The sequence below is a fragment of the Tenrec ecaudatus genome, chromosome 6 (genome assembly GCF_050624435.1).
Source record: "Tenrec ecaudatus isolate mTenEca1 chromosome 6, mTenEca1.hap1, whole genome shotgun sequence".
NCBI lineage: Eukaryota > Metazoa > Chordata > Mammalia > Afrosoricida > Tenrecidae > Tenrec > Tenrec ecaudatus.
This window is the reverse complement of record NC_134535.1, coordinates 125,427,404-125,499,492: the sequence shown is the minus strand read 5'-3', so window position 1 is coordinate 125,499,492 and position 72,089 is coordinate 125,427,404. Positions and strand designations below refer to the sequence as shown.

The window sequence follows — 72,089 nt, the reverse complement described above, 5'->3', positions numbered from 1 at the left end:
TGCAGGCATGGCCTAAACCCATCTAAAGACCAACTTTTATGGCGGAAAGCAAGTGGGCTTACAAGCTTTCTTTTTTCAGATTCCTCTTATTTCCCCCAGAAAATAACCGAGTAAAGTGTAGCTTTATCTGACCTCTGGCTAGACAAAGAAGAAAAACTACCATGAGGGAGAAGTCAAACAAACATTTACTCTCCATCTTAGGATTTGTTTCTCCAGAACCCCACTCCCAAGGAACCATAATCTGTTAGTCTGGGTACTTTAGAGAAACAAATCCACAGAAACTCATATGTATAAGAGAGAGTTTTATATAAAGGGTATGTGCACATAAAACAAACATCCCAACCCAGTGCTGCCCATGCCAAGTCAGACATTAACCCATATGTCCGACACCAATCCACAAAGTCCTCCTCCAACTCACAAAAGACAAGCAATGATGCAGGAGGAAAGTCGAGTTAGTGAATGTGTAAGCATCTCAGCGCTGGCAGCGGTCTCCACATGGCTGCTCCAGCACCCAAGGATGCATCAGGGTAGGTCCATGTGACTTCTCTTCGGGGATGTCTTGCAGGAAGTGAGCCTTGCAAGCTGAAGAAGGGAGCTGGCTAAGGCAGCTGCACCCTGGTCTGACCATCAGAAAGCAAGAGAATCAAGAACTAGAAAGATGAGGCTCACTGAGCCATTCTCTCTCTGCCCTTAGGTTAACCCCACATGTGTTTATCAGCCAGGTTGGCACAATAAACTAACTAACTCATATGGCTACCTGTCACCCCCACTCCCCAGGCTATGAGCTCAAGGCAGCTAACAGAGCATAGCGCTCTGGTGGGGTTCTCCTCATGTCTGGGATTATGTCCCCTTTAGGATATCAGCCTGGAGAATTACTTACTCCTGGAGAAAGCCCATGAGCTCAGCTGGCTGAACCTAGAGTGATTTAGAGCATTCTTGGTTCACTTTGTGTGTGGAAATCACAAAAAGGGGGGAGGGGTTCAGGAGAGACCCTAATACCCTAATTCTAATTTCAGGACTCCACCACCCAGTTTCCTTCACCTTACCTCCCAGTTTTCTAGCCTGGTAGCAGGAACTATGGATGGGTGAGTCTTAACTAATCACCATTTTCCTGGCTCCCTCCCTGCCTTCCTCTTTCAAGTAAAGTTTAGGTATCCTGGTGTTTTGTAGGCCACTGCGGCTTTTACAGAAGTGAAGCCACCTGACTTTCTTTATGGTGTATAGAGCATGAGGCTTGGCCAATCCCCACCCAGATCTTTATCCTTCCCATTGTTCCTAAAACTGTGACTTCATCATTCTGATAACTTAGGAGGTGAGAGAGCAGGAGCAGAACTCCCATACCCTGAATCATATCATCATGTGTAAGCCAGAACCAGCTGCCAGCTTACACAAAAATATATCTTTCTGGGTATACTTTTTGGTAGTGGTGACTATTCTTTTAATAATATATTTCTCATTTTTTCCCTTCTTCAGTGAGATTGATGAACACATAAGGACATGTAAGTCCCCTGGTGGAACGTGGTGGCATTAGTTACTGTTCAGTCAATTCCATGTGGGATAGAATGTAGAACTATGGCAGAGGGTTTTCCGTGTGACACAAGCAGATCACCAATCTTTTCTTCCACCACATTCTCTGGGTGGGTTTGAACTACCAATCTTTCAGTTAGCAGCAGTGAAAAGCATTTGTGTTGCCCAGGTCCTAGGTGGAGCCTAGAGAATGTAAATAGGAAAGCAGGGGAAGGGATCGATAAAATGTGAGGTACTTGAAATTTTGTTCCTGAGAACATGACCATCATCTCTGGTCCATCAGGTGTATGAACCTATGCTAAGAAGCCTTAGAAATCTCAATCATGTCTGTGTTAGAAGCACCGTGGATGACTCTAGCCAAGGTCAAGACTAAGCAAGGCAGTCACATCCTGGTACACCAAGGGGTAGTGAAATATTTTAGATCTTGACTGGTCTGAGAACATGATTCAGGTATAAGAAATGGGGAAACCTGACGGATTTTAGGATATATTAGCTTTCAAATGTTGATCCCTGATCCAGAACATGTGTAGTCTTCCTCAGATGCAGCCATTGTCTGCGCAACGCTGTCTACAAGGACAAAGATGATAATGACACCAAGATGGACTCCCTGAGAAATCCAAGTAAGTATTCTTTATTTTTCCTTTGTCGCTGTGTTCTTCCAGCAGTAGGCCAGTCGCTCTAGCCAATCTCATGATCTATATACCGGGTACCTGGAGACCCCAGGCCCGAATCTGATTTCAGTGAGACATTAGCTTATGGCAATATTCCACCATTTCTTCCTCTGAGCTTAGACAAAGAGCTTGAGCCTTTTCTCTATCACCAGTTGCTGTGGGGCAGAATCATTGACCTGTGTGTACGAGTAGAACTGTGCTCCACAGGGTGGTCAATGCTGACGTTCTAGAACTACATCACCATGCCTTTAAGATGCCTCCTGGGAACTCCAAGGACCTTTCTAAATGCAACAGTTGAATGTATGAACCATTTGAAACATAAAAGGACTCAAGAGTTACTCTTTAGAGATTACTTTTCAAGTTTTAGTTCTGAGCCCTAATCAACTCCAATGAATAAGAAAATAGTCTCTTTTATTTTGTCTATTGCTGTGATGTTTCCCTTTCCATTAATAGTCTCTTTCAGGTGATTTATTGATACAAATTTCATATTGCCTGCTTCAACCCAAACCAAACTCACTGCCATTGAGTCAATGCATACTGACTCCAGGGGGGTGTAGCTCTTTAGTGCAGCACAATATCTCATTGTTGTCCCATGCTAGACAGTGAAGAGAGAGAGGTGGCTCTGAATCTTGCCCAGGCAGTACCTATATTTGTGAATATGACATAAATACAAGGATAGAAGGACTCTGTTATCTCTACAGATGGGACTCTTGAAGAAAGATTGAAAGAGAAAGATTGAAAGTACATTTTTCTGAGGTATATTGTGCTCTCCTGTTGACCATGAGTATATGTGAGGAGACTTGCCTCTCCCCGAGATCAGTTCTGCTCTCTATGACTCTCTAGTGACATCATCACCACTGGATTCTATGGGCCCACCATATTACTCTGAATGTTAAATGTCCTACAGATCTCCCACACATCAACATGCCTGGTTGGTAAAAAGGCTATTGTGTTGTTCTAATTAGGCAAAGTAGGCTGAAAATGAATCTCCATCTAAATAAGCATTTGGATTTGGGAACTTTTAACGTTTTAATTCAAGAGAAGAAAATATTTGTTACATTTCCAACATAATCAAAGTTTGTTGTGGTGACCTCATGGGCAGAGAAGCAGAATGTCTAGCACAACGTTGCCATTGCTGGTATAAGATTATCATAGTGAAAACATTAACTATCATGCCCCGCCTCCCCAAAGTTATCATGAAGTCACTGTAAATCCTAGTCATTTGCATTAATGCCTTCACTTCCCCCAATCCACGCTTCACTTGACCACACCATTTCTGGTCTTTAGACTCTTGGTTTCTCTAACCGAAAAACCCAAATCCATCAAGTCAATTTTGATGCGTTGTGACCCTATGGGACAGACTAGAACTGCTCCACAAAGTGTCTGAGGTGGTAAATCTGGACAGCCTCCTCTTTCTCCTCCAGACTGGCTGGTGGGTTTAAACTGCTGACCTTGGGGTTAGCGGTCCAGCGCTTACTCCACTGTGCCTCCAGGACAGCTTTTGCTTACCTGGAGACCCCCAAACCAGAACACTAGCCTGAATGATGCTTGTGAAAGGGTCTTCTAGCTAGCATGGCTTGGTCTAAAAGTTTCCTAAAAGGTTATCTACCTTTCAGGTGGGTAAAGAGCCACAATCGATTACTCAGGGGCTCTTGTAAAGGAATGGTAGAGTATAGCTCTCCTTCATGAGAGTTAAGATTCTCTCTCAGACATCAGAATTGCCCTTTCCAAGGCATTCCTGCCATTTCCCTAAACTCACAGGAGCTGGGTAAACCCTCACTTCCAAGGGCTATGCCTCCTCCACTTTAGTTATCGGTGCACACGCATTGTTCTATTTTGACCATATTTATCAAGTTAGCCTAGTCCTTAAATTGTCAAAAAAAATTTTCCTGTTTCTTCTAGGTGTAATCAATAGTGTGGAGATACAGTTTAGGCAATACTATATTGGCATTTTGGACTTTCATTTTTGGTACTCCCCAATTACTTCATAGTTTAGATGAAGACTTTCTGATAAACAGATCATTTCATGGAGTCAGACACCAGATGTGAACAGAGAAGGCATCCAAATTTTCTTAAGGGCATATACACATTTCAGAAATTTAGTTAGAATAACAGAAAATAGACATTTTAATATTCAGATGAGGAAACATTTTTTCCTGGCTACGGGGATAAGGTCAGAGTGGGGTGGTTTGGGTGACGTTTATTCTTGGGGTTCTAGTAACCATATTCGGGGATAAGTTAATAAAGTTGAGAATGTCCATGTGAAAAATTTTAGAAATGAGGAAAGGAGCCACAGAGAGTGTTAGTCAGAAAGGAAGGTTCTGGAGCAGTGTTTTCTTAGTTCTATTCCTTAGGAATCGTTCATATTTTTCAAGGTAAAATTCTCAAATCTTTGATTATGCAGGCAGATAAATCATTCTGCACACAGTTGCTGTCTGGCAGATACCGAGCCTGTGCGCCTCATGGTTCTACCCTGATCTGAACGTCCTGAGGTAGTTGCTGACGCTCTGGAACGTTTGCAATCTGGGTCCTTGGACATTGTCTTTGGAATCGGAATGAGGTTCTATTATGTCACTGTGTTAAACTGAAACCGAGAAATATTGTGTTTCAGATTGCTGTCAACAGATCCCTGAGGAAAAATCTCTGAGAAGGGAGGAATCTGGGACGAGAGAAGACCAGTCACTTTTCGTGGAAGTGGTAGGAGAGAAAAACCCAGAAATCCCGCCAGTAACATCAGTCTGAAAGTGGTTGAGCCAGCCTCTAAGCAGTCCCTGTGGCATCCTGTCTCAGGAAAGGGCCTGGGGAGCTCCATACTTGTGTTTTATTGAAGTGAAATTGATAATAAATGCTTTGAGACTTCTGAACATTGCTGTGTTGTGAGGAAATTTGTGGAACTGTTAGCCTCTTTCATTTAATTTCTTTCAGTGAATCAAAATTCCAAACACACTTTATTTTTCCGTTTGAAATACTATGTGAGTGACCCGTGCCATTCTCTTCTTCTTAAGCAACAAGTGGTTTCAATTCCAGAGGTGAAGAAATGTCCCTGTTATCCCCAGACCAGGCCATCACAGAGCCCTCCTCCTCCCCAGGCAAGAGGAATATGTTCTGTCCAGATTGCACTGTCTCTTGATAGCTGTTAGGCTTCTCTCCCGTTCAAGTGTCTTTCTTTCATTAAACATTTTATCAGGGGCTCATACAACTCTTATCACAATCCATACACACATCAATTGCGTAAAGCACATTTGTACATTCATTGCCCTCATCATTCTCAAAACATTTGCTCTTCACTTAAGCCCCTGGCATCAGCTCATTTTTTCCCCTCCGTCCCCACTCCCCCCTCCCTCATGAATCCTTGATAATTTATAAATTATTATTTTGTCATATCTTGCCCTATCTGACATCTCCCTTCACCCACTTTTATGTTGTCCATCCTCCAGGGAGGTCACATGTAGATCCTTGTAGTCGGTCCCCCCTTTCAAACCCACCCTCCCTCTACCCTTCCAGTATTTCCACTCACACCACTGGTCCTGAAAGGATCATCCGTCCTGGATTCCTGTTTCCAGTTCCTATCTGTACCGGTATATATCCTCTGGTCTAGCCAGACTTGCAAGGTAGAATTGGGATCATTATAGTGGGGGAGGAGGAAGCATCTAGGAACTAGAGGAAAGTTGTATGTTTCATCGTTGCTACATCATACCCTGACTTGCCTATCCCCTCCCTGCGACTCTTCTGTAAGGGGACGTCCAGTGGCCAACAAATGGGCTTTGGGCTCCACTCCACACTCCGCACTCCGCACTCCCCCTTCCCATTCACTATGGTAAGATTTTTTTGTTCTGATACCTGATCCCTTCGACACCTAGTGATCTCAGAGGCTAGTGTGCTTCTTCCCTGTGGGCTTTGTTGCTTCTGAGCTAGATGGCCACTTGTTTACCTTCAAAGCCTTTAAGACCTCAGATGCTGTATCTTTTGATAGCCGGGCACCATTAGCTTACTTCACCATAGTTACTTATGCACCCATTTGTCTTCGGCAATCATATTATGAAGGTGAGCACAAAATGATATAATTTTGTTCTTTGATGCCGGATACCTGATCCCTTCTGCACCTCATGATCACACAGGCTGGTGTGCTTCTTCCATGTGGGCTTTGTTGCTTCTGAGCTAGATGGCCGCTTGTTTACCTTCAAACCTTTAAGACCCCAGATGCTGTATCTTTTGATAGCCTGGAACCATCAGCTTTCTTCATCACATTTGCTTATGCACCCATTTCATCTTCAATGATCGTGTTGGGAAGATGAGCATTACAGAATGCCGGGTTATTAGAACAAAGTGTTCTTGCATTGAGAGAGGAATTGGGTAGATGCCCAATGTCTGTCTGCTAACCTAATAACGATAAGGATATCATTACATATAATTATATTTACATATGTACATGCCTGTATTTAGATCTCTATAAATGCCTTTGCCTTCTAGTTCTTTCCTCTATTTCATTTTACTTTCCTCTTGTCCCACTATGTTTAGCCTTCATTGGTTTCAGTGATTCCCCTCAGCTACATTGCCCTTGATCAAATCCCACCAGGCATCTCACACCTTCCTCATTCCCTTGTCCATGGGTTTGTTGAAACTCCCCTTTTCTCCCCTGCTTCCATAGTATTTTATTGCAATAAAATATAATAAAACATGCTATCTCAACAACTTCTACATGCACAATCAATGACGGTTATTAAATTCTTCAAGGTGTGCAACCATTCTCACTACCCTTTACCAATCACCCATCACCAGTAGCAAACACTCACTGGGGCTTATTAGGAAGAAGTTAGAAAAAAATTAAGACTTACACTGATGAGGAAAAGGCCAGAAAGGTTGTGCCAAAGAAATTTTTTTTTTCTATCAAGACAATGCACTTGCTTATTCTTCAAGGGTATTAGGGACCATCCTAATAGAATTTCATTGGTAACTCATACCTCATCTATCCTACAGCCATGATTTTGACAATCCAGACTTCTTTTTGTTTTAAGAATACAATCTATATATGACAATGTAAGACAATTTTACAACTAGACCATTGGACAATATTATAAGGAAGGGAGAAAAGATTGAAGTTGTTGAGGATTTCACTTTTCTTGAATCCATGATGAATACTCATAGAAGTAGCAGTCTAAGAAATCAATGTGTTGCATGGGGCAAATCTGCTACACAAGACCTCTTCAAAGTGTTGAAGAGTAATGATTTCACTTTGAAGACTAAGGAGCACTTGGCCCAAGCCATGGTCTTTTCAATTGCCTTGTATGCTGTAAAACCTAAACAACGAATAAGGAAGATTGGAGAAGAATTGGTGCATTTGAATTATGGTGCTGGCAAAAATATCGAAGTACCGTGGAGTGACACAAGACCAAGCAGATCTGTTTTGGAAAAAGTACGACCAACATACTCCTTAGAAATGAGGATGGCAAGACTTTGTCTCTTTTATTTTACATACATTATCAGGAGAAGCCAGTTCCTGGAAAAGAACATCACACTTGGTAAGGCAGAGGATCAGCAAAAAGAGGAAGACTCTTAATGACATGAAGTGACACAGTGGCTGCAACCCTGGGCTCAAACATAATTGTGAGGATGGTGCCGAACCAGGTTGCATTTCATACTTTTGGAACATAGAGTCACTGTGAGCCAGTGCCAATTTATGGTCACCTAACAACAGCAGCAATGGAGTCCCTCCAGGGCCAACTGATGTTTTGATGTGCATGATTCTTCAGGTAAATGTTGGAGAACTGAAGACACCACCTTGAAAAATGTATGGATTTAAATGTAGGATATTTTGAAAAACAATAGCTTCACACTTTGGTTTTTTATTTAATCATGGTTTCTGTTGTTTTGTACCATTTTTTTTACTTATCCCAGTGTATTTGCTTATTTCATATAAGTGAGATCAAACAGTGCTTACCTTTTTGTGACTGACTTATTTCTTTCAGCATCCTGTTTTCAAGATTGATGTATGCTGTGGTATGCAACATGATTGTATTTCTCTTTGTGGCTGAATAGTATTCCTTTATGCAGATATAGCACATTTTGTTTACCTGTTCATTGGGTGATAGATCTTGCCATGGCGGTCTCCATCGTGTGGCTATTGTGAAAGCATTGCAATGAACATTGGTGTATATATTTTTTTTTCATTCATGCTTGGATTGTGATTGCTGCGTCATAGGGTCGTGCTTTGTTCAATTTGTGCTAATCACTGAATTGGTAAAATTATAAAACCTGATGAAAATATTCAGAGAAATTTGTACAACAAAATACATTATCATTCAAAATTTGTAGTAGTACATGTGTTGCAATTTTCAGGAAGTCGCTTGCCAAATCATATTCTTATAAATTATTGTATTGCTAGGCACCATCCAGTCCATTCCAACTCTGAGTGGCCCTCTATAGAACAGGATGGAACACTTCCCCATGCTGGGCCACCTCACAGTTGTTCTTCGGTTTGAGCCCATTGTTGCAGGCACCGTGTCAATCCATCTTGTCAAGGGTCTCCCTCTTTTTCACTGCCCTGCAATTTACTAAGCATCACATCCTTTTCCATGGACTGGTCTCTCCTGATAACATGTATGTAAGATGATGTCTTGTCATTCTTGCCTATAAGGAACATGCTAAGCCTTACTTCTGCCAAGACAGATCTGTTTGCTCTTTTGGCAGCTCATAGTACTTTCAATATTCTTTCACCAGCAACATAGTTCAAATGCACCTTTCTTCTTCAGTCTTTCTTATTCAATGGCCAACTTTCACATGCATATGAGGGGACTGAAAATTACATGGGATGGACCAAAATTCAATCACATGCATAGGATTAAAAATTACATAGGATAGACCAAAATTCAATCACATGCATAGGATTGAAAATTACATGGGATGGGTCAGGCATGCCTTAGTTTTTGTGATAGGTTTATTGTGCCAACCTGGCCAATAGGAACATGTGGGATTAATAAGGTCAGTTTGATTGGAGAACAAAGGATAAATGGCTCAGCAAGGCCCTCCCCTTTCTCTCTTACTCTCTAGTGATAGGACCAGTGTGTGGCCACTTTAGCTAGTTCTCTGCCTCAACTTCAGAGCTATACTACCTGTGGGACAAGCCAACCCATGGATCATGTCACTAGAGCTTGAGATTCCTTGAGACTTGCTTCGCCACGCTGCTGGTATTTACATTGCTTGAGCTTGAGACTGGTGGATCCTGTCATCTTGCATTGCTTGAGTTCCTATATCCCATGCGGGCCTGCTTCGCTAAGCAACTGGGTTGCTGAGTGTTAGGGACCCACCCTGCTGCTTGCTGCCGGTGGGTAGACTCTTCCTGCATTATCTGAGGGGAGACTCAGCTGTTTCCTTGACCTTGGACCTGGCAGCCCTGTGAGTTGAAGGACTTCCAGTATATTAACTGTTCTATAGAAGTAAATTGAACTGAGCCCTCTGTACTGCTGTGGACTAATTAGCAATTATATTCCTTCATGCTGTTTAAACCTATCCACATGTTTTTATTTATAAGTGTCCTAGTTTTGTTTCTCTAGAGAACCGTGCCTAACACAGTCCTCAAAATAACATCTTTGTTCAACACATCGAAGCGTTCTGCAGCAGATTCATCTAATGCAACGGGTCTTTTGATCTCTTTACTGCTGCTTCCATAAGTATTGATTATGTCTCCAAGCAGGACAAAACCTTGACAAACTATTTTCTCCATTTATCATGATGTTACCTATTGGTTCAGTTGTGAAGATTTTTATTTTCTTTACATTGAATGTAATCCATACTGAAGGCTGCAATCCTTGATCTTCATCAACAAGTTCTTTAAGTCTTCCTCACTTTCAGCAAGCAAGGTTGTGTCATCTACAGATTACAGGTTGTTAATAAGCCTTCTTCCCATCCTCATACTATATTCTTCATATAATCCAGCTTCTCTAATCATCTGCTTTGCATTCATATTGAACAAGCATGGTGAGAGGCTACAACCTTGATACACACCTTTCCTGATTTTAAACTATACAGCTTCCCCTTATTCTGTTTGTGTAACTGCTTCTTACTCCAAGTACAGGTTCTATCTGGAATTCCTATTCTTCTCAAGACTAGTTTGTTATGATCTACACAGTCGCATGCCTTTACACGGCCAATGAAAAATAAACATGCATCTTTCTGGTACCCTCTGCTTTTAGCCAAGATCCATCTAACATAAGCAATGATATCTCTTGTTCCCCAAACTCTTCTGAATCCAGCCTGAACCTTTGTTAGCTCCTTGTCAATGTATGCTGTACTTACCATTGGGTTGATCTGCAGCCAAAGCTTACTTGCCTTTGATACTGGTGATAGTGTTCTATAATTTGGGCATTCTGTTGGGTCACCTTCCTTTGGAATAGGTACAGATACGGCTCTCTTCCAGTCAGTTTGCCAAGCAGCTGTCTTTCAAATTTCCTGGCATAGACAAATAAATGCTTCCAGTGCTTCATCAGCCTGTTGAAATATTTCTGTTGGCATTCTAGCAATTTTTGGAACTTTGTTTTTGGCTAATGCTTTCAGTGCAGCTTGGTTTTTTACCTTTAGCACCTTTGGTTCTTGCTCATATGCTACCTTTTGAAATGGTTGAATGTCAACTAGTCCTTTTTGGTACCGGAACTCTGTATTCTTCTTTGAATGCTTCCTGCATCAGTCATTATTTCTCCCACTGAAGTGTTTTTCTCTACCTGTTAATATTGTGTTTGTACTCTTTCACACTCTAGTTTGTTACTTTGCAAATCTCTTGATATTTACACAATTGTAAAGTCTCAGACTCATTGCTATCGAATCAATTCTGACTTACAGTGTTCCAGGACAGATCAGAACCACCCCTGAGGGTTTCTGAGACTGTAGCTCTTAAGAGAGTAGAAAGCCTCCTCTAGTTCCCATGTCGTGGCTCATGATTTCCAACTGCTGATCTTGTGGTCGGCTGCCCAAAGCCTAATCCAGATTACTACCAGGGCTCCTTAATTGTAAAATGCAATATGCTTAAGTACCCATTTTTTTCTCAATTAGCCACACTTTGAAATTGTTTTTTCTTAAGCAAATAGTTGCAAAAAAACTTTAATATAGAATGCATGGAAAATTTAACCTATTTATTTATAGGAAATACATTTCCTAAATTTCAATTTTTTTTTCACATGTTCTATAGATTTTAAAAGGAGCCCTGGTGGCTAGTGGGTATGTTTTAGGCTGTTAACTGCAAGTTCAGCCATTCGAAACCACCATCCTCTCAGAGGAGGAAGACTGGGCTTTCCCTCCCGCAAGCAGTCTCAGAAACCCACAGGGGTCATTATGTACAAGTGAGTCAGCAAGACTGGATGGCAGTGAGTTCTACTCCAATACAACGGTCCAGTCTTGGAAACTCAAACGGGTAGTTCTACCCTCTCCTATAGGGTCTCTGTGAGTCAGCATCAACTCAGAGTTGTTTTTGTTTTGTTTTGTTTTGTTTTGTTTAGTATAGGTCTCGAGTGATTTGTGTAAAAGTATATACATTTTAAAGTAATTATTCTCTGGATGTACTAAAACAGCCGATGAGAAAGCAGGAATTCAGAAGCAAGACGTAAGTTACCACCGAGGACAAAGGATTCTGATTAGAGCAGTCGCTCTCAAAAAACACAGAAATGAAATTCAACAAGACAGAAATTTTGGTATTTCAGAGTAATATTAGCTAACCCCAGTCATTTAAACCCATAGATGGGTGAAAGCAGTATGAGGAATTATTCTTCCAATGTGTCTAGGAAATTGCCCAAGAATCCCTTCCACTTGTGAGAAAATGTCACTGGATCAGATGATGTTTGTGATGGAAAACCACCAAGTGGTTTGCAGGAAGCACCTACAGTCGCATGTGATGTCCAAAGTAGAGCGCAGTAGGGGGATTTGAGGCAAATCTGCATGATGTGTCCTCAGATATTTTGAATTTTGGGGGGGTCATTTGTGTAGTTCTTTAGTGATAATTATTTTTTACTTTCAACTCTTTGGTCCACCTGCTCTTGGTTTCATTTCCATGTTTAGTCTGCTAACTATATCATCCCATCTCATCTCATTCGTCTATTTATTGCGAATGTGGGATGAGTTATGACATCTGGGATACTGTTCTGGGAATAAAAGCCAGAGAAAACACAAACCTATTGCCATGAAGTCAATTCTAACGATTGGGGACCCAGGTGTGTCCAAATAGAACTGTGCTGCAGAGGATGTTCAATATCTATACTTGTGCAGGAGTAGAAAGCCAGGTCTTTCTTTCTCAGTGTCTCTGGATGGATTCAAACCAACACCTTTTCCACTCAGGCACCTGTTCTGGAGATAGAGCAGGGAATACTCCATGTGCAATATGGAGAAGATTCTGACTAGAATGTACACACAAATCATCATCTGTAACATGTTGTAATAATAACTGTTAAGAGATATCATTATTATTTACCAAATCGATCTACCTTTTTTCACTCTGGCTTGCTCTAATAATGGAATCTTGACAACTTCCCCATCCTTCCCTGTTTCCAACCTTTCTAAGACCTGCCACAGTAGACTCATACTACAGATGAGTCTGTAGGGGAAGGATGGAAATGAGATGGCAGAAAGAGCATACAAACAAAGGGCTGGAGAATTAATTTTGAGAATGATTTGGAGACATCAAAGAATTTAATGAGCATAAAACTGGGCCCCATAGGGTTTCAATGACTTTTTAAAACAGCATGCTAGTTTAAGCAGCATTTTCATTAATGTCTTCTCTAAGGTAAAAGTTAAACGGATTATGCTGACTCTCAGATAATGGACACAGTAAGGGAATGGGCACACATGACCAACAGGAGAAAGGCCCAGCCTCCTGTGGATGGATGTGCGGGAAGAGGGCCAAGAAGCTTTAAAGGTCTGAACCCAGGATCAAGGCTGCTTTGGTGCATATCTTATTATTTTTCTGATGATGCTTTGGGACTAAAATGGACCCCAATGACTTTTCTAAGAACAACAGTTTCCTTACTAGTAATCCATAAAACACTAATAAATAAAAATTTGGTTCCTGCAAAAGCAAAACTGAGAAAGGAGACAGAATTATAATAACTGTCCTTAGCCACATCCATTGTTCTTAGAAAATCCCACTTAGGTGATGCAAATGGTATCATGCTTGACTGCTAACTGAAAGGTCAGCAGTTCAAGTCTACCCAGGGAAGAAAAAAAAATGGCAGTTCCTGTAGAAAACAGCAGCTGTTGAAAACCCTATAAAGCACAGCTCTCTTCTGGTACACGTGGGGTCACAATAGGTTAGAAATGACACAACAGCATCTGGCTGGTTAATGAGCAGGCGATGGAGAACCATGGAATAGGTCATTCGTGCCCCAATTTCCTTCTTTTTCATCATTCCAAACACTTGTCAAGTGGGTCTCTCTTTTTTCCCTTCATATTTCAGTTCCTGATGATAGAAATATTTAATTCCATCAACACTTATGGGTAAAATTAGCGGAGACACGTCGCTGCACAGCAATCCTACAGGACAGAATATGCACAGAACTGGATCTCAAGGTTCGTCTCTTTCCTGAGGCCAATGCCGCACCTTTCTGCTCAAGGAGCTGCTAGTGAGTTCAAACCGCCAGCTGTTTTGACTGGAAGATTAGTGCTTAATCACGCACCCTCCCACAATTAAGCTACACAACCCAAATTCCTCTAGGAAACTCAGAAAAGTAACCTGTCAGAGTGGTTAGGGCACTGGGAAAGTTGTACGGAGAAAGAGAAAAACCCGCAATCATAGTTGGGAACGTCACAATTAATCATTCCTGAGGCACGCTCATTAAGATTGCAATCAATACGCAGTGCAAGGCAGTTCCTTTGTGGTGATTGTGATTATGGGGCAAGGGGGTGGGGATTACCTGGAATAAAAGTATATACAACTAAATATGACTACATGATGCACATAAACACACACGAGTACATTCTTTAGCTCATACTAACACTTGCAAGAACTGTTGGTAGCCAGGTCAAATATAGCAGTCATGAAAACTGAAGAAGAAATTCAACTATTGAACCAAGTCTGCTTGTCAGAACTTGTGATCCTCTATGTAACTATTACTATCTTTCCACAATTAAAACGCTTGTCTTCCTTGATCTTTTTGAACATAAAACATGGCAGACGCTCGTCTTCCTTGCTCCCTTTGAACTTAAGACACACGGCAGACAGCCTGTGAAAGGACGCATAAAATTTTCCTATAAACCAAACACATGAAGTATGGATCGCAGTTCGATGAGTCAAGTCTTATAAGAATGAGCCACACCTCTCAAACTATACAGTGCCTTTCCCCAAAATGAAGTATTTTGGGAAATAGGAAGCAGAGTGCCTGTTGATTTTCTATAAATTTGCTCATATTCAGCCATTAGCAGAATTATCACACAATATTAATGTACTTATAGTGATGGGACACTGAGATGCATTCAATGGAAGTAACAATAGACGTAACACCACATTCCCCAAAGCCTTAACATCATGAAATCTCAAGTCTCAGCCACAGCAAAAAGTAGCCCCTAGTCCTGTGAACAATCCCCTCCGTTCCTTAGCATCACTCAATGACTGTGATGTATACATTCAAAAGCTACCACAAGTTTCGGATGTGCTTTCAAGTATTTCTTAGCCAGACTTTTCTTTCTTCATGCTTACTTTTTCAGAACCCATTAAAATTTTTCCCTCTGAATTAAAATGTATAGTGAAAGACAAAGGGTTTGAATTTAGCTGGTCCTGGATTTACATTTTCTAAATGGATGATGACTTTAGCTAAATAATTTAGCCTGAGCCCTGGTGGCACAGTGGGCTATGTGTTGGACTGGTTAGCAGTTCAGAACCATGAACCCCTCCTCCAAGGGAGAAAGTCCAAGAGCTTTACTCCTATCAAAGGTCACCTATCAAAGGTCACCGTCTCAGAAACCCCTCGGGGCGGTGCTACTCTGTCCTATGGAGTCACCATGAGTCAGAGTCGACTTGATGCCACGCTGCATGGTTGAGTGGATTTTCTCTTGTTTCAAGTCTTATTTGGGATAGGTTACATATGAGAATTAAAAGGATGAATTTGGTGTAAATAAAAACGGATTTATCAAACAAACAAAAACAAATTGGTGCCTCACTTATCCTTTTTTCTCATTTTCACCATGTCATATCTTGCTGTGACATGCAATGTACAGACTTAGTCGTGTGTTTAATATAATTAGTGCTTTTCCTTTTTTTAAATTTTCATTTTACCACCAATATTTCTACAAAAAAACAAAACATTCCATAGATTTTCTAATAGTTTTAAACCCTGGTCTATCTACGTTGTCTTTACTGCATAATATATATATTCCTTGTCATACACACTCCTATGACACTTACCCTTCCCTGAATGACAACGTAAAATAAAAGCAAGCCCTTACCAATAAGCCAAGAGTTTTGAAGTAGCATCTTTATGAGACAATTTCTTCCGGACCCTCATGAAATAATTCCTAGTGGTCTCTACAGGTCTCCCAGAGACACTGATGAGTAAAAACTTAATCAGCTGTTTGAAACGAGAGGACAATAACACGGAGTTTGTGTTACTCTTAAAGCAGAAGTCATTTAATTAAAGCTGAGGTTGTTTTTTCCTTATTACTTCCTTATCATGGTGGAACATAGAAATTAAAGAAACTTCCTCAAAAAATTCTACAGAATTAAGGGGATTAAAATATTCTACCTTTGATACATATTTACATTTTCATTAAACATTAATCCATGCAATCCATCCTATCAGCAGTTTTAAAGGAAAAAAAACTCAGTTTTCCAGGGAAATATGAAAATAGAAAGCTTGTAAGCTCATTTGCTTTCAGCCCTTAAAAAAAATTTGATCTTTAGGTGGGTTTAGGCTATGTCTGCAAAGAAAGCTTTGAAAAGATATGCCTACCCAGTGCTTTGGAGTACTCAGAAACCAATGGTCTTTGTCAGAAGCTGGAAAAAATCTGGAACCATGAACCTGTAAGCATCTCAGCGCTGGCAGGGGTCTCCACACGGCTACTCCAGCACCCAGGGCTGCATTGGGGTAGGTCCATGAGGTTTCCTTTTTTTCCTGTAAACCAAGTCCACAGGTGTCAGTGGCCAAACTCAACCTCTCTTTATTGCTGCATTTCTCCCACTTCCACTCAACAAGTAGATACAGGTGGTCACCTCGCAAGCATTTCAGCCTGCTCATTTTTTAAAAATCATTTTATTGGGGCTCATACAATTCTTATCACAATCCATACATCAATTGTGTAAAGCACCCTTATACATTCATTGCCCTCAGCATTCTCAAAATTGGCCTTCCGCTTGGGTTCCTGGAATCAGCTCCTCATTTGCTCTTTTTTTTTTTTTTTTTAGCCTTCCCCGTCCAACCACGCACCTTCCTGCCCCCAGTTTGGAGTCCTTCAGCGCAGGTCACTCCTTGTGGCAGGAGCACGAAGTGGGCTCTCCCAATGCTCCCTGAGCACGGTCTGCAGTTTCGTTGGGGGCACAGGCCCTGCTGGTCTTCTTGCTGACCGCCACTCTTAGAGCTCCCTGCCTCCCCTCCCCACACTCTCCTTTCTCGGGATCTGGTGTCTCAGTGCACTGAGCACCTGACAGGTCCTGCAACCGAAATCCTGGGGCTGGGTGGCCCTGGGGCCAGCCCTCTCCTCACTGACTGTTGGAGGTGCTACAGGCAGACCCCCTGACAGGCAGCCCACTCGCTCCCTGAGCCGCCGTCCTCATGTGCTCAGGGCTCCCCATCTTTTTGCCTTCCTCCCAACATGCGTGTCAAGACCCTTTCCTCCCTCGGGCACTGCCTGTGGCCCCCGGGCCTCATCAGGAACCTCTCATTTGCTCATTTTAACATTCAGTCGTAGAGAGGAGTTTTCTTCGTGGTTCCAGATTTGTCCAGCTTCTGATAAAGGCTACTGGTACCTGAGTACTCCAAAGCAATGGGTGGGGCATAGCTTTTCAAAGCTTTGTTTGCAGGCATGCCCTAAACCCATCTAAAGACAAAATTTTATGGCTGAAAGCAAGTGGGTTTACAAGCTTTCTATTTTCATACTTCCCATATTTCCCCAGAAAACCACTGAGTAAATACTGTGGCTTTGTCTGACTTCTAGCTAGACAAAGAAAAACTACCACGAGGGAGAGGTAAAAAAAAAACATCTTCTCCATCTTATGATTTATTTCTCCAGTACCACACTCCCAAGGTACCATAATGTGTCAGTCTGGGTATTTTAGAGAAACAAATCCACAGAAATACATGTATAAGAGAGTTTTATATAAAGGGTGAGTGCACATAAAAAAAACAAACAACCCATCCCAACCCAGTACTGCCAAAGTCCACAAGTCCAACCCATATGTCCGACACCAATCAACAAATTCCTCCTCCAACTCACAAAAGACGAGCAATGATGACCACGGCAGGAGGAAAGTCAAGTCTGTGAACGTGTAAGCATCTCAATGCTGGCATCAGGTTTCCACACAGCTGCTCCAGCACCCAGGGAACTGGCTAAGAAAGCTGCACCCTGATCTGACCATCACAAAGCAAGAGACTCGAGAACTAGAAAGGTCAGGCTCACCAAGCCATTTATCTCTCCACCCTTTAATTAACCCCACATGTGTTTATTGGCCAGGTTGGCACAATAAACTAACTCAGCACCTGTACTGACTTACCTACCAATTTGACTTAAGGACACAGTTAGGAATGACTCTTGTGTAACCCATGGATTACCTCTGTATGGCATTGTGGAAGATTCCATAGTAAGTGGTCGACATAGTAATAGTATCAAAGTTTTATTTAAGTAGGTATAAGAAAGTACACATTATACCCAGTTAAATATAACATGTTGGATGTGCCTTATTCCTGAACAACCCATATTTCATTTAGAAAAACTGTATAGCCAAGTGATTTTTTAAAATCATTTTATTGAAGGGCTCATACAGCTCTTATCACAATATATACATGCATCCACTGTGTCAAGCACGTTTGTACATTTGTTGCCATCATTTTCAAAACATTTTCTTTCTACTTGAGCTCTTAGTATCAGCTCCTCATTTTCTCCTCCCTCCCTCATGAACCTTTGATAATTTATCAATTATTTTTTTCATATCTTACAATGGCCAATGTCTTCCTTCACCCACTTTTCTGTTGTCCATCCCCCAGGGAGAGGGTTATAGGTAGATCATTGTGATCAGTTTCCTCTTTCTCCCCCCACCTTCCCCTTACCTTCCTGATATTGCTTCTCTCATTATTGGTCCTGAGGAGTTTATCTATCCTGGATTCCTTGTATTTCACCTCTTCCATTTACTAGTTGTATACACCTTTAGTCAAATCATCTAACCTCCCTCTGTTTAAATTTTCCAAAATCTAAACTGAGCATAAAATAATATCTAACTTACCAAGCTATTTTGATGATTATATTGCTATAATGTGATAAAGTATATTCGTGGTTGAGTAAGGATTGGGAGTGTTTATGGGAAATGGAAAATAATTACTTATAGGTATAGGATTTCTTTTAGAGATGAGGAAATTAGTCTTTTATGAGACTATGGTTATGTTTGTAGAATACTATGAACTTACTAAACATCAGTGTAGTTTGCACTTTATGATGTGTGAATTGTATCTCAACAAAACTGATACTTTAAAAAATCATACACATTTTCTCTACTTGTAGTTTCTTCTATCTACTTATGTATCAGGATGAGTCTATGCCTGCCTTCTTGGCCTTGATTGAGGTAATGTGACAAGCTACATTTTCTATAATGCATAAATTTTTTATTCTAATTAGCCTTTAAAAAAGGATTTATTCAATAAAAACAGATATAACATGCTTTTAATCTATCAATTGAGATAATTAAGAGAAATGAAAGCAATTAATAAATTAACACCCAAGCACATGAAAGCACAGAGGAGCCCAAATTTCTATTTTTTAAAACATATATTTCCATCCTTAGAAAATGTAAATCTGATCATTTCATCACTGTACATGATAACTGAAAATCTCCTGTCTTCAAAGTATTGTTTTCTCTGACATATATCTTCCATATTCTCATCATAAAGAATTATATAAAATGCAAGTTAATTATTATATACTTCATTATATCCAAATTTCCTGCAGAATAAATTTAATCATACAGGGAAAAGTTCATCATTCCAGTCTCGTTCTTGCAGACCAAGGAATGTGGTACTGAGTTACACCCAACAGTATAATTTTAGTGCTGATCCTCAATTCCCAACACATGCATTGAATTCCTCATGTGATTGAATTTCTCCCTAGTGCCTCAAATTCTCAGCTCCAGTAAGTACATTTAAGTGTTGATTATAAAGTAAGACAATAAACAAAATACAAGAAACTCAAAATTCTCTACCACTGAGACAATTCTGACTCATAGAGAACCTGTAGGAAAGAGTAGAACTGTCCCATTGAGTTTCTAAGGCTGTCAATTTAACCTTGAGCAGAAAGCCTTGTTTCCCCACCCAGATATGGGTGAGTTTGAACTGCTGGTGTTGCAGTCAGCAGCTCAATAAATGGCCCAGTACAACACGTGAACTACTGAAGGTTAGACTGGTTAACATCAACAGGTTCCTATTTACCTGCTACGTACTCACTGCCATCGAGTTAATGCTGACTCCTGGTGCCCCCCTTTGAGTTTCTGAGACTGTAACTCTTTATGGGAGTAGAAAGCCCCATCTTTTTCCTGAAGAGCTGCTGGTGGTTTCAAACTGCAGGTCATGCTGATCGCAGCCCAACTCGTAACCACTACACCACCAGGGCTGCTCTCAACGTTTTCCTAGAGGAATGTTTCTCTGGAATCCATCAGCTCCCATGCCCAACTGGATCAAATAAACTTCCCCCATGGTTTCATAATGCCCTGGACTATATTCATTCTGAAAATTTTGAATAATAATATATGTACTACTTAAAACTTATAATGTATAGTTCTGCTTCTTTGAGCATATTATGATCTCTTTTAATTAGGGAATTATTTCTTGCCTACTTGTACCCAAGTGGCTAATGCAATAGCTGACAAAATACAAGTGCTAAACAAATTTTACTGAATAAGTGAGCAAGCAAATAAATACTTTAATTTATGGCAGACACATGTCTGAAAGAGATGAGATGCAAAAGAAATGGGAAGTGATACTGCAGGTTATTCCCATGAGATCGTTGGCGTATCAAAGAATAGCATACGCAATCCCAGGATACTGAGAAGGAATTAAGAATAAATCTGCAGGGAAGACACGGAATATTTTATGAGTTAGTTGACGCTAATAGGTGCTCAGTACTGAATGACTTTAAGTCATTTTAGGTGCTGCTTCCTCTTCAGGGAAATGGAACACTGGCTAATTTTGGGGGGGTCAAACTATGAACTCTCAATGGAGTAGTTGCCTTTATGTAGAAAAGACATAATTGATGTATTCAATTCCACTTCAGTTATGCTGTCTTGAGAAATGAGGGGTCGGACCATGGCATATTTGCATCCTGAACAGGTATTACTGTGCAACCACCCAAAAATGAACCCACCAATCTTGTAGAGCTCATCATGTACTATTAATAGAATCCTCCACAATCTCCTGCTATCCCTCTAAAAAAGAAAGAACTCATTCAACTTGATAACAAAAAAAATGATTTAAAAATGCACATTTTATACAAATGAAAAGACATTCCCTTAATCTGATGAAACTTTAAAGATGCCCGTTTAGAAATTCATAAAATCAAGATCAATCTGTTAAGGCATAACAAACCAGCAATATTATTTTTATTTAATCCTCTTCAAAGACTTATATACAACATTAAGGAGTCACAGTCACCAATTCAATTTTCCTAAATCCAGCAGCAGTCTCTGGCGTGCTAGGAGACCAAGAGGTCCCTGGAAACACACCAGTGATCTTCAGTGAGGGATTCCTGCTCCATTCAAAATCCCGCTCTTCATGAAGGGCTCTAAAAGGCTGAACTAAAGCCACAAGGAGAAACATGTTATTTTTTTCTTCACACATATACTCATGGACAAGTTCATTACTTTATAGCACACACATACATATACACATACACATAAAGGCACAGAGTGAACCTCACATGTATTTTAAAGAAAAATGTGATTTTTCACATTACACTAGGACCCGGACATGTCTTTTTTAAAGAGCATTCCCACATGGTCTTGAAGCAGTGGATCAGTAGGAATTACTATTTAAGGAAAACAAACAAACAAACAAACAAACAAACTAGTGTCATCATTCATGCCTGTGGAATAACATTCCTACGTTTGAGATTATGAAAGCTTATGGTCAAAATAGTGAAGTCAGTTATGATACACCTTACTTTTCTCTCTCTACTAACTTTCACTCCAGACCCCACTGTTTCCCACTGCCTGCTTCCAATGAGCCTGTAGTTGCTCCCCTCTAAGTAAAGTGTCTGCTACCCTGGGCCCCTAGAAAGTCTGGTCACGGGTCTGTTTACTCTGTTGGATTCTCCCTTCCACGGGCACCTGGATGAGCTCTGTGTGTGGTCTTCCTGTGGGCTACGTCCAGGCCTGGTGAAGATTAAACTGCCATTTCATTTCCTCATTTGGGTAGTTGAAGGTTGGGTGTTGAAGGGAGTCCCTCCTGCACTCAGGTGGTCCCACCAGCTGACCTCAGAGCAGTGATTGCGTTTCTTCCTACGTTTCTTCTCTCGTTTAGCTTCTCATGTTCATCTACTACCAAAACAATGCAAACGCCCCAAAGGAACAGTTAGCATCCATGGTGACCGCATGCGTTTCAGAGTAGGGCTGGGTCTATGGTTTTTTAAATGCCTGTGATCTTTCAGCAAAGGAGCCTTGGTGGCGCTCTGATAGGAGTTGGGATAACCTCAAACTCCAGGGTCAAAGCTCACCAGCCGCTCAGCTGGGGAAAGATAAGGCTCTCTCTGCTGCTTCCTTAAGTATTTGCAGTCTTGGAGCCCCGATATGGAGCTGCCATGGGCAGGCATCTATTTGGGGGTGGATTTGAATCTTTCAGTAGATCACCAGGCCTTTCTTCTGACATACCTCTGTGTGGAATAGGTTATTGTATATTCAGTAGTCTTCACCAATACCACCATTCAAATATATCACCTCTGTGGTCTTCCTTATCCACTGTCCAGCTACCACAGGTGTAAGAGGCAACCAAAAAGACCATGGGTTGTGTCAGGTGCATCTTAGTCCTCAAAAATGGCATCTTGCTCTTTAACACTTTAAAGAGGTCTTGTGCAGCAGACTGACCCAATGCACGGCATCATTTGGTTTCTTGACAGCTACTTCCACGCGCATTGATTATGGTACCAAATAAAATGAAATCCTTAATGACTTCAATCTTTTCTCTGTTAATCAGGATCATGAGTAGTACTATTCTGAATATGCTATGCCCTTTACATGGAATTATTTTTCATTCATTTTTAATGTTTAACTTGAGCATCACATCTTCACAATTTCCTCCAACTTTCTTAGGCACACATAGCTACTTCCTTTTCTGTATTACTGTAATATTTCGTACATCTTTTCCACGGTGTGCAGATAAAAGTCTCATCTGTTTGATAGAGTCATCTACAAAATCTCTTTAAAATGTCAACCCATCTTCTACTTAGCTCCATTGTGATTGCTTAAAATTTACATGTAATTAAGAAGTAAGCAAGGTTTATGTTTATACAATGTTTCTATGTGTTCTGAATATCTGCTACAAAATCCTAAAAACCTTCACTAAACAAAACTATCAAAATGTGAGGCGGTTGTTTCGAGACACAGCATCCGTTTGAGCCTATGTGCTTCTGAAGACAGGAGTTCTAGTTCTCTAACGCTCCTCCTCGCTGTGTGTCATGCTGTGGTGGCTTGCCTGTTGCTGTCATGCCGGAGGTTAAGTCACCGGTGTTTCAAATACCAGCAGGGTCAGTAATGGTGACCAGATTGCGGTGGAGCTTCCAACCTAAGAACAAACTAGAAAGAAGCCATGCGTTGAACATTTCTGAAGGACTAGCCACTGCGGGGGAATAACAGTGGAGCATGGTCTGATATCATGTCAGAAGATGCGCTCCTCCGGTGTGAAGGCACTGCCATTTGCTGGTGGGGCATGACTCAAAGGAAGAAGAAACAGGGGGAAGAAGAAGCAGATAGAAGGAATAGGCAGTCATTTTACCAGAAATAGCTGCTTAATGTTCAACCAGTTAAAGAAATAGCGTGTCACCCTCTGGTTGATTGGCTCGTTTTCTCTTTATGTTATAGGGGTTTTTTGTTGTTTGTTTGTTTGTTTGTTTTTTACTGGAGTAACAAATGCAAGTGATTAAGATGTCGTATTTGATTAAAGGTATAATGAGTTTTATGAAATGAATAGATAAATATGCCAAGGAGAGTTGCATCTAATACTTTATACCTATGGACGGAGTGAACGTTAACAGGTGCTTAGCCTACACTGTTACACAGATGAAGGTTTGTTGTTGTTTTTTAAGTCGGGAATGGAAATGAGTGATTTCCACTTTAGTTGGCTCCCCAGTTGTCCATCTTTCAGAAAGCCCTGATTAAAGCACCATTTTAACAACCAATTCACCGAACTCAATAAGAAAATTAGGTATCAGTTCTACTGGATCAGTGCAAACTAGCCCAATACTACCACTGACTTATCCCTTGAGTTTTAAGAACCCCCAGTAAATTGATCTAAAAAAAATTCCTCTTACGCAGTTTCGATCTTGCCTAAACTACTGAAGGAAAGATCAGCTCTTTTAATTAGCTGATTTTCGCACAACGCTTTCAGTAGCAATTAAGGCAAAAAAAATTTAAAAAGCTTGTTGAGGCCAAGATGTTTGCTTAAAATGGAAAATGCTGAACCCTGTGAGATTCCAACTTCCGTAGCTATGGTAAAGTTTACAGCCATTTCCACAGGTTTCATAACGTCAGCCACGATTTCCTCACGTTGAGGATGGTAGTCTTCCCTTTTCTTGACTTACATGTGACATCTTCATGATTCTTTCTTAACACGCCTGATGCATGGACAGTTTTACGTGGGGCCGCATCTGGTAAACATGTTGCAAAGCTTTCAGGCTTTGGAAAGATGTCCACTTGAGTTTTGTAAAAGCTTGATTAAGTAGCCTTTACCTCAAAATCATTGTTTTCCATGTCACAAAAAGTTCTTTCTTTCTTTTTGGAAGCACGTTGGAGAGACTAATTCTCTGCTATCCAGTCCATGCTGACTCCTAGTGACCCTGTGGTTTCCCAGACTGTAACTGTTTACTGGAGTGGAAAGCCCATCTTTCTCCTGCGGGGATGCAGGCGGTTTCAAACTGCCGGCCCTGTGGCTCACAGCTCAACTCGTAACCACTGAGGTAGCTTGTCTGCAAACCATCTGCTGATTTCAGAGACATGTTTAAACATGCTTTGTTGGGACTCAATCTATGCATGTATGAACTGGAAATCCTATTAGCAATACTTTTAAAATTTATCCTCATATAGTCATATAAAGATTCAGTTCAGGAACATTTACTCACACATACATATATGCACATATACATTCTTTCTTTCCAATAATGCTCCCAAATTATGTGTACATTTGGAAGCAAATTTTCTTTTGGTCAAATGTTTGTAACACATTTCTAATACATTTCTCTAGACAGTTTCAAAGTGAATTATTGGTGAAATAGACTGCATGCATGTTTTAAATAAACAGGAGTTTTCAAAAATTATCTTATTTTGTTCTAAAAAATAGATTCATTTCTTTCCCATTGTGAAAAATGAAGGGTATTTATTCACCTTAATAAAACCAAGTATAATTTTTAATTACTATATATATAATTATTAATTTGATTTACCTGTACTTATTCCACAATTTATTCTCTTGAATTTGCTTTCCTAATATAAAGTCTTTTCTATAGTAATGTCCTAGTTTAATCAGATATTTATATAATTTTGTGTCATTTTTGCATATCAATTTAATTTTATACCCATCATCTCTAAGTTACTGGATAAATGAACATTTGTAGTTTATTACTGTCTTATTAGTAAAATCTTAAAACATTATTATTCAATGAATGTTCATGACACTATATAGGTATTTTTTGTCCCTCAAGTTAAAACTTTATTTTCAGTTCATTTAATGAAGCATTTTTATGTATATACATGAGAATGTTTTTGAATATGAGCCTTAAATTGATGTTTGGAGCTATGATTTTTCATATTTTGCTAGCAGCCTATATGGAGTGACATGATAATCAGTAGTCAAAGTAAGAGTTGATGGAAGTAGATAGTGAGAACACTATTAACTACCATTTTTTTTCACTATTAACTACCTTTGTCCCAGTAATGATTCTTGGAAAACTGCCTCTTTTATTTCAATATCTGAATTTATTCTCTGCTTTTCTGATAAAAAGTTTCCTTATTATCCTTTGGCATAACACTCAAAGTCAATTCCTCACTTCTTCTCATCTACTCCTAACTGAAAGGCATCATGCCACCACCATGACCGAGAACTTCAGGCAAAATACTGATTAAGATCAAAGAAGTTCTCAGGAACACATCTGTATTGAACAATGATAATGAATAAACTTTATTGCTCACCTCACTGGGATACCAATTCGCATTTCCTTCTTATTATGCTTCAGAATGGTAACCTTTTTCATTTCAGACATGGGAAGAGATTTAGACACAGACATTAGTTCAATGGAATTAAAATCATCTGAATCATAGGGATTTCTCTGAAAGCAAGAATATATTTATTAGAAAATAGACCAGATCTCCCCTCACAGTGCCCCAGAAACTGAATATTTAGAAATGTTATTCACAATTAGGAAGGCCAGTGTGATTTAAGAGGTATCTTGTCTTTCCCTTCCTTTCAATATGTGTCCCTGATACAGGAGCAACAAATACTGAACTGCTTGGGTTGAAAATGTGGGGCAGGCACCACTCAGAGGTAAGTCACCCTGAGAAGGCATCAAGCTTTCATGAGGTTAGGACAGTAGAGAATTTTCTCCCTCACCAGTAGACAGAGGCATGATGCACCGGAAGTAAGGATCATGTTGGCTTTAGAAAAACGTGTAAACGTTTTATGCTTTCAGACACTTAGGGACAAGATGGTACATATCAAGTCAGAGAAAGGAGAGTGGCAGGAAATCAGAATAAAAGAGATTGTGAAAAATAACACTGAAGATAGCTTTCCAGAAGATTAATTGCTGTTTTAATAAAATGAAGTCCAACCCATAATCTTCTGCTACCTAGTTCTTTGTTCTGACAGAAATACAGAGTCTTCACCATGATTCCAATTCTGATGCTCCCTAAGAAGGACTGTCAGCGGCAAACTTGCCTTTGGGAGAGCTGGTATGTGTCACAACCCTCCTCTTACAAAGTGTCTCAGTCTCAGTTCCATCTACTGGACTAGAGCCGCCCCCGAACCACACAGACCTGAGGAATTCATCAGATCCAGATCATCTTCCTTCAGGGAAGAATTCATCTCCCGGTATTGAATTTGGTGGACAGAATTCTCTCCTCTGGATGACACTGGTAAAAAAAGACTCTCGTTAGGGATCAGCATATCACAATTCAACTTTCCATCACTTCCGTGTGCTTTTTACAAGCGGTGTAAAAATATCAGTTCTGTGGTTATGCTGTTGGCTTGTTTCCATCCCGTTCCACTACAGAAACAAAACAAAACCTTGCCCTAACAATGACACACCCCTAATCGAATAGACATGTGAGTACATCTTCTCTGTTGAAGGTATCCAGCAGTCTTCTCTAGTTCACTGGCACTTTGGTAAGATTTTTCAAAAAACCCATCCTCTCCAATCATTTGAGAGAGGTTTAAAACAGTGGACTGTTTACTCTGCTTATCAGTAATGTCCTTCTTCAACCCCTCCTCCATCCCGTGACCAATGAGATCTTCCTAAATAGCACCTTGACGGTACCTCTCCCTTACATAACACGCTAACTATCCATCTTCTGCCATGAAATATAGTTAGGTCTTTTCTCTTTTCCAGTCTCATCAGTAGCTTTTCTCCGTACACTCATCCGTTATGACTGCCCTCGAAGAAACGGAAACAAATCAATGGATGCCATCCTCTGTGCTTCCCTATCCTTGAGCATGGTTTCCTCTCTCCCTAGAAGCCCTTGGCCCAAACCTTTGGACTCTCTCTTCAAATTCGTCAGAACAGCCTCCTGTAGCTTCTTATTATACTCCTTTCCCCGCAGTCACTCTTCTTGGACTACTTTGTCATTCGCTCTTGTATTCTGTTTCCTCTAAACTTGAAGCCCCACGAAGACAAAAAAAAAAAAATCTTATCTACATATGTATCTTCGAAGCCTACCATCCTGCTCGACAGAACAGCAAAATCAGTAATAACGATTGTACAATACACCCATAAAACGTTCGGGCAGTTACATAGCGTATATTCATTAGGCTCCGTCTGTCCCACAGTGACTCAACTACATGCACACTTCAAGTCCAGGAATCATGAATATGCCCAGAGGCCTGCTCTCTTTTGAAATCATGTCTCCTCTGCGCTTAGAAATTGCTCGTTTCTCTGCTAGGCCCGTTCGCTCTGGGCAGTTTTTACTTGAATCTGCAGTGTGTGTGTGTGTGTGTGTGTGTGTTATCCTAAGGACTTCATCCTGGCGCTGCAGCATGCTGTCGCTGTTAGTTGCTATGGAGGCGGCTGAGTCCTGGCAACCTTCTGTAGAGCAGAAGGAACGCTTGCCTGGACCTGTGCCAGGGGTGTGTTCCAGTCCATTGTTGGGGCCATTGTGACAGTTCATCTCCTGGAGGGCTTTTGTCGCCTTGACTGACCCTCTAGCGCAGTGGCTCTCAACCTTCCTCATGCCACGGCCCTTTCATACGGTTCCCCATGCTGTGGTGACCCCACCCCCCAACCACGACATTATGTTCATTGCTACTTCATTATTGTCGTTTTGCTACTGTTGTGAATCGGGGACCCCTGTGAAAGGGCCATTTTAACCCCAAAGGGGTCACGACCCACAGATAGAGAACCACGGCTCTTGAGGTTGTGCTTTGCCCGATGACATGATGATACTGTGTGAGAACGTTGAAACAAACATGTAACCACACTCGTTGCCATGGTGAGTGGGTTCCTACTTGGAGTCAATTCCTGTTCAGCGTGCAACCGCCCGTGGGTTCCCGAGGCTGCGAATCTCTACGGAAGCAGAATGCCACACGTGCCGCTTGCAAAGCAGCTGGTTCATTCATACCAGCCACCAGACGCTACATGAAACACAACTTGGCTCAGACCTGTAAGTCGCTGTTGCAGTCTTTGCTTCTGCTTCCACAAGAGGAACGCAATGAGGAGGGCCAAGAGAATGACTCCCAGGATGCCCAGGACAATGGAGGCCGAGTGACCTAAGCAAAAGCACATTCAGCAGAAATGATGTACCAGCGTAGTTAAGACCCAGGTCTCTAGTTACTCTCTCCCCTTAGGTAAGATTCAAGATGCCTGAAGTAAATGGCAAATCTCAGGAAAATTTTGGAGTTCCAAATAATGCAGAGAAACAGCCCCCCGGTCATAGACTGTGTGACGTACCTGTGGAAACTGGTGATGTTTTGGTCACTACAATTCCTACAGGAGAAGAGAGAAAGATGTTTAGCTTTGGGAATAAAACACAGATGAAATATTTCTATTTCCTTGTCTAAGCCCTTCATATTGCTCAAATAAGTAACTTGCTTCTTCTAATTTAAAACTAGAATCCCTTTGTTTTCCTCCATTAGGTTACTTCTATCTGTTCCTGAATTTACTTTATTTTATTTTTTAAACATTTTATTAGGGGCTCATACAACTCTTATCTCAATCCACACATATACATACATCAATTGTATAAAGCACATCCGCACATTCTTTGCCCTAATCACTCTCAAAGCATTTGCCCTCCACTTAAGCCCTCTGCATCAGGTACTCTTTTTTTCCCCTCCCTCCCTACTCCCCCCTCCCTCATGAGCCCTTGATAATCCACAGATTGTTATTTTGTCATATCTTGCCCTATCCGGAGTCTCCCTTCCCCTCCTTCTCTGCCGTCCATCTCCCAGGGAGGAGGTCACATGTGGATCCTTGTAATCAGTTCCCCCTTTCCAACCCACTCGCCCTCCACTCTCCCAGTATCGCCCCATCACACCCCTGTTCCTGAAGGGATCATCCACCCTGGGTTCCCTGTGCCTCCAGTTCCCATATGCACCAGTGTACAACTTCTGCCCTATCCAGTACTGCAAGGTAGAATTCGGATCATGGTAGTTGTGGGGAGGAAGATCAAGAATGTTATCGATAACAAACCAACCATAGCTGGGAGAGAATGGGAGGGAAAGGGCAGTTGTGGGTTAGGGGGACAGGTGCTCACGTGGGTGGAGGGGAAGACAGCATCTAAGAAGAGGCAGATGGAAACAGGGCAAGTGTTAGTGGGGTCTGACAAACTTGAATGCAAAAATGATTATCTGCTCTGAAAACACTCACCTAATTCACAAGGAAGAGTAACAAAAGAAAACAGAAAACACCACCGCCACTGAGCCTACTGCCTGAGGGTAATTTTGACTCAGACAACCCTGGCAGAATCGCCTCATCTGATGAACAAGGCTGTCAATCTTCTCAGAAGAAGACTACTACATTGTTACCTAGGAGTGGCTGTTGGCTTTGAACCACTGACCTTTCAGCTAGCAGTGAGCATTTTAGCCACAGTGCCCCGAGGGCTCCTTGTTATCATATAAACCTTATCTATCTATCTATCATCTATCTATCTGTATTTTCTTCTCATTCTTGCTCGCTTGCTCACATGTATTTCTTTGGTGAAGGTCAATGTGTTCGCAACAAGCATTTTCATTATCCCTTCAGAGAGCAGCATCGCGAGTCTCCCCCCCCCCCCCCCCCCGTGTGGCTACAACCCACTTTGGGGAAATGCACTTCGATGCCCACACCCTCATCGCTGCCAGAGGCTCCAGACCTGAACACTCCACACTGGCATCCTCCTTGTGTCCACAGTCACTGTGCCCCCACGATCTGGCAGGACAGTGCCACAAGGACGTCTCATTTCCTCTGCACTTCACGTCATTGAGCCAGATGGGTCCAGTGCCTGGCCCAAAGTGTGCTTCTTTTAGTGCCTTTGAAGCTGAGCCACAGCCCAGCTGTTGACACACCACTTCTGCATCCTGCAGGTCCCAGGAGTCATCGCACACACTCCCCCAGGAGCCGCCATGCCAGATTTCCACACGTCCAGAGCAGTTGGTGGCCCCTTCTTGAAGTCTTATCTTATCTGAAAAGTCAGAGACACTTAGATTACTCACCATCGGAGAACACAAACGCATCTAAAATGTCACAGGAAGAGAGACTAGAGACCATTTCCTTAGAATTGCCACTTTAAAGCATGTTTATTTAATGTGCATTTTAAATGTATATATATTTATTTACAAGTTTATCTTTTATGAAAGTATGTAACCGGAGCATATTTCCTCCTGGACATTAGAATAGTGTGACTCAGCAAATGTCAATTAGATAAAACACTGTCCAATGGATGCTACTAGGTCCTTTGAAAGAGAGGAGGCTCTGAGAGATGTGGGGGTAAATAAAACCCCTCTTCCTGTTTCAGACATGGTATAAGGAACTGCTGAAAGATCAGAGCCCTGGGGGCATAGCGCTTACAGATTGGGTGTTAACTGTGCCCTAGCCCCTCCCAGGATAGAAAGAACTTCCCTAAAGACCGACAGTTTAGGAAACTCACAGGCTGCCCATAGGGTCCTTATGAGTTGGCATTGACTTTATGACACTGAATTTATATATATGGATTGATCTTTCTGCCTGGTTTTCAGGCTTAGCACAGTATGACAATGTTGTTGTTTGTTATGGTAAAGTCAATTCTGATTCATGGTGACCCTATGTGTACAGAGTCCAACTACTCCCTCGGGTTTTCCAGGCTGAGACAAAGCAGACTGCCAGGGCTATATTCTGGGGGTGGATTTGAACTGCCAACCTTTGAGCTCCTATTTGAGTATTTAAACATTTGCACCATGCAGGACTCCTAGCAAGATACTATTTTGGGGGAGCGGGGAGGTAAAAGTAAGTTAGACCATGCAGTAGTCAAACATTCAATCTCTGTTTTCATTTGTTCACAGAGAAAGAAACTGAATGAAAATTTCACTGTGAGACCACTGGCCAAAGGAGAACCACTGGGAGAACACTATTCTTTTTTTTCATGTTTTATTTTATTTTTTTTAACATTTTATTAGGGGCTCACACAATTCTTATCACAATCCACACACATACATACATCAATTGTATAAAGCACATCCATACATTCCCCGCCCCAATCATTCTCAAAGCATTTGCTCTCCACTTAAGCCCTTTGCATCAGGTCCTCCTTTTTTTTCCCCTCCCTCCCCGCTCCCCCCTCCCTCATGTGCCCTTTGTAATTTATACATCGTTATTTTGTCATATCTTGCTCTATCCGGAGTCCCCATTCCCCCCCTTCTCTGTCGTCCCTCTCCCAGGGAGGAGGTCACACGTGGACCCCTGTAATCAGTTCCCCCTTTCCAACCCACTCACCCTCCACTCTCCCAGCATCACCCCTCACCCCTGGTCCTGAAGGTATCATCCACCCTGGATTCCCTGTGCCTCCAGCCCTCATATGTACCAGTGTACAACCTCTGCTCTATCCAGCCCTGCAAGGTAGAATTCGGATCATGGTAGTTGGGGGAGGAAGCATCCAGGATCTGGGGGAAAGCTGTGTTCTTCATCGGTACTACCTTGCACCCTGACTGACCCATCTCCTCTCCTAAACCCCTCTGTGAGGGGATCTCCAGTGGCTGACACTTTGGCCTCGGGTCTCCACTCTGCACTTCCCCCTTCATTCACTATGAGAATACTATTCTTATACCCAAACCAATCTACTGCCTTTAAGTTACTTCCAGCTCATCGTGGCCCAGTATCAGTTTCCAAGGTGCCAAACCTTGATGGAAGGAAAGAGCTTCCTGTTTCTCCCACAGAGCAGCTGGTGGGTTTGAACTGCTGACCTTGTGGTTAGCAGTCCAAAGCTTACTAGACAGCGCTACCAGGGCTCCTTCAGAATTCTTCTAGGCCAAATGAAATGAAGCCTGTTTTGTCATCCAGGCAGAACAAGTATTAAAACCAGAGATTTCCTATCCCTACTTAATTAGCTTTAACTCTTTAAATTGGTTGGAGAAGAGTAAAATAAAACCTAATGGATTTTTCCAGGTGATGATAGTGGAAATACAGAGTGGCGCTACCACAGAGACCATTGGGTACTCACCTGCGCATGTGATCCAGGTCTCCTCAGAGGGGCTAGCCAGTCTCCTCTTCCATGGAGATGATGAACACTGCCATAATGTGTCAGGTCCTTTTGGGCACTGAACATGGTCCACCCACATGTGCCTGGATAAGGCCTTGTCTGAAGGTGCAGGGCCGACGGTCCCTTTGTCTGCACAGCCCAGTTGCCTGCATACAACTCCCACTGTGGTTGGAGACATGTCACTACTGCCAACGCCGCCCCACGCTCCATTGTAAAACACCTCCAGACGCCCTGCACAGGACTCTTGGCTGGTCTCGCTGGCCAGCCTCAGAGACATGAACTCTGGAGTAATAGAGAGATAGCAGTTAACACATCTTTTCTGAAGATTCAGAGAACTCTACCGTTTACCCTAATGGGACAATCATTTTTAACCTCACTCTGCTGGAGCTCCTTCATGATTTAGTAACTTTTAGTAAACCACAGTGTTGATTCTACAAAATATTTTTATTTCTTTCTAGTGCTGGGCTTGGCACTCAGGTACCTCTTTAGAATAGGAACAATAACTAATTTTCCAGATTCACATTCAGAGACTTGGAGCCATTTCCAGCTGAATAGTTTTGATTGTCTGTTCCAATTGCTTTTTAAAAATTAAATGAATTAATGGTTTGTCTATTTGTATCATTTTCAGGTCAACATTCAATGTAACTCAGTTACCTTACTACCTTTTCAATATCAGTAATGAAATGATTTTTTGGGTCCTAGCGTGAAGCATGCTGGAACTTAATCTCTGCTCTGTTTGCACAGCCATTTCCTGTAAATCTGCAAAGATATGCAGCTGATCTTTGGAATATACATTTTTCTTCACTTTATTTACATTAGAATGTCATTTGCTTTCTCAGTTTTATTGACGTATAATTTCCAGGGCATACATTTCAATGGCTTAAACATATTAAAAGAATTGTGCAATCATTGCCACAAACAATTTTAGAACCTGTTCTTCCATTTTTGTGTTCATTATGATTAGCTCACCACCTACTCCAGTCTCCCCTTACCATGACCTCAAGAAACTACTAATTCAGTTACTGTCTGTATAGATTTACCTATCCTGAAGTTCATATAAAGAAAATACAACTTCCCCTGTTCTCTCCCAACAACAATCACAAAATAAAACACAGAAAGATCACAATCCAAAAGAAATCAGAAAATAATAAAAACTAGAACAACTTTAAGCTTGTTCCCAAGAGAGAACAAAGGATAGGGTGCTCGATTGTAAACTAACCGCATCAGCCTGGATACACTTCCCAATGTATTCTCTCTTCTAGCTAGGTGAATCACATGTCTAAATAATTTTTTAGGGAGTAATTTTATTGTGTGCCTCTTTTAGTCTTACAATTTCCTTGATAGTTCAACATGAGTGAGCAATGACAGCAAAAATGAATATGAAGTACTGGGCTCCTTTGAAAAAATTGCATAGATGATCCCGAAAAATCGGCGATGTACTGGGAGCAGGGAAATCAGATGAGTGGAAATGGAACAGCTGGAGTGGATTAAAGTCAATGCATAGTGACAAATATAAGGAGAGTTACTGAAGAACATGTGTAGGAATTGTTGACCAGCTGGACAGAAAGCTGCACAGAAAGCAGGAGAAAACACAGGGTCTTTGGGTTTGGGGTTTTTAAGTGAATGACCAGGAATGAGGACACTAGGCGTGAAAACCAAAGTGTTGTGTGGTTGGCCTTGAAACGAAAGAGCTCCTTTCCTGCGCTTTGTTTTTGCTGTGCAAGTCTCGACCTACTTTCTGTCATTAAATAGCAATGGTATCACAACATCTTCTGGCAGATAGAATAATGGATTTCCATTAGGAAGTGAATCATAGTATTATTTTCCCTGATATTACAGCCTCGCATATTTTTCCAATTCCACAATAGTTTCTAAAATTCGCCATGCATACAAAGGAAGAGCAATGCTCTCTTAGGGCACAGTTTGTTCTTAAAACAGGTATGCCTTCCTTATTCACCATGAAAAAAGCACCTGGAAATGGACACGATCTTTTTCTCCGAAGAAGGATGCACTGAATGGATTTCTTCTCCTCTTCTTGAATATACTTTTGGATTATTACATGGTGCCATTGAACTCTTGGCCAGCACCCAGCTCCATGTTTTATAAAACAAATTCTCACTGGTGTGTGTGTGTGTGTGTGTGTGTGTGTGTGTGTGTGTGTGTGTGCGTTTCATAATGCACAAGGCTGCTCTGGATTTTTCCCTTTCAGATATTTTGCATATGAAGTAGCCCTAACTGATCAAACCTACACTTCTGAGAGTCTGACTTCTGTAATCATTTCCTTTGACTTGCTTTTCAAGGACTTTTCTCAGGTTATTGCTCTGTCTGACCACCCTTTGCCCCACCTTCACCCTGTCCTTTATAACTGTGCCCAGAGGGTATATGTAGACTTTACCTGAGCATATAACTCCTGCATCTTCTTTATGCCTACAATTGTGTTGTCCCCAGCCGTGTGAACGGCACTGCCAGATGTGAGATTCTTTTCCACTGCAGTCGAGCTCATCCAGCCAGATGGGTCCTGTTCCTGGCCCAAAATGACCTGCAGTTGTGGCATTAATGGCCACCCCACAGGCCAGCTGTCTGCACACCACATTGGCATCAGTCATATCCCAGCTGTCATCGCAAACGGTGCCCCAGGAGCCCTCATGGTTGATCTCCACTCTCCCAGCACAGCGACCTCCTCCATTGACCAGGCGAAGTTGACCACTCTCTAGGAAAACAATTAAAAACACATATTATGTCTTCCTAAAGACAGAAACCCTGGCAGCACAGTGGATTACACATAGGTCTGTTAAGCACAAGGTCAGCAGTTTGAATTTACCAGTCACTCGGTGATGAGGCTTCCTGCTCCCATAAAGATTTGCAGCTTCCAAAGCCCAAAGGGACAATTTTACTCCACTCTATATGGTCACTATGGGTCGGGATTGACTTGGTGGCAACGGACTTTATTCCTAAAGGCTGAGCTCACTTTCACAGGCTGGTTAATGTTCTCACCTATGCAGGCAGCAGCACCTTCTTCCTGCGCGGAGGGAGCACTTGTTGGATCCGAGGAGGACGTATTGCACAGCTGTAATGTCTGGGTCTGGTTTCCTGTGAACACCAAGTTGCTTAGTCATTCAAACCTCAAAGGGTTAAGAAGAAGAAAGGACGTCAGGTGAAGCATTATACAAATGAGCTGGAGACAATCAACGTTAGAGAGAAAGAAAGAAAGAAAGAAAGAAAGAAAGAAAGAAAGAAAGAAAGAAAGAAAGAAAGAAAGAAAGAAAGAAAGGAAGGAAGGAAGAAAGAAAGAAAGAAAGAAAGAAAGAAAGAAAGAAAGAAAGAAAGAAAGAAAGAAAGAAAGAAAGAAAAGACTGAGGGTCAACCACATGGGAGTAAGGTGCTTTGGGAAAAGAAGTCTTGGTAGCACAGTGGGTGATGAGTTGGGCTGGTAACCTCAAGGTCAGCAGTTAGAAACCACAAGCTGCTCCACTGGAGAACGATGAGGCTTTCTACTCCCATCAAAGGTTACACACTTGGAAACTTACAAAGATGGTTCTCCTCTGCCCTACAGGGTTGCCATGAGTTGGGTCGGACTTGATGGCAGTGATCTTTGAGTTGAAGGTATTTTGAGGAAGACACAGCATATAGTCAGTACAATCGAATTTCAACCAATCCGCTTCCAATTTGTTTTATTCTGGTTTGTATGCTGCTCTGGTGCTGGAAACTATACTGCCAGGATTTCAAATACCAGCAGGATCGCCATAACTAATCATTTTCAGCACCATTTCCAGACTAAGTCGAAGGAAGAAGCTGTCAAAATCTGAAAAATTAGCCACTGAAAACCCTTTAGAATAACAGTGTTACATTATCTGACACAGAGTTAACGGATGAGCCTCTTAGGGTGGAAGATACCCCAAATCAGACCCAGGTTGGAAGGCTCCTCAAAGTAGAGTCCACCTCACTGTGTGGATGAAGCAAAGCTGGGGGCCTTCACTTGCTGATGCGGCATGATCCACAATGAGAAGAAACCGATGCAAAGGTCCATTCGTAGTCAGAATATGGAATGTGCAAATTATGAGTCTAGGAAAATTGAAAGTTGTCAAAAATGAAATGGAATGCTTGAAGCTAGATAGCCTAGGCATGAGCGAGCTGAAATGGGCTGGTGTTCGTGTGGCCTGCCGTGCTGGGAATGACAAGTCGAAGAGGGAAGATGCCACACTCATTGTCAAAAGTAACACTGCAAGATCTGTTGTAAAGTACAATCCTGACAGGGATAGAATGCAATGCTATAAGCAGACCAATTAATACAATTTTTTTATTCAAATGTGTGCACCAACCACTAATGCTACAGATGAAGAAATGGAAGGTTAGTTCTTACACCAACGTCTGCAGTTTGAAATGGACTGAACATGCAATAATGATGCATTCGTAATGCCTGGTGATTGGATCCAGAACCTGATGGACTGTAGATCGAGATGTTTCCACATGCGCAGTAATGGAAGCAGTCGAGGTCAAGTACTTTGGAAGAAAGCTACCTAGCACATGGACTGAAAGAGATCCATATTTGTGCCCATTCCAAACGGTGGTCCAATAGAATGTAGAAATTATCAAATAATATCTTATCATTACTGTCACAGGCAAGTAAATTTTCCAGAAGGCAGTTAAAAAAGCTATGGTAGCAGTACCGCTCTAGTGAACTGCCCGGAATTCAAGCTGTATTCAAAAGAGGGTGTGGAAAAAAGATACAGCAGGAAATACCAGAAAGCTAGTGACTTGTGCTTCGTTGACTAGGCCAAGGCATGCAGTTGTGTGAATCATAACAAATTAAGGATAATATTGTGAAAAACAAGAATTCCAGAACCCTTCCCTGTGTTCGTGTTGAACCTGTGCATGGACCAAAAGACACTTTTAAAAACAGAACAAGAGTACACTACATGGTTTAAAGTCAGGAGAGGTGTGCATCAATATTAAACCCTTCCACCTTACTTATTCAATTTGTAAGCTGAGTAAATAACCAGAGGAGCTAGACCGAATGGAGAACAATGCAGTGTCGAGATTGAAGGAAGGTCAGTAACAACTTGCAATGTACAGTTGGCACAGTTTTGTTTGCTGAAAGCGAAGAGGAATTTGAGTGGCGAGGAAGAGGAAGGTAAGAGGAAGTATTTCCTAATGAAGATAAAAGCTATGTAACCTTCAGTATGTACTGCACCACAACATTAAGGTAACACAAATCCTTGTAAGTGGACCAATAAAGCACAGCGTGGTAAACTGAGAAAAGATTGAACGTGTCAAGAATGTCCTTTTACTTGCATGCACAATCACCACCCATAGAAGCAGCAGTAAAGAATCAGTTGACGGACACATTTATGACCCCAGGCCCCTCCCTTAAGGTAGAGCTATCACTTTAAGGACTTAGGTATATCTGACCCAAAGCATGATACTTTCGATCACCTAATATGCATTGGAAAGCAGAGAATGGAGCATACTGAAGATGTCTCTGAATCATGGTGTTGACAAAGAGTATTGAAATTACCAGGAACTGCTGAAAAAATGAACACATTGGTGTTGGAAGAATAACAGCCAGAATGCTCCTTAGAAATTGGGATGGTGAAACAGTGTCTCATATAATTTGACATGTTATCAGCAGAGACCAGTTTCTGAAGAAGGACATTATGTTTAGTAAAACAGGGGTCAGCAAAAAAAAAAAAGAAGACGACTCTCAACAAGATGGATTGGTACAATCACTGCAATCACTCAACAAGATGGATTGGTACAATCACTGCAATCACTCAACAAGATGGATTGGTACAATCACTGCAATCACGGCTGAGGGTGATGCGGGGCAGTGTTTCCTTCTGCTTTACACAGAGGTCGCTATGGGCCAGAACCTACTTGGCAGCACCTAACCACAAGAGAACGATGAGGTCCGCAAAAATTAATTTCACCATCCTTCTTTAAAGACAAACGAGGGTAATATTCTGGGACCCTTATTGAGAGTCTCCCCAAATGGACCATTTCTCTTTCTTTTTGTTTTTCATCCTCATCTGTACAACTGCGCTGAAGGCGCCCCACCATGGAAGAGGTCCGTCACCAGCTGCCTTGTATTCTCTTACCTGAGCAGACGACTGAAGCCACTTCCCCGGCGGAACATAGTGGCGCCCCCAGTGCAGTGACTGGACAATCTCCCATGTGCTGCTCAGTCCCCAGGCAGTGGAACACGTGTCTCCGAATCTGCCCGTTTCCTTTCCCAAAATGTGCTCCTCCGGGGATAGAAAGGGCGATTCCACATTTAAGCTGCTTGCAAATGACATGGGCATCTTCCATGTCCCAGTGGGAGCTGCAGAGGGGCCCCCAGGTCCCGAACATCTTCATCTCCACCCTTCCTTCACAAGAGGTCTTGCCATTCACCAAGTGCATTTCTGTGTATCCTGGAAGAAGACAATGGTTTTTAAAAGCAGTCCATGACTACGACCCCCCAGCCCTTTCATAGTCCGGGAACAGATTGAAGATGCTCTCTGGGTCTCACTTGAACAGATGACGCCAACATCCCTGCTGTGGCTACAAGTTCCGGCTTGGTGAGGTGCTACTGGGCAGAGAGAGAGATGGGACTCATCGCCCTGACACTGGAATTCTTCAGCCCAGATCTGTCCAGTTCCTTTTCCAAAGTGAGCCCCTCCCAAGATAGAGATGGCCGTGCCACACTGCAACTGCCTGCACAGCACATTGGCAGCTTCGAGAGAGAAGTCGGAATCACAGACGGTGCCCCATGCGTCTCCATGTTTCACCTCAACACGACCAGAGCAGGGCATGTCCCCTCCGACCAATCTGGGTTCCCTGTGGGCTGGGGAAAAAAATGACACTTCAGTGAGAGAGAATATAATTCCCAGGTCTTCACTCCCGATGGAATAAGGAAAGGAGGGACACGTTGGAATGAGGGCCCAGGATGCTCACTGATTTTCCATATTTGTTCTCAGTTTTTCTGCCTAGAGTTGGACACAGCGAAGCATAGGTCTCCTCAGTCTTCATTAAACCAATCCATTCAACAATATGCTAGCACTTTGCCTGCTGGGACCAACCACCGCTGAAGTCATCGGAACAACGTATTCTGCCCAGCATTTTCCTTGCATTATTTAGAGCGTTGAAGGCCACAGACTTTGTGTCCCCACCATCTCTACCTCTCAGCTCTGTATTCAGTCTTCCACCCACTGCAAGCTGGATTCTGCCCCAACCATTTTGGAATGGCTTTAAATAAACTGTTTCAAGGTACTGCCAGCTTTCAAAATGAGCCTTTCCATCCATTTGGCACCTGGTTAAACTCTCAATGTCAAGGAACCTTCGTGGCACAGTGGGTTAAGCATTGGGTGCTAATGGAAAGGTCTGTGGTTTAAACTTACCAACCACCCTGTAGGAGAAAGGCAGTCTGCTTCAAAAACATAATGCACAGCCTGGGGAGCCCTATACAGCATTGCTACTCTGCCTGATAGGGTCGCAATGAGCTGGAATGGACTAAGTGAGAGCCGGGTTTAAATGAGATCTGTGTGACTCTTGCTGTACCTACTTTCAGGCTGACAAGGCCTTATCAGAACTCTTTGCTTATCACCAAATGCAGGGCTCTGGCCTCAATCATCTTGTTAGAGTTTTGAGTCTATTGGTGAAGACAACAACAATAATAATAACAAAATTAGTTGTCAGTTGCTGTCAAGGTAATGCTGTCTCATGTGTGTAGAGTAGAGATGTGCTTCATTGATTTGTCAGTGGTTACATTTTGGAAGTTGATTGCTAGACTTTTTTTCTGCAGTATCTCTGGGCACTTCAGACTGTTACCCTTTCGGTGGACATAATCCAGGGACTGTATAATAGGAGCAAATGAACAAATGAACAAATGAACAAATGAAACTCATTGCCATTGACTCCACTCCAATTCATAGCGACCCTGTGCCAGGCTTCTGAGTTTGCAAATCTTTAAGGGAGGAGTGGAGTGACAGGTGAATTGGCACCTGGTGGGGAGTACTCCAAGCTTACCCTACAGTGCCACCAGAGGTCCTATGATAGGAATAGCAGCTGACATTTTTAATCACCTGTTGTGGGGTTCCTGTGGGGTAGGCGCTGCTTTGTGTTCGTGCTTTCCTTTAAGGAAACTGCAGCCTGGAGAGCTTTCCCAGCATCCCCAATATCATCCAGTTATCAAAATTAAGAAGTGCTGGTGAACACACATTCCTTAGCATAGTTATAGCCATACCATAAAATATCCAATATCTACCACGTCACCAATTACACCCTGTGCCCCAGCCTACAGAGCCCTGCCCCTGCTTCTGCACTTCCCAGTTTATAAAGTATTTTCCGACTTTGTGCGCCTAGAGAAGGTGCCTTCTTTTCAAGACTGATCAGTTTCTCATTCTGGACCCCTCACTGAAAAGCACACAGTTCGGTAGAACTGCAAGCATTCAAATAATAATCTGATGAGTGCTCAGCTAGAAATCTGAGGCTGTACTAGATGCCATAGTGACAAAGAAGTCAGGAATGCAGTTTAGGGCTGTGGAGGCCAATATGGTCATCCAAACTGAGTTTTGAAAACATTCGAGACTGAGTGTGACAAGATGTGAAAAAGCAGTTTAAGAGCACGGCCATGATGTGACGTGATATAATTGAGGAAATATAAGTAATTTAATGTAGCCAGAATTTAAATTGTACAGCAAAGAAATGCCAGAACTAAAGCTGAAGAAATGGGACTCAGATTGTGCTAAATTTAGAAGCACAGTCATTCAGAGAACTAAAAGTTTCTTTTAAAAATAAAAACCAAATCTGTTTCTGTTGAGTCCTTTTTGACCCTAAAGACCAGAGTCGAAGCCCCCCCTGGAGTTTCCCAGGCTGTCATCCCTTACAGAAGCAGACAGCCAAGCCTTTCTCCCAAGAAGCATCTATCTGGTAGGTTTGAATTGCTGACCAATTGGTCTGCAGCCAAGTACTGTAACTACCACACCATCTGGGCGTCTCCTCTTTTAAAATGCCCAGGTGATCCAAAAGTCTTGGAAGATATGGATGATTTTCTTTAAATCTTCTTTATTTTAAGAAAGGAAATATATTTTAAATTGGATCTCCAAAAATATTTGCAGATGTTTGCTGTCAAATATCACAAATTCTCACGACCCCTTGGCGTTACGATCAACATGATCCAAGTAACAATACAACTACCTAAAATGTCTTAGAAGACATTCTAGATATGATTTTCTTCCATATGTAAAAGGTCAAAACTTCACCCACTTATCTATTAAACCCATACAAAGCAATTACCAATACAAATTTGAGAAGACACTCCAAATACAACTTAGAGTTTAAAGCAAACAGCAGCTCTATAAAGGCAAGTAATTAAAGACTCTAGAGTTGGAAGGTCCTTTACTTCTTCTAGTCCAATTGCTATTTGGGAGGAAATTTTTCAAAGACATCACTGATTCATACGAACATACCCACTCCACCTTTGAAGAGATCTAAATCGTTAAATTAAACACAGTTGCTTGGATTAAGCTTTCCTGTAAGCTCTGGCTCCCTTATCTAATTCCATCTGAAACAAAATAAAACAAAACACAACAAGAGAAAGAAAGGACACACACACACACACAGAGAGAGAGAGAGAGAGAGAGAGAGAGAGAGAGAGAGAGAGAGAGAGAGAGAGACTATCCGCTCTTCCATGTTGAAAACTATAAAGCACTATTAACAAATCTTTTCTATGCATGTCCTCTGATTCCTTGATACCTATCATATTTGAGTCCAAGGTAGAGAGGATATTCTCCTGCCCAGAAAATGGAATTAATTCACTTCTCTTCCTAACTACCCCATACTCACTCAGGTTTTATTCCATTAAACTACTAGTAATGTATTGATTTACACTGTGAGTTAGTTTTCTTATATTATTTACTATACCTATATGGTTGAATCTAGAAAACTAAGCCAGTTGAGAGTTTTTTTTCCCATGCTAAATCTATAACTGTATTTTTATATAAGAAAGATGAAGTGATTCTTTCTACATGGAGTTAGGCCCTTTCATCAGAATGTTAAGCTTTCCCCTACATGAGTAATCAAAGCTGTATTAATTTAAGAAATAATCAGTTATAATCACTACTTTTTGTTTAATAGTAGATGAATCTTACAATGCCATTTAAAGAAACACGATTTTGTTAACTTAATATTTTCTAGACTTTGAAAAGTATCTCAAAAACAAAAGTAAAAGTAAAAAACAAACCAGCAACAACAAACCCAAATCACTGCCACCGAGTCCATTTTGATTCATAACAACCTTATAGACAACAGAAGTGGTTCCCAATCTAAGCAAAAACATAACACAGCTCAAAATAAACTCTTTCTTAAGGTCAAATGTCTTCCTACTGCACGTTCACGAAAAGCACCAGCAGATGTCTGGAATTCAAAGTCCTTTTGCAACCAAACTCTCCCAGATCTTTCTGACTAGTTCAGCTAATCCTATACACCAGATAAATCATTGCTTTATCTTTGTAATCTTCCGGCCTCATTGATTCATTCTTGCCATTTCCAGCCAGATAACCCCTCGCTATTAAAAAACAAAATTTTATTTTCACAGACTAGAGAATTTGTGGCTTGGCCTGAGGCACAGAGATGTCACTTCCATCATTTCTTCTTGGGGATCTTTGGAAAACATCAATCAAATTGGAAAACATCAATCAAATCAAAAGATAAAATTGCAAGCACAATGTCTAGTTACACAAGGAAAACACTAAAACCCATGAGTCAAAATATGCAGAAGAGCTTCTGAAAGCCTCAGCTATGTAGCAAAGGCATCGATAAAAGAGCTGAGAAAGCTCGTGACAAATAGAAGACAAAAATATAGTCTTGGAACATAAATATGCATTGTAAATTACCAACTAAAATGTGTTTACAAGGCTGGCACTAAACAGAAGAGCCCTGATGGAGTAATGGCTACGAGTCTGGCTGCTTGCTAAAACTGCAGCAGGGCGAAGCCAGCAACCCTCTGAGGCAGGTAGAGTTCCAGAAACTCACGGGTCCCTCAGGGTCGCTGTGAGTCAGCATCATAGCACTGAAGTTGGTTTGGTTTTTCAGCACAAAATGAGCAGTACTACAGATAGGACAAATAAAAATCTCCTTTACATTAGAAAAACAAACAAACAGCAATAAAAAAAAACACCCCATAACTGTCTCTCTCCATTTGCTGGAGATAATGGAACCGAAATAACCCGGAGTCGTAGGTATGGCTCTCTAGTTGGAGAATAGAGGGTCAAAAGGATAAAGTTAACTTGGATAGTTAAAGCTTTGTCATGCTGATACAGGCTGGGCCTGACCTGTTTTTCAACATTTTCTGTATTTGTTTGTTTGTTCACATCAGGGTTTATCTCAGAGGTGGTATGTCATTGGGGTCACCCACTTGGAGTTGTGTTATATGCTGTTCTGTTTTTAGGTACATGAAACATGATTGAGGAACATACAGGGACAGCAGGTAGAATAAGGGCTTATGGGAGTTGGGTGCAGTCGTGGTGGTGATGAGGGTGGGGTGGTAAAAAGGAAACGATGTCAAGGAGTCCAGCAAGGAAAAGAATGTTTGGAAACTGATTGTAGTAGCAATTGTACAATACTGCTTGATGTGATTGAACTAAGGAACAGTATGATATATGTACTAGCTCACAATAATAACATTAAAAATAATAGTAATTCCCCCTAGACTGAAATATAACCCTCCTGCTAATACTCATCTGCTCCAGGAAAATCCCTTGCTACATGGATGAGTATGGAAGTGAAGGAGCTGTAAGGAGTTATGAATGAAGCACAGAATAAGATCAAAACAGAGAAAGAAGAGGAATTTTTTAATTCAAAAGAAAAATTGGGATCAGAAATCGATGAAAAGTGTGATGAAATGTTTTGGTAGGGATCTTTTGAAAACTGGATGGAGCATTAGTTTCTCTGAAGCAAGTATACAAAACAGGTCAAAGAATTCACAAACTGATATCAAGACTACAAATAAATTGTTAGGAATAAAAAGCGTAAAGAAAAATGAAAACCAGCAGTGAAAGGAAAATAATTGGAAGGAGTGTGGACTGCAGGACAGAGTTGAAAAATTAGAGGATATTAAGAAAGTGTAAATGAGAAAAATGAATGAATAAAGGATTTAAAGTACTGACTGCAACAGAGAGAGAATAATAGAGGAAGACTGCTATGTGTATAATAGAGGTTCCTAAGAAGAAAGCAAATGTAATGGAGCAGAATAAATATTTAATCATATAGTTGAAGGAGATTTTTCTGCTTGAATGTATACTTTGAAAGGGCATATCCTGGTCTATAAAGAATAGCGGCACACACACACACACACACACAAATAAAAAACCCAGAACCTTAAATTGAAATTATGAAAGGAAAAAGGTCAATTAAGAAAGGGGTAAAATTACCAGGCATCAAAGAACAAAAAATCATATCATTGACTGCACACCTCCATGATAGGATCGCTGAAGAAAAATGGGTGCATAAGCAAATGTGGTGAAGAAAGCTGATGGTGCCCGGCTATCAAAAGAGATAGTGTCTGGGGTCTTAAAGGCTTGAAGGTGAACAAGCAGCCATCTAGCTCAGAAGCAAATCAGCCCACATGGAAGAAGCACACCGGCCAGTGCGATCATGAGGTGCCCAAGGGACCAGGTATAAGGCATCATGCAAAAAAAAAAAAAAGATATAAGTGTGTGTATGTATGTGTATATATGTGTATATGTATATATGTATATATGTATGTGTATATATATATCATATCAAATGAAGGGGGAAGTGCAGAGTGGAGACCCAAGGCCCAAGTGTCGGCCAATGGAGATCCCCTCATAGAGGGGTTTAGGAGAGGAGATGGGTTAATTAGGGTGTGAGGTAGTATCGATGAAGAACACAGCTTTCCCCCAGATCCTGGATGCTTCCTCCCCCCAACTACCATGATCCGAATTCTACCTTGCAGGGCTGGATAGGACAGAGGCTGTACACTGGTACATATGAGGGTTGGAGGTACAGGGAATCCAGGGTGGATGATACCTTCAGGACCAAGGGTGTGAGGGACGATGCTGGGAGAGTGGAGGGGGAGTGGGTTGGAAAGGGGGAACTGATTACAAGGATCCACATGTGACCTCTTCCCTGGGAGAGGGACAGCAGAGAAGGGGGGAAGGGAGACTCCGGATAGGGCAAGATATGACAAAATAACGATGTATAAATTACCAAGGGCATATGAGGGAGGGGGTAATGGGGAGGGAGGGGGAAAAAAAGAGGACCTGATGCAAGGGGCTTAAGTGGAGAGCAAATTCCTTGAGAATGATTGGGGCAGGGAATGTATGGATGTGCTTTATACAATTGATGTATGTATATGTATGGATTGTGGTAAGAGTTGTATGAGTCCCTAATAAAATGTAAAAGAAGAAAAGAGAAAAAAAATGATTAAGGCAAAGACTGTACAGATGTGCTTTATACAATTGATGTATGTATATGTATGAACTGTGAAAAGAATTGTATGAGCCCCTAATAAATTGTTAAAATAAATAAATAAATTTTAAAATAAATAAATAAATAAAAATAAAACCAAAAAAAAAAAAGAAGAAAGGGGTAACAATCAGAGTAGTTTCAGACTTGCCCGTAGCCTCCCTCATTGAGCTTTTTTTAAAAAGTGGGGCTGGAGGATTCAGCAACACCTGTAGCGCTTTCAAGTACAGAGAGAGACAGAAAGGGAAAGGTCTACTTTCTCTATCTCCAACCAAACAAGGGAGTCGTGAACGTGCCAGAAGTGAAAGAACACTATTTTTAGTGTTCTAGAGTAGATTACTGGAAACAAATAGTATAGATTTGCGAAACAAACCTGAGCAAATCAAGAAATGAGGAGGAAGCATCGTAAATATGGAATAATGGCGATCATTGCAACTGCTTAACTGTAACCTTGAAGTGAAAACAAATGTGAGGACTGGAGTGAAACAATAGACTGTGAACATTGCTATTCCTAAACAGGTTTGTATAAGCAGTCTTAAAAAAATAAATAAGCATATGCATTCAGGAATTTAGGTGTTTCAGGTTAAAAGTCATCATGCTCGCTACCACCGAGTCAATGCTGCCTCATAGCAACCCCCTGTGGGTATCCGAGATGGAACCCGTTTACCACAGTAGTCAAGCCCTGTCTTTAGACCGCGGAATGGATGGTGGTTTCAAACCGCTGACCGTGCTGATGACAACCCAACATGTTACCACTACACCACCAGAGTTCTTAAAAGTCATCCTAGAAAGATGAAAACCAACTACTGATGGTATAACTATATCTTAAGAGTATGGAGGTAAATATTTTAAAAATATAATTTTTCAATATTGAGTGATAAGAAGGAATAGAGGGAAAAGAAAACATGCAGTTTCATGTGATATAAATACCAAAACAAAAACAGAAACTCATGCTATCAAGTCAAAGCTGACTCACAGTGACCCTATTAAGACAGGGTGGAGCTGCCCCCCTGTGAGTTTTCAAGCTCCGTCTTTCTCCTGAGGAGCCACTGGTGGTTTTGAAATGCTGACCTTGCAGATCACAGCCCGATGAGTAACCACCACAGCTGCCATTTAATAAGAAATAGGATTATGTAAATTATTCAGCATTGTCAAAGCTTGAGAGCTGTGCCCTACATAATATCAATTCCATCCTTATTGCTAGACAGAATGCGGATTTTATTAGCAGTAATATGTTCTTTTAAAGCACTACATTTCCAGGCTCTCTTTTAGAAAGGGGCATCAATTATACAATAACAAGGATGATAGAGAGGCTTTTTTTCTGAAAAGCTTTTTAAAGGGAGATGGCTCTTCTTTCTGAGCTGAAAGCCAACTCTTAGGAAATCGGCTCTAGAGTAAGAAGGCAGAGGATGTCAGAGTCCCTGATGCCCCAGGAGAAGTTCTGTAAGATCCAATTGTCTTCCTAGTTTTGGATTTGTTTACAAGATGTAAAAGTAAGACCATGCTCTTTAAAATTATGCTATTTGATATAGATATTATACAATTACATAACTGAATGAAATTCTAAATAATTCAGAATGTGCTACACTAGTAATAACACCTAAATAGTGCTTGTGGTTGAATGGAGTTGATGGAAAGCAAATACCAATGACTCAGATATTACAGACTGGAAAATTAGTGAATCTTGTCATCTATGGCAGGATATAGACAGATAAGTGCCCCTTTGAAAAGCAAGCCTTGTGCTTGCTGAAGCTACAAACCTAAAGGATGTATCAGGAAATCTAAAAAGAATCTTTGAAACTGCAGTTGCTGGTATAACCGGATATTCTTTGCCATCTTTAGAGAGAAGTAAATTCAGACCAGAAATAACTAGACTGCAGGCAGAAATTGGAGTATAAATATTAATTTTGTAGGGGAAGTGAAGGGAGAAGAAATCAATGGCTGGAGGATAGACAAATATAAACTTGAGTGAAGGGGAAGACAATATGCAATAAGAGGGAGGTTGGCAAACAAATATAGAAACAGGAGGGGTGCAAGAGTTAAAGGTAATAGAGATTAAAACTGTTATACAAAATTCCTCCAACAATGGTGACCTACCGATGTGCTGAAGGGATCAGTTATCAGGCATCAAAGAACAAAAAATCATCTCATTGTGTGCTCATCTCCCCAATACTATCGCTGAAGACCAATGGGTGCATAAGCGAATGTGGTGAAGAAAGCTGATGGTGCCCGGTTATCAAAAGATATAGCATCTGGGGTCTTAAAGGCTTGAAGGTAAATTGGCAGCCATCTAGCTCAGAAGCAACAAAGCCCACATGAAAGAAGCACACCAGCCTGTGTGATCACAAGATGTCAAAGGGATCAGGTATCAGGCATCAAAGAGCAAAAAATCATATCATTGTGAATGAGGGGAGGTGCGGAGTGGGGACCCAAAGCCCATCTGGAGGCAACTGGACATCCCCTTACAGAAGAGTCGCAGGGAGGAAACGAGCCAGTCAGGGTGCAGTGTAGCAACGATGAAACATACAAATTTCCTCTAGTTTTTTAACGCTTCCACCCCACTAGCATGACCCTAATTCTACCTTACAAATTTGGTTAGACCAGAAGATGTGCACTGGTACAGATAGGAACTGGAAACACAGGAAATCCATGATGGATGATCCCTTCAGGACCAGTTCTGAGAGTGACGATCCTGGGAGGGTGGAGGAAGGGTGGGGTGGAAAAGGGGAACCGATTACAAGGATCTAAGTATAACCTCTTCCTTGGGGTATGGACAACAGAAAAGTGGGCGAAGAGAGACATTGGACAGTGTAAGATTGGACAAAACAATAATAATTTATAAATTATCGAGGGTCCATGACGAAGGGGGAAAGTGGGGATGAAGGGGAAAAAAATGAGGAGCTGATACCAAGGACTCAAGCAGAAAGCAAGTATTTTGAGATTGATGATGGCAATGGGTGTACAAATGTGCTTGAAACAATGGATGTATGTATGGATTGTGAAAAGAGTTATACAAGCCCCCAATAAAGTGATTTAAATTTTTTTAAAATAACGGTGACCTTTAATAGTTCATAGATAGATATGTGGGCTGAACAGGTATGGAAGGGAGAGTGGAATATTTATACCTGGGTATTTACCTTTGCTAAAATTATATCAATGTATGTGGTTGAGCATACAGGGGACAAGTTGTGAAAATGTCTTAGACGTAACCAAACACCTAAGGAAGAAATGCTAGGTCTGGAGGCTCAGAACCATGGTCTTGGCGGACACCCAGGTCAATTGCCATTGCATAATCTGCAGAGATAATGTTCAACATCCTACTTTGGTGATTAGCAACTTGTCTTAAAAACTCATGGTCTCTCCGTGACCTGAAGCAAAAAGTGTGATGAACACCAAAGACATATGAAAAGCATTAGTTTAATGGACTGATGGACCATGTGAACATCAGTCTTCATGACTTAAGCCAGAAGAACTAACTAAATAGTGTCAGCTACCACCACCAATTGTGCCAAAAAGGCTTACATTAGAGGGTCTGGGATAAAGTAGGAAGAAAAGGTGAAACAAATCCCAGAGTCCAAAAAGACACACAATTATTGGTCAAATAGAGACTAGAGGATCCCTGAGACTATGACCCTCAGTCACTCGACAGGTCTGGAAATGAACCTACCCCGTGGTCTCAATTTACAGCCAAGCATCAGATGGGTGGGTCTACACGGAAAGCAGTAACACTAGGGAGGTACCACCTCTTAGAATACGTAAACCATTTTGACTAAATAGGGCAGCATTCGTTCAAGAACCAAGGTCAGAAGGGTTGGGAGAGGAGTAGGAATCACAATAGGAAACTCAGGGAGAAAATGGAGTAAGTGGTGTTGTATTGAGAGGATTAGAATGGAGGATATTTTAAAGATGTGTATGGATTGTTAAATGTTAAGCTGGTGGCCTGTTCCATAAACCTTCACCTAGTTCACTATAAAACATTTTAAATACAATATAAAGTTGATGTTTTAATCATGAAAAAAATTGTAAGACATCCTCTTTCTGCAACTGCTATATGTAGTTAATTGAGAGTCCTCTAGCTTATAGAATCGGAAAGGGAAAAATATTTTTTCACCCAAATTCATGTGACCATAAATAAAGCTGAGATTAAGCAACTTTTATCTTTCACGTACAAAGGCACTAATTTACTGGCAGAGAAATGATTTAGGTCTTGCCTTTCCCCTTATACCCAGTTTCAAGTGACCTGAGGGCAGCGGGCAATAATTATAAAGGATGGGCTGGTCACAGTACGAACCAAAGCACATAAATACATTTCCCCCCCAAACGATGGTACCTTTCACCCAGCATTGGGATTAAAGCAAACAAACTAAAAGTTTACTTAAATTTGAAGGAACTATTTTGCCAGTAGAGGGAAGCTGGCACCAGCCAGCTGGCACTCAATCCTTATTGCAATCCATGGGTCCCAAAACCAATGCCGGCACAAAGCATTAATGAAATGCACACACACATACACACACACACACCTCTCTCTCTCTCTCTCTCTCTCTCTCTCTCTCTCTCTCTCTCTCTCTCTCTCTCTCTCTCTCTCTCTCTCTCTCACACTCTCTCTCTCTCTCCAAACAGAACATAGCTGGGACCATGGAGACTAACACCCTGGAACGAATTGCCCAGAGAGAAGCACATGACCCTGTGAAGGGGCGTTGGACAGAGTGCTCCTTTTCAGACAGCAGTCAGTCTTGTCTGTCCCTTTGGCTTTCCAAAGAGCTCATTCATTGGCAGAGTAGGGAGAGCTTGTTATTCTTGTGCACAAAGATTTAACAATCGCTGTAGTAAAACAACCCTGGCTGTTTCATGGTGACCATGAAGTCTCCATCTTAACCTTGAACTTATTGAAATGAGGGAAAATCACGGCAAATTTTGCCTTCTTAAACCACTGGAAGGCTTTGTTTTATATGCTGCTGGTCTTACTGCTAGTTAATATAAAATACATTTAACAGAAAAAATGTAAAACATCTAAATTTAAAAGAAAATTACTACATATATATATATATATACGAATATGCAAAGATCTCAAAAAGTCACATCGTGAAATATGTGCTGGGTTGCACCATAATGTATAGTATAACAACATTTTGTCATATTTTATGACAACATAGCAATATGTACTTTGATTAAGCTAAGATCAGCTATGTTGCTTATCTCAAAAAAGGTATCCCAGCAGATTCTTCTTTAAAATAAATATAAATTCTAGAAAGAATATAAATGATTCACCCAAAATAAATTTCGTAAAGGTTAAAAAAGAAAAATTACAAAGACATAAATAGTGCAGTATGATATTAAGATCAGACTAGTTTGATTCAGAACAAAAACCATCCAACCATGAAACAATTAAAATGTTATAATATTGAAGAGAATAATTCACAATGACCATATAGCACTCATATAAAGAGCTAGGTCCCAGGTCCATAGAGCATCAACAAGGACAAGCAATGAGACAGGGGAAGATGGCCACCAGATGGGAAGTTGCCTCAGCAACTACCAGAGAGGGTCCACTAGGAAGGAAATCCTCCACTTCCTGAAAATGAGAAAATCAACTTAAAAGATAAATATACTAAGTGAAAGATCAGCAATACTAATTGATGAAGTCCCCTTTGCCATTAACTAGTAACATGAGCCGCATCTGTGCAGCACCCTCTCCCTACACACACACACACACACACACACACACACACACTACCCCACAAGTTGCTCCTTTGGGGCACCTGAGCCAATCGAACCAGCCATACTTCTTACCTCATTGGCCTTTGGTGGCCCCGAGTGGATAGCAGACTATGTGGGCAGTTTGGTGTAGACATTCTCAGTACTCAAGCAATGCTTTTCACCAGTTTTACCCTTCTTTTCCCTTGATTTCCTCTCTTGTACTCTCCTTTCCCCACCCCTACCCCACACAGCTGATGTATGTACACAATAATATTATCAAAGGAGCAGGACTCTCCATCCACAAGGTAGTTTTATTTTTTACTTAATTTGTTTTGGTGTTTGTATTTTTGTTCTATTATGATGCTTTTATTGCTGTTTCCTAGTTCTCTCCTACTTTCGCTTCCCATGTGCCCCCCCCCCCCGAAAATACACATGCCTTCTAGAAAAAAACAGGCGGACATGCAGATCCAGACACACCCACCCAAACCAGGCTTTTAATTCCTTCCTCTCTTTCCCTCTGAATGCATTCACTCGCCCACACTCATGCTGCCGTAGCAACAGAACTGCAATACCCACGCCCAAGACACAGCCCTATCTTTCGTGTCTCAGCCTCATATTTAGCGTCTCCTTTTCTCTGCACATCCACACTTTTTCATTCTTTTCTTTTTGCTTCTTTGTCTTCTTCCCTTCCTCATTTTTCTTTTATTCTCACTTTTCTCTTTTCTTCTGTAACTCAGCTTCTTTTATATATGTTTATCTATCTATCATCTATTTATGTGGCCTCTCTTCTTTTCTCCTTCCCTACCCAGTATGTTTCTGCTCTTGCTCCTTTTTGTCATGAAATATATTTCCAAATAACCTATTAATTCTGATTGCCCCTCTTAAAATATATTTCCCATTATTTTAAAAATTCTATTGACCTATTCAGATGGTCCCTTATTATTATTATTAATTTTATTTTATTCTCTCTTCTTTCCTACCCGCTCCTTCCTCATCTCTCTTCCCCTTTTTTTCCCCATTTTTCCACCATATGTTTTCCAGCTCTTTTTAGACCTCTCCTATGACACTAAACAGAGCCAACAGCTACCCCTGCATCACAGAGCAGGTCACACATCACTGATAGCTGCATCATGATGCCAACGAAATAGCAGTCAACCACAGTACAGCCTCCCAAATCAAGAAAAACAAACAACTGAAAGTCTCCCAAATGCAATGGGGTGCTCTGGAGGGAAAGTCCCGGTGCTCCCATTCAGAACATGGTATTTCGGTCCCTTCCAGAGATATTGGGAACACTCATGAGACCAATAGAAGAAATTGAAAAACTAAAATCATTAAACCAAAAGGAATCCCACATGAACACTGAGATAACAGAATTAGGAAACTCAGTAAACGACCAGAGGAATAGAAGGGAAGGAAAGGAAAGTCTAATCAATGAGCTCAAGGACTATCACTCTGACTATAATCAAAGAGGGAAATAATTGATTTTAAAAAGTGAAGGATTCTTCAGAAAGTCTGAGAATGATGTGGAATATTAACCAATGCTGACAAGAAGAAGGAAGTGCTCAGAATAATAAATGACAAGGGAAATGTCATAGAATGTCGTACAAGAAATCATGGAAGAACATTGCTCCAACATCACAAAAGAGGAGAAAATAACTTAAAGAAGCTGAGAGAACCTTAAAAAGGATAGACCCCAAAAGAAAACCATCATGACAAATCATAGAAAAACCCTCAAATTTCAAGGAAAAAGAGAATCTTGAGGCCAGCTAGGGAAAAAAGACTAATCACCTACAAAGAAAACCATGAAGAATAAGCTCAGACTTCTCAACAGAAACCATGTGGACAAGAAAACAATGAAGTGACATAAATAAAATTTAGGAACATGGACAAATAATAGGAAGTTCAGTAGAACACAGGTAACAACATAGTAGTGATATCACTTTAAATCACCCGCAATTGGTGCACACACAACTTTATCTGTAAGTAAATATGTAATTCAAAGATTTACATTAACAATTAAGAAATAAAAATGAAGTAAGCATCCAGCTCAAGAAGTTAACATAACAAAAAATCCCAGCTTTAAGAAATCAGGTTTAGGGGCTTGAGTGGAGAGCAAATGTTTTGAGAATGATGAAGGCAACAAATGTACAAATGTGCTTTACACAATTGATGTCTGTATGGATTGTGATAAGAGCTGTAAGAGCTCCCAATAAAATGATTTTTAAAAATCAGGTTTGAATTAATACAAAGATGAACAAATTGCAATAAATTGGAATAGAGATCATAAGAAATTCAAACGCTGGCTTTTTAGAAAAAGTTTTTAAAAGCTAAACCATTAGCTAACTTATGAATAAAAGAAATTAAAAAGCAGAAATAAGTGCACACAATAATAAGTAAAAAGAGACGTGTCATAGATACAGAAATAATTCTAAGACTCATTAAAAGCTTAGATACTGATATAAATTATAGTCAAGATATTTTACTACATGAAGACACAATGTAAAGCTAAGTCTATATCATGTCACCATTTAGGTAAGGCGATAAAGAGGACAATTATGAATTTGCTTATATTTGCATAAAATATCTTTTAAGTAGACATATGAAGGTTCATCCACATTAAGTTGCCTACGAGATGAACTGGATAGCTGAGAACAGTAGTGGGAGAAGATCTTACACTTGCATATTTTGGAGATGAAACCATGTTTTATTAAATAAAGAATATTGTTTTCAAATAAAAGTAATAAACATTTTAAATGCATACATTTAAAGGTGGCCTGTTCTTGGCCATTCTCCCACCTATGACACACTGAGATTATGAACTATGTGGGGTAATGGTATTGGTAAGCAGACATGCAGGGCTTAGGTTTCTGCCTTACGACTAGTTCTTTACATGTTTGATGGTTTTGTTTTACCTAAGTCCTTCCACCATGTTAATAAATTATGTCAGTATATTGCTTTGGTGTTGAAAAGGTATCATTAATAGTTAGCATTTGGAGGGGGAGTGTAAAGTGGGGACCCAAAGCCCATCTGTAGGCAACTGGACATCCCCTTACAGAAGGGTCGCGGGGAGGAGATGAGCCAGTCAGGGTGTGATGTAGCAATGATGAACCATACAACTTTCCACTAGTCCTTTCCACTACTCCCCCCACCATCATGATCCCAATTCTACCTTACAAATCTGGCTAGACAAGAGGGTGTACACTGGTACAGATAGGAACTGGAAACACAGGGAATCCAGGGCAGATGATCCCTTCAGGACCAGTGGTGAGAGTGGCAATACAGGGAGGGTGGAGAAAGGGTGGGGTAGAAAGGGGGAACCGATTACAAAGATCTACATATAACCTCCTCCCTGGGGGATGGGCAACAGAAAAGTGGGTGAAGGGAGACGTCAGACAGTGCAAGATATGACAATATAATAATTTATAAATTATCAAGGGTTCATGAAGGAGTGGGGAGTGGGAACTGAGGGGAAAAATGAGGAGCTGATGCCAGGGGCTTAAGTGGAGAGCAAATGTCATGAGAATGTTGAGGCAATGAATGTACAAATGTGCTTTACACACTTGATGTATGTGTGGATTGTGATAAGAGTTGTACGAGCCCCCAATAAAATGATGTTTTTTTAAAATGTTAGCATTTGTATAAATACAGTCAACATAAAATACTAAAGATTATCCACAAATCTAGACAATTCAGAGCTCATGTTTGAACGTTGAAGATTTAAAGAGTGAAATATGTACATATATTCAGAAAGAGGGAAATTCCTTCGCAGTATGATAAAGTGATCTACAATTCATTCACACCAGTTTATTCAACCTAGTTATACAATGATTTGGTGCCCCCCCCCAAAGACATATTTTAGCTTTTTCTTTAACATTCTAATTCCCTTTAATCATTTACTCCTCCAATAACTTTTTTAAGAACCTGAGATTGTTGAGAATAAGCTGAAACTGGTGTAAAAAAGAGCTCTTCTATCCAAGGTATAAAATGGATTATAAATTTACCTGAGACTCTCATAGTAAAATTTGTATATATTTTTTTCTGGTTTCTTATGAGAAATCTAATGACAGACAAAAAATGATTCCTAATAGTTTTAATGCTATTACTGACAATTTGCATCCTTGGAATTCAGTTTCCTCCTGGTAGACTTGATTAAATGTCCTACCTGAACAGGTAATTTTGGCTTCTTCATAGTGATCACAGGAGAGTCCACCCCATTGCCAATTCTTGCAGTCCCACACAGATGTTTCATTTCCATTACAACTGCTGAGAAACAGCCACGTGTTTGTGGGCTTGACTTTGGAATAAACTTGGTAGGAACTTTTAAGTGCAGATCCACATTTCAGCTGTTGACAAATCACATTGGCTTCCTTCATTCCACTACTTCTGTTGCACATCTTCCCGACCAAGTTCTGAATTGTCACCTCCACCGTTCCAGCACAGCGACTGCCGCCACCTACAAGTTTCAGCTCCAGATCTGATCCATCTGCAAAAAAGACATAAACATAGGTCATAGGCACTTCATGGAGATTGACTCTCAAATGAAAATTTTTTAATCTTGCAGATAGTAGACACAAAGAAGTAGAGACCACAAATTTGGTTAGAAAGAGGATTGCCATTGCAAGGGTTAATTAAATTGTGAATAATTAAAAACATGGAACAGTCACATACAAAAGAGTAGCCTGTAAATGTTTGCCTCGCTAAGCTCCAGGTAGATTTAGAATTCTGAATTTGATTGCCTATCAGCAGTCTAAATCATTATGACACAAAAGTGAGTCAGACAACTTTCCAAACAGGTCAAAGAAACAACATTTTAAAAATTCAAACAAAAAAAGTCCAACCTATGTCCTCAGAGTTTATTCAAACTCTTGGTGATCCGCAGGTTATATAGGAGAGCTACTCTACAGGATTCTCTAGACTGTGATCTCTATGCAAGCAAATTGCTGGGGTTTTCTTCTGGAGCATGACTGCGTGTCTTTGAACCACCAACCTTTAAGCTAGTAATAATCACAAACCACTTTAGTGTTTTTAGCTCTCACATCTCACACCTATTCCTAGTCATCAAAACCACAGGCCCTTCCTTTTCTGGTTTTCCTTTCATTTTGCTTTAACTTACCGGAACATACCACACCAGCATCTTCATTGTGATTGCAATAATGTTTTCCCCATTCTCGGTGTCTACACTGCCAGAGAGTAGATTCATGCCCTTGGCAAGAAACGCTATCCAGCCAAATGGGTCCAGCTCCCTCGCTGGCATTAACACGGCCAATCCCAGGCCTGACATGAGGGCATCCCAGCTGTCTACAAGCCACGGCAGCATCATTACTGTCCCAGCTGTCATCACACACCGTGCCCCACTCTCCTTGGAATTTCACTTCCAATCGGCCTGAGCATTTCGTGGTGCCCTCAACCACTCTGAGGCTTAGATCCGCTCCATCTGTAACAGAGACAACAACACAAGTCAGTGATGAGCAACCAGGGTGCAGGGGGGACTATAAGACGCTGTATCTGGGAAGAGGAAAAGAAAAAGGCAGATAGAGAAAATATTGACATATCAATGCTAAAACTAGATCTACGGATGGGAGGAGAGTGGGCCAGCCAAAAAGATGGCACATCTCAGTGGAAGAGTACACATCCACCACAGTAAACATTTCAGGGGTTCAGAAGAGATCTAATGGGCTGATTCTTTTTTTCTGGTTAAAAAAAACCAACTGCTGTGCAGTAGATGCTGACTCATGGGGAACTCATGAATTTCCGAGAACTGTGCCCTCTAAGGGTTTCCAAGGTTGGGATTTTACAGAAGCAGATTAACTGGCTCTTCTTCTGAGATGCCCATGGGCGGATTCCACTGCCAGCCTTTTCTTTAGTCACCTAGAAACAGGCTTATTTAGCGACTACTAAGTTTGGGGTATAATTGTTTATGTTTTCTTGTTAAAAATATATTTGAATGTCTTTAGGAGGTTTCCATATGCTCCAGTTTTCTCATAACTCACCATTCATTTTTTTTGTTGTCTTTGACTACATTCCTTATTGTTCCTAATTTATAAATAGAACCAACAGCAATGAGAAGCTGTTGTTACTACTGTCACCTTCTCCTCTTCCTCACAAAGCAAACCTCGATGGAGTAATGTCCTGGGATAAGTAAAAGACATTTGCCTCTGGCAGATTCCATTCTTGTTGCCACAATACTTGTTTGTTGGGATGACCTCAGCGTGGGTAAAATGCACCGAGAAGTAATGCGCTGATTGGGACTTAGCTTTTATATATATATCAAATTTTATTAGGGGCTCATACAACTCTTACCACAATCCATACATACATCAATTGTGTAAAGATGACTTAGTTTCTCATGTTTAAAGGAAAAGAGAGATACATGCTGTCTTTTTATTTTTCCTACCCCAAGTCCCTTTCACTTTCTTCTGCTAACAAAACCTGTCTTTTGTGTAGGAATCCCATTCTTGGTGTTTGAAGTCTTAAATCCTCATGCGGCTCCACATGACAAAACGAAAACTCGAAGAAATGAAGAGCTTTGTTTAGGCACGTGGATGCAGCTGTGCCTGAAGCTATATGTACCTCTGGACTTCCTAGTTTGGGGAAACAAAATCCTCTTATTTTCAAATTACTTTTAGTTGTGGTTCTTCCTTTGGGTATGTGGGGACAGAGATCCCTGGTAGAAAAAAAAAGGGGAATTTTTAATACTAACCATATTTTCCTGAACGTTCCCCCAGGTCTAAGATCTCCTAGCCCCACGTAGAAGTAAGAGCTTCAGGGGGAAAGGGAGTGGTACCCTGCACAACAAGACCTAAGGACCCTACCTCTGGAGTTAAGGGTGAGCATGAGTTTCTGTGCAGACACAGCTACACCACAAACCTCAGCAGAAATGAGGTTTTAATATAAAACTGAAATGTCTCTCTCTTTTTTCATAGTGTGATTCAGTATATTTGAATTGTGCCCTGAGAAGGATTGGGTAAACATGGTAAGTAAATGATTGGGAAAGATTCGGTTAACTTAACTAAAAGACTTTTGTCTGTTATAGGATGATAAAGGGCATGATGGGATTTTTTTAATGCTTCCATAAGCAAAACTTCCTACTTATGTTTTTTCTCTTTTACACTAGCTTCTTCCTTAACTACTTCTATCTTTATCCTAAAAGCAGCACTGGTGCATAGTTGGAATGCTAACTGAAAGGACAACAGTTCAAACTTTCCAATTTCTCCAAGGGAGAAAGATGAGGATTTCTATTCCTGTGAACAGTGACGGTCTTGAAAACCCACAGAGGCAGGTCTATCCCGTCCTGAGAGGCCACTATGAATCAGCCCTGACTCGATGACAGTGAGTTTGTTTTTCTCCTTAACCTGGATCTCAGTGTTCACTGTTCACCCATCTCTCCTAACCAATGTGCTCTAGCTTCATTTAAGGTTATAGCGCCACAGTTAACAAATCCATCACCTGAAATGAGGTGATGATGGGTTCACCACAGAAGCAGCTTTCATTAGATTCTTGGGTTTGAACTTTCATGACTGTTAACAGCACCCCTCCCCCGCCCCACACTCTCTCACACACACACACCCTTTCCCGGTCTCCACTCGCCCCCTCTCTCTCACAGAGAACAGAACAAACTTGGATCAACCCTTACCTAAGCAAATCACGCCAACGTCCTCAGCGTGATCACAATTGTGCTTGCCCCATTCTTGGTGCCTGCAATCCCAGAGAGCTGACTCATTTCCATGGCACAGGAGGTCATCGAGCCAGATTGGTCCAGAACCTTCTCCAAAAGTAGCTGAGCCAGAGAAACTGACAGCACTTCCACATTCAAGTTGTTTACAAACCACAGACGCGTGATCTGTGTTGAAGTTATCATCACACACTGTCCCCCACTTTTCTTGGAATTTGACTTCTAATCTTCCTAAACACCGATTTCCTCCATTCATTAGCCTCATCTCCACGTCAGATCCATCTAGGACAGAGATAAAGACCAGAGTTCAGAAGCGACAATCATTCGGATGTAATTTTAGAAAATAAGATTCCTCTAAAGACTTGAGACTTGACATTGTACTTAAAATGATTCACTGATTTTGGGTGCTGCCCAGTCCCTTATATTGCAGGATTTAAATCTGTTAGAAATAAATTAACAATTATGGCTCCCATCTACATCCACTTAACAGAAGAAATACTTCTTATTAAAATTTACTTTCTGCTTTGTTTTGTTTCCTTCCATTACTGGCACAGACGTAAACACTATTAAATAGAAATAGATTACTGGATGAAAATATTTTTTTAAAATACTGAGATTAGCTGAATCTGTGAAGCTGTAAAAATGAACATTTAAAACAGTCGCTATTGTCAACAGCATGGAGCAGCAATGAAAAATTGCCTGGAGTTGGATTTGAAATTAGAAAATAATAAGGAAAAAAATATAAGATTATGTATGCACAAGCATAGTAATATTTTGGAAAAGGACTCTTGGTATACCAAATTCTTAATCATTGAGAGGAAATTCTGCATTCTACTTGATGCGACTGAAATTTGGAAATATGTGACATATGTATTAAATCCCAATTAATTTTAAAAAGAAGAAAATGAAAGGAAAAATAATTGAAATTGTTAATTTACCAATTTTTTGTTTCAACCAAAGCAACACACTCACACACACACAACACCTGGTACCATTTTCAGCGACACGCAGCATTTGCATACAGATAAATTTCTCTATATATTATCTAGATTCTCTAAGAAGACTGAATAACAAAGAGAAGGGGATTTAAGGATATCTGGAAAATAAAATCTGTACATGATCTCAAAAACAAAATATATATTTCAAACAAAATGCTGTGAATCTGTCCCCTTCTTTAGTAAAATCCATTGGAAAATCTCTAAAATCAAAAGACAAAGACTTCTACTTAACTAGAGGTTTCTTAAAATTTTTATTACAGACTAATCAAAATGCCCATCTGTTGTTCCAACTACATAACACATAGTATCCCTTTTCATCTTTGCAATGATTTTCAACATTGGGTACTATTACTGGTATCCACACTTTATACATAATGAAACTGAGTTTAAGTACTAGACACAGAATCAAAATGCAGAGCCAGGATTTTAAAAAAGCAGAGTCAACTTTTGGCTACTTTGCTGTGTTGCCTCAGGGCATGAGATATTAATAAAGCATCACTTGGTGGAGCATCTCAGAAACATCGGTTCTTCAGCCTCATGGCAATGAGTCCCTTTTAGCTATTATGCTCTAGAGGAAGCTTTAGGTGTACAATTTTCAGGAAGCAATTTTTTATTAACTCCATCTTTAGGTTAATAATAAGCACAGAACATAGTTCAAAGTACTAATTTTTTTTAGCAATGCAGTAAGAGCTAGGAATAGCCATGAATGTTAGAAGAGCCTCACAAGGTTTCTTGGCAAGCTTAGCACTGTGGTAGGTGTTACTTTTGATCCCTGTCTTTTCCCCTGTAATCCTTAAGATTAAAAGGCGGGGGTGGGGGGGTAGGGAGAGGAAGGGAAGAAAAGCCAGGAGAACAAGAAAGAGGAAGATATGAAGGAGGAGAAGGGAGAAAAGGAGAAGATGGAAAAAGATGGTTTCCGAAATGTAACATTTTCACCATTTATTGCATCCCGCCAGTGTCGCTGCAGCTGTACCTGTATTATATCATTGTGTCCTCAGAATCTGAAGTTTAAGAATATTTAAGAACAATCTCAAAATCCCACATAGTGGGAATTTCATCACAGATTTGGGAAGCATTAGCCTGTAGGAGCCCTCATGATGTAGAGACTATGCAGTTGGAAGCCCCAGCCACTCCACGAGAGAGAGATGAGGCTTTCTAGTCCAGGAAAGAGTTATAGTCTTGCAAACCCACTTCTACCCTGACATATAGGGTCACTATGAATGAGTCAGAACCAATTCAATAGTAGTGAGGGCCCCCCACTTTCTTTTGGAGCCTGTGGGATTCCCATTGCACCACAATGCCTGGCGCGAGATCAGCCTTTTCTGTAATCAGTCCTATGAGAGAGGTGTTTTCTCTGAGAGAGGGTCGGAAGTAAGAGGATTTGTAAAGGTCAATGAAATGAGAGACATGCAGAGGTCATGATATGGATAATCCCTTATCCCACCACCACCTCACAAAAAAACCCCAAAAAACCCACTGCCATGGAGTGGTAACTCTTATGTACTTTATTCAGGGTTTCTGAGGCTGCCAATCATTAAGTAAGCAGAGAGATAGCCTTTCTCCTTTCTCCCTCAGAGTGGCTGGTGCATTTGAACCACTGACCTTGTGGTTAGCAGTCCAATGCTTACCTGTCAGCTCCGCCAGGGCTCCTTACTATGAACAGGATACGAAATTTGACCTTGGGATTTGTTGTCAGAAAGGCCTAACATGTGGCTTTCTGGGTTACTGTGAGGTCAATTGATATAAAATACACTGTGTCATAGACTAAAATTACTCATCAAATCAAATAAATATCATTGAATTCTGGGAAAAAACTATTGTAATTTGTAAAACATCCTCCCTCCCATACCATAAATGAAGTATTTGTCTTAAGTATATTTGCTTTCTTGGTTCAATAAAGTGATTGTTAATGAATGGACAATAAAAAGAAGGAAAAATATGCTTTATAGATCATGTACGAAAGCAGAATGAGAGGAGATGGGAAGTAACGTAGATGTTATGATAGCTTTTTTCCTAGCCAATGGTATAGTGGTTATGAGTTGGGCTGCAATCCACTACATCAGCAGCTCAAAACCACTAGCCACTCGCTGGGAGAAAGACCCAGCTTTCCACTCCCGGGAGCAGCTGCTGTCTTGGAAACTCACAGAGGTAGTTCGCCCTTGTCCTGTGGAGTCCACTATGGGCCAGCACCAATTCAATGGTGAGAGGAAGTTACCAAAAAACGTCAAGCCTGTTGCTGTTGAATCCATTCTAACTCGTGGGAACCCTATAAGAGTGAATAGAATTGACCCATAGGCTCCCAAGACTGTAAATGTGCGTGGAACCAAACTGCCACATGTTGTCCTCACAAAGTGGCTAGTGGGTTCCAGCATCCAATCTTGAGGTCAGCAGCTGAGCACTTACCCCGTGCCCCACTAGGCCTCCTTAAGAAGTTACATTAGCTAGAAAAATACATGAATTCGGAGCTTACACTCAACCCTAAATCATTATGGTGTCACCCCACTTGATACTCGCCCTCATGAAGAGAGCACTGAAGAGATGGGTGCTATTGCAAAATGTGGGGAAGCAAGGTGATGGTGTTCAGCAGATACAACAGCGCCTGGGGTCTTAAAATGTTGTCTTAAAACAAATAGCCAGCTAAGTGAACTGCCAGCTAAATCCACCTGTAAGAATAACGCCAGCCTGTGCGATCCTCGGGATATAAGTAATAAAACCCAGGACCGGAAGTGGGAACTGTAGTAGAGTGTAAATTCTGAGTACCCGTGTGTAAAAGGCTATAAATGGCAGCGAGAGCCCAAAATCTATTTGCCGAGTCCACACATTGATTAAACCTCCAATGGATCCCGTCTGATCATTGACCAGGCATGTGACTAGCCTGGCTATCAGACAGAGGGCTTTGGAAAGTGGGTTAAAGCAGATATAGTTAGGTTTTAATTCAACATTTCATCATTTTGCTCCCTTTTGACCACATTTCAAATTTGTTCGAAATATAACTATTTTCTTCTTGTTTTGAACTGCAGTTTTTCTGTGCTTTATTTTGTTATTGTTGTTGGGGTTTCTTTTTTATTATTTTATTCAGATGAAATGCAGGAAAGGTAAATTGATATAAACAATAACTGGATTAATAGTTTCTTAGGGGAAAAAAACCAGTTTCTTAGGCTTGTGGAAGGGGAAGTTGGGGGAAATAGGGAGTGAATGATAATGAGTATAAGAATGAAGAAATGTTATAGAACTGATTGTAGTGATGGCTGTACAACTTCTTTTGAAATATTTAAACCAATGAATTATATGGAGTATAAATTATGTCAATAAAACTGCCAAAAATTTTAAGTTACATTAGGGTTCCAGAATACAAAATTCAATCTAGCCACTTCCTCATGGAACACAGTATCCAGAATCTCTTTGGCCCTTCCCCAGCCCTGCCCACCACATGGAGGCTACCATATGTTTTCTGCTCTCCTAGCAAAGGATTGGGTACTTTTTCATTTGAACTACATTATGTAAAACCATACATGTTTTTTTTCCTCACCAAGTATTTCATCCCAAGGTTTTAACTTATGTAAGTCTTACCTGAACAGGTAACTCCAGCATCCTTTTGGTGAGTACAGTTATGCTTTCCCCACCCTTCATGTTTGCAGTTCCAGAGAGCTGATTCATTCCCTCGACAAGAAACATGATCCATCCAAATGCGTCCAGAACCAGCACTGAAATTAGCCCAGCCAGTGCCTGTGATAGCAGTTGGACATCCCAGTTGCCTACAAACCACGGAGACCTCATCCATGTCCCAGTCGTTGTTACACACGGTTCCCCATTCCTCCTGGACTTTCACCTCCACTCTCCCAGCACACCTGTTCTTGCCAGCTGCCAGCCGCAGCTCCTTCTCTGGTCCTCCTGCAATGATGGATCACGACAACAATTGCTCAAGGTCACAAAAAACAAATGGGGAATCATTACTCTTTAGATTACTTACTTGTCTTTCAAAGTCAGCTTCGAGGACTAAGTTTGTCCCCATTCGTGGTGCAGCCATAGATTCAAATTAAACAATGAAATACAAACTTAAGAATCTGTTGGTCCCACTGGTATTTACCTGCATTCCCTATTGTTTGGCTGAAATTGAGCCGCATTTTTTCTTAGATTAAAATTGGCATTTGAGTTTACTGGATTAGTCTCTAAACTTCTTTATGTCCCAATAATTATAAGAATACACCTATTCCAGATTTTTCCTTATTTTCACCTAGACATTACTTCCCATCTGGGTCATAAGGTTAGATTTTTATTATGTCCTTTACATTTGTGATCCTTTGAATTCTTGAAGCACGTGACCTAGTTGTTAAGTGCTGTACAGCCTTCGAGAGGATTTTTTCCCCCACAATCCTTGTCCTAGTGATAGAACTCACCTAGAGAACTGGTGATCAAGCAGGCACTGAGAAGTGAGACCACAGCGAGAGCAAATGCATTCAAGTGGAAAAAACATCTTCGAAAGTCTTTGAGAAATAGAAAGAAGACGTTAGTGCAATTTCCCCCTAGGAGATTTTAGAGAAGAAAACTGTTTTCAGAGGTTTGAGTTTAACAAATAATTTTGAACCAAGACATAAACCTTCCTTCTAAAAATCTAAAAAACAGGAAAAAATCATATCCAGACTCAACCAGTCTCAATTAAATAGCTTTGAAACCATTTCTGTTTATAAGTGACCTAGAGGTGGAGAGGGTAGAAAAAAATCCAACAACAACCCTTCAAATCTGGAAAAAGAAAAGGACATCAATAAAACTTAAAAGTGCTGTTTTCTGTCCAAGCAGAGACACGTTTTTCTGATAGTTCTACATCCCTTTACCTCCTCAATATGCAACTACGTATCTCAGCCTACCGCACCACCCTGCAGGATGGTCAATTTTATGAAGAAATGACTGGGTGGATCACCTTTCATTGTAGCCTCACCAGTACTTGTCACCGTGCCTGTCAAGCAATAGATGAGCAACAATGCACGGGTGCAATGAAATGATGATGCTTAGTTAAAAAAAATATCATCTCCAGATACAGTATAAAATACTCTTCAACATTGTTATTACTTTTATTCCTCCTTATTACTCTAGTAATACTACTAATTAAAAAGTAAAAGTGCTAAAAAAAGTGAACATGCTAAGAGTTTAATATGCCCATATAAATCATGAGGTAGATGTTAGCGTTGTGGAGTGCTATTATTCCTACATATTTAATCTTTTCTAAGGGCTATTATCCTCACAGAGTAGTGCAGTGGGTAAATGGGGCTACTAACCAAAAGGTCCATGGTGTAAAGCCACCAATTGCTCCATTAGAGAAAAATGATATCATCTGCATCTGTAAAAATGTAGTCTCTGAAACTCTTGGGAGCAATTCCACAACATTCTAGAGCAGCGGTTCTGAACCTGTGGACCGCGACCCCTTTGGGAGCTGACCGACCCTTTCACAGGGGTTGCCCAATTCATAACAGTAGCAAAATGAAAGTGATAAAGTAGCAATGAAAATAATGTTATGGTTGGGGGGGTCACCGCAACATGAGGAATTGTATTAAAGGGTCACATCATTAGGAAGGTTGAGGACCACTGCTCTAGAGGTCACCGTGAGTAGGAGTGAATTCAGTGGCATTGGGTTTGTCAATTATCTTCATCCTCAAAACAGTTCCGCTAATTTCAATTCTTAGTAAATTTCACTTAGCAGGTTCCTTGAATGATGCCAACCCAGATTGCTAAGACCTATCTCAAATTTTGACTGTGATGAATTAAATCTGTGAGCTTAACAGCCTTTTCCATTCCTTAATCCCCTGATAGCGACCTTTAAATTACACCCAATATGTGTAGAACAATTCTATAGCCCATTAAAGGCTGAACGAAGAATAATGAAGTAGTTCTTACCAGTAGATCCAGAGTCTTCAAGTCGAACCATCCTAGATCTGTCCAACCCCAGGTGTTATGATTCTTTTTGTATTTTCCCCTAGAAATGTTCTCCTGAAGATGATGACTTTAAGAATTCTGAAGTCTCCTCACCTCCACAAGAAATGGGAAGACTGCAAAAGGGAGGTGGAGTCAACCAAAAGGGAAGTCATTAAAAGAGCTGAGGTTTCCTTCCATGATCATGTTTTCTTCAACATGGGACATGAAAAAACCAGAGGAAATTGAGAAATATTCTCTGTGGATTTACAAAGAATAAAGGAACTAAGCGGCTTATACTGTTGTTGAAATAAATGGTTTGTACTTTGTGATTAATGTGTGAGACACAAAAAATGTTATTGCTATATAGTTATACTATGTCAAAAAGATAAAACCAACTGAGCATAAACATAATTAAATAACTAGTTTCATTTCCATAACTGGATAATAAATAAGTTTGCTTAGGTTTTCTATAGATACCACTAGTATTTTTTCTGATAACAAGAAAATTAATCATGAATATTACTATTTCCACAAATGGTAAAACAATTAACAAAATATGATTTAACACTAAAAAAATCCAATCAATTAAGAGAAACACAAAAACAATAATGAACATATGTTCAAAGTAAAGAGGGAAAATAATGGACTACATGTTCATGTATCTATGTTTAGTTTAACATTCAAATAGAGATTAACAAAAATCATTATATTAAAAAACTAAAAATAAAAAAATGATTTAATCATCCTGAGAGACCTAAGTTATAAAATAGTCCTTTGACAAAAATCCATTTCTGATAAAAAAAATTCTCAGAAAAGTAGGTATAGAAAGGGGCTTTTTCTACCTGATAAAAGACACTTATGAAAAATCTGCCCCATAATCTATTCCTACTGGTTCTACTCAACATAGTACAAGATATTTTATCCATTGTAATCCCACAAGAAAAAGAAATGTGGATAGTTCTCACATTACTAACATGTGGACAATTCGTACTTGCCCTTTGATGTTATATAAATTTACGCTGGTTTTGAAATGTCGGAACCAACCCTCATGCTCACGCTCTCTGCCATGGGGCCCATTCTGACACATTCTGAACCAAGCCATACTTGCAACACGTTATCAAAATTACTTTCGCTAGCCCAAAGGAGACCTACTGCCATCAAGTCAATTCTGACTCACAAAGAACCTATAGGATGGAGCAGAACTGCTCCTTAGGGTTTCTGAGACTGAATCTTTATGAGAACAGCAGCCTCATATGTGTGCTGTGGAGCAAACTGCTGGGCTCAACCACCAACTTCACAATTCGTTTTGCTTGCTTGAGATTAACTTGCTTGTCATTAAAGACTTCAAGTTCATTTCAATTTTACTTTGGGTCCTTTTTTATTTAAGTCACTCAAACCACTATTTGGATTTGAAGAATAGGAATTGGAGGGATTTATTGTTTGCTTTTAAAGAATATATACATGTATGAATGTATATCACAGTCCAAAATATGGAATCAACATCAATTTTTGACTCATTCAAAGTTTACTTTCACTTGGAAACAAAAATACCTGAAATGCACAAAACACATATGAAAAAGATGAACAAGGTGGATAACTAGCTCTACGCTGGGTCCAAACTTATTATAAAGTCATAGGATTCAAGACAGCACTCCATAGACTAAAAAGATGTATAGATGAAGGAGGAAGTGCAAAGACTTTAGGAATAGATCAATATAATCTCACAATTAGAAAATAAAATTAAATAGGAACTATATGCTCTTATTCCAACTTACCAAAAAATTAGACTTGAAGACACACCCAGGAAGTGATCTCTTTTGTAACGGGTGGACCATATCCATATTCAAAAAGAAAATGTAAAACTATCTTTCTAGATGACATGATTGTGTAGAAAATCAGATGGAATCTAAAAAACTATTAGGACAAAATAAAACTTAGCAGGGTTTGGGGATATAAGATGAACATCAAAATATCAAGCAGCAAACAATCATAATAAAAATATTAATTCCAGCTATAATCACATGAAATATATTTCAAAGTATGGGAAAGACATAAAATATTGCTCAGAGAAATTAAAAAAGACCTACAGAAATGGAGAGATATACTGTGTTTGTATGTTGGAAGATCATATTCAAGTAGATATATAATTTATTTGGTTTAGCTTTTATATGCTTTTAAGCAGATATATAATTTTAATGTATACAAAATAAATATCATAGCACAGATTTGGGGCTAACAATTGACTGATATGAAATTTACTTTCACTTGGAAACCAAAGTACCTGAAATTGACCAAACACATATGAAAAAGATGAACAAGGTGGATAACTAACACTACTCAATGTCCAGACTTATTATAAAGCTACAGAAATCAAGACAGAACTCTGTTAGAACAAATATATATGTATGTAAATTAGTGAAACAGTGTACAGAGTTCAGAAATAGATCAAGATAGACTTAACTACTGAGTTTTTGACAAAGAATAATTTTTCAACAAATGACAGAGGAACAATCAGCTGTTGTTGTTATTGCTACATGCCATCGAGTCAAATTCAATCCATAGCAACTGTGTGCAAGACATCCTCACCATGGTTCCTGCACCGTCCTCACCATGGTTCCTGCACCGTCCTCACCATGATTCCTGCACCGTCCTCACCATGGTTCCTGCACCGGCCTCACCATGGTTCCTGCACCGGCCTCACCATTGTTCCTGTACCTGAGCCCACTGTGGCAGCCCTGGTGTCCATCCATCTCCTTCAGGACCTTTTAAGCTGCCCCTCTACTTTACCAAAAATGATGTCCTTCTCCAGTGACTTGAATCATCAGGAGATTTATATATATCCAACGTATGCAAAATCAATCATGAAGTACACTGTTGTCTATGATAGGATTATATCTGTCCACCTTAAAGGATATTCAATAAATACAACCATTATTCAAATTTATGCACCAACCACCAAAGCTAGTGTTGAAGGAACTAGGAATTCTACCAACAACTTCTGTCAGAAATTGATCAAATAAACAAGATGCACTAATAAATACTGGCGATTAGAATGCTAAAGTTGGAGGGAGGGAAGAGGAAGGAAGTAGTTGTAAAATATGGACTTGGTGATAGAAACAAAGTTGGAGATATTGCATGATAGAATTTTTCAAGATTGAGGACTTGTTCATAGTAAATACATTTTTTGAACAACACAAATGGTGCTGTATACATGTGTCATCTCCAGATGAAATACATATAAATCAAATCTATTGCACCTGTGGGAAGACATGCGAGCACCTCCATATTAGCAGCTAAAAGTAGGCCAACTGCAGACCATGGGACAGATGATCAGTTGCTCAAATGTAAGTTCAGCTTGAAACCGAGAAAAGTGAAATCAAGTTCACAAGAGTCAAAGATGATTTTGAGTCTACCCACATGAATTTCAAGAACAAATTTGACACATTGAACAATAATGACAGAAGACTTGATTAATTGTGGGAGGAACAAGAATCAAGAACATCATTCATGAAGAAAGCAAAAGGTTATTTTAAAGGCAAGAAAGAAAGAAAAGATCGAAGTGGATGTCAGAAGAGACAGAAACTTGCTGTTAATCGTAGAGTAGCGAAAGCATGTAGAAGAAGGGATGAAGTCAGAGAACTGAAAAGAAAATTGCAAAGGACAGCTCAACAAGACACAGGAAAATGTTATAATGAAATGTGAAAAGACAGAACTTAAAAATCAAAATGAAGCACATGTTCAGCGTAGTTTTGAATCATTTTCTCGGAGGCTCATACAATTCTTGTCACAATCCATACGTATATCAATTGTGAGTGGCGATACCGGGAGGGTAGAGGGAGAGTGGGTTGGAAAGGGGGAACCGATTACAAGGATCTACATGTGACCTTCTCCCTGGGGGACAGACAACAGAAAAGTGGGTGAGGGGAGACGTCGGACAGGGCAAGATATGACAAAATAATAATTTATAAATTATCAAGGGCTCATGAGGGAGAGGGGAGCAGGGAGAGAGGGGAAAAATTAGGAGCTGATAATAGGGGCGTAGGTGGAGAGCAAATGTTTGGAAAATGATGACAGCAATGAATGTACAAATGTGCTCAGTGTATTTTAAACTGAAAAAACTCAAGAAAAAAGTCAAGCCTTGCATTGCAGTATTGAAAAGACTCTGAGCAAAATATTGAATGATGCTGAAGGGAAATGTCCAGCTGCACTGAAAGCATTAGCCAAAAACAAGATTCCATGAATTAATGGAATACCAGTGGAAATGTTTCAGCAGTGTAATGAAGCATTGAACGCACTTACTCATCTATGCCAGGAAATTTGAAAGACAATTACTCAGCCAACTGCCTGGAAGAGATCCATATTTACACACTCCAAAGAGAAGTAACTCAGCAGAATGCTCAAATTATAGAACAATATCACTGACATCATGTACAAGTAAATTCTACTGAAGATCATCCAATAGTGGTTGCAGAAATACAGTGACAGAGAGCTGCCAGAGGTCCCGGCTGGATTCAGAGGAGGATGTGAAAGAAGCAATATCATTGCAGATGTTGGGTAGACCTTGGCTGAAAGCAGAGAACACCCAAAAGATGTTTACTTGTGTTTTTTGGACTAAGCTAAGGCATCTGACTGTGTGGATGATAAAAAATTGTGGATAACCTAAGAAGAATGAGAATTCCAGAACACTTCACTGTTCTCATGCGGCACTTGCACTACATGGATCAAGAAGCAGTTGTGGGAACAGAACCGGGAAAAACCACATGGTTTCGAATCAGGAAAGGTGTGCAGCAGGGTTGTATCCCTCATCATATTTATTCCATCTGAATGCTGAGAAAATAATTAGAGAAGCTGGATTATATGCAGGAGAATGTGGCATCAGCATTGCAGGAAGACTTCTTAACAGCCTAGCAGCTGACACAACTTGCCTGCTGAAAGTGAGAAAGAGGTGAAACACTTGCTGATGAAGATCAGGGATTGAAGTCTTCTATATGGATTACAACTCAACGTAAAGAAGGCCAAAAATCTCACATCATGATAGATGGAGAAGCAATTTAAGTCGTCAAGGATTTTGTCTTGCTTGAATTTCCCCAAAAATAAGACAGTTTCTTATATTAATTTTTTCTCCCATAAATGCACTAGGTCTAATTTTCATGGGATATCTTATTTTTCCATGAAGAAGAATACGGCACACATTTCTTGTTTATTGTTATGTTGATTTATTAAAAGAGACCTCGGACTTTCTGTCTGCTCTGGCTGCGCTGTGGCTAACAGTGAACTGCGCAGCAGCACCCTCCCTATGGTCCAGAGTCCAGAGTTACGGTTGCCTCAGGGGGCCTTATTTTCAGGGAGGTCTTATTTTGGGGAGATGCCTTATATTTCAGTGAGAGGCAAAACTGCACGTAGGTCTTATTTTCGGGGGATGTCTTACTTTTGGAGAAGCAAAGTACAGCCAGTGTGCATGGAAGCAACAGTCAAGAGATTATGCAACATACTGCAGCAAAAGAGGAAGGTCCTCATGGAGATGGGTTTACAATGCGGCTGTCACAACGGGCTCAAGCATTGGAACAATTGTGAGGATGGTGCAGGACCGGGCAGTGTTTCCTTCTTTTGTGTATAAGGTCACTATGGGTCAGAATCTACTAGATGGAACCTAACAATGATAACCCAACTATAACCCCTTAGCAATATTAGAAAATCCTACTCTTCAGTAGTCAGAGTTCAGATGTGAATGACGTGATTTATGTAATTTGTTTTACTGAATTTTACATTTGGAAAAAGTTGAATTTGAAAGCATTGTGTTCTACATGGCGCTCTGGTTGTAGTGGGTCAAGCATTGAAGAGCTAACGTCAAAGTCAACAGTTAGACTTGA

The 72,089-nt window shown here is 40.6% G+C and overlaps 1 protein-coding gene across 1 annotated transcript; it reads right to left on the bottom strand.

Annotated features, from left to right (window-relative positions):
* Positions 1-20,977: 20,977 nt before the first annotated feature.
* On the bottom strand, positions 20,978-66,241 carry LOC142450321 (scavenger receptor cysteine-rich type 1 protein M130-like). The gene is made up of 17 exons (XM_075552098.1): positions 66,202-66,241; positions 64,710-64,796; positions 63,883-64,203; positions 59,276-59,596; positions 56,756-57,076; positions 55,805-56,125; positions 38,990-39,304; positions 38,577-38,891; positions 35,476-35,571; positions 34,877-35,191; positions 32,443-32,763; positions 30,124-30,432; positions 28,722-28,757; positions 28,433-28,540; positions 26,596-26,691; positions 25,756-25,808; positions 20,978-21,156 (listed from the first exon to the last, which is right to left on the bottom strand). The coding sequence occupies exons 1-16, from the start codon at positions 66,230-66,232 to the stop codon at positions 25,789-25,791; spliced, it is 3,333 nt and encodes a 1,110-aa protein (XP_075408213.1). The 5' UTR covers positions 66,233-66,241; the 3' UTR covers positions 20,978-21,156; positions 25,756-25,788.
* Positions 66,242-72,089: the final 5,848 nt, after the last annotated feature.

Coding starts and splice junctions, on each gene's coding strand:
- LOC142450321 (XM_075552098.1), bottom strand. CDS start 66,232: ATGGTTCGACTTGAAGACTCTGGATCTACTG. Junction 39,305..55,804: donor AGCCAAAATTACCTGTTCAG/GTAGGACATTTA, acceptor TTTTTTCCCCAG/CCCACAGGGAACCCAGATTG. Junction 30,433..32,442: donor GACCTGGATCACATGCGCAG/GTGAGTACCCAA, acceptor CTGACTTTTCAG/ATAAGATAAGACTTCAAGAA.